This window comes from Coregonus clupeaformis, chromosome 9 (genome assembly GCF_020615455.1).
Source record: "Coregonus clupeaformis isolate EN_2021a chromosome 9, ASM2061545v1, whole genome shotgun sequence".
NCBI classification, from domain to species: Eukaryota; Metazoa; Chordata; class Actinopteri; order Salmoniformes; family Salmonidae; genus Coregonus; species Coregonus clupeaformis.
In genome coordinates, this window is record NC_059200.1 from 43,280,236 (window position 1) to 43,352,324 (window position 72,089).

The 72,089-nt window shown below is 43.0% G+C and overlaps 3 protein-coding genes across 8 annotated transcripts; 2 read left to right on the top strand and 1 right to left on the bottom strand.

The window, feature by feature from the left end:
* The first annotated feature begins 1,983 nt into the window (after positions 1-1,983).
* On the top strand, positions 1,984-3,385 carry LOC121573827 (TP53-regulated inhibitor of apoptosis 1). Its single transcript, XM_041886147.2, has 2 exons — positions 1,984-2,252; positions 2,641-3,385. Exons 1-2 carry the CDS (start codon positions 2,079-2,081, stop codon positions 2,716-2,718), a joined length of 252 nt encoding a protein of 83 aa, XP_041742081.1. The 5' UTR covers positions 1,984-2,078; the 3' UTR covers positions 2,719-3,385.
* Positions 3,386-3,477: 92 nt separating this feature from the next.
* On the bottom strand, positions 3,478-7,181 carry LOC121573826 (serine/arginine-rich splicing factor 9-like). Of its 6 annotated transcripts, none has more exons than XM_041886145.2 (6): positions 7,076-7,181; positions 6,503-6,546; positions 5,807-5,983; positions 5,436-5,620; positions 4,451-4,623; positions 3,478-4,329 (listed from the first exon to the last, which is right to left on the bottom strand). In XM_041886145.2, the coding sequence occupies exons 3-6, from the start codon at positions 5,962-5,964 to the stop codon at positions 4,096-4,098; spliced, it is 750 nt and encodes a 249-aa protein (XP_041742079.2). In that variant the 5' UTR covers positions 5,965-5,983; positions 6,503-6,546; positions 7,076-7,181; the 3' UTR covers positions 3,478-4,095. The 6 variants fall into 6 exon arrangements, with proteins under 6 accessions (XP_041742079.2, XP_041742077.2, XP_041742075.2 ...); XM_041886143.2 differs by having other exon boundaries at positions 5,807-5,986; XM_041886141.2 differs by having other exon boundaries at positions 5,807-6,343.
* A 17,289-nt stretch (positions 7,182-24,470) lies between these two features.
* Positions 24,471-27,450, top strand: LOC121574212 (galactosylceramide sulfotransferase-like). The gene is made up of 2 exons (XM_041886847.2): positions 24,471-24,528; positions 26,298-27,450. Exons 1-2 carry the CDS (start codon positions 24,473-24,475, stop codon positions 27,448-27,450), a joined length of 1,209 nt encoding a protein of 402 aa, XP_041742781.2. The 5' UTR covers positions 24,471-24,472.
* The last annotated feature ends 44,639 nt before the right edge of the window (positions 27,451-72,089 follow it).

A 72,089-nucleotide genomic window follows, 5' to 3' on the forward strand; every position in this document is an offset into this window, starting at 1 on the left:
AGTATCAAAGGCAGCAGACAGGTCTAGAAGGACAAGAGTTACTATGGTAACGCACAATTAATAAAGATGGTACCATATGATAATTTTTGGTACCATTATCATAATTGTGCGTTATATTTTACATTTTAGTCTTTTAGCAGACACTCTTATCCAGAGCGACTTACAGTTAGTGAATTCATACATTTTCATACAGGCCCCCCGTGGGAATCGAACCCACAACCCTGGCGTTGCAAACGCCATGCTCTACCAACTGAGCTACCATGGTAAAATGTATAATGCAGGTTGAAACCATGGTATTTCCATGATCCACATCTAGACCATGGTAAAAATGAGTCAATACCATGGTATTATTTAGGTGCATGGCAGTACAATCATACTTCAAGGTTAAAACCATGGTACATTTCCATGATTCAGACTATACCATGGTATAAGTGAAAGTACCATAGTAGTACCATGGTATGAATGAAAGTACCATAGTAGTACCATTGTACATTTTTGTAAGGGCGCCCTCCTCATCATTTTTGCCTTCTGTGTCTGTGAGTATCCATAGCAACAGCTCAGTTTGGGCTGCTCAATGATGACACAGAGAGCTGTTAGTAGATCTCAGCTAGCCCCTTTTTGTAACTCTAAACTCTGACTAACAGCTGTAACTTTTTATTGGTAGAAGCTATTCCTAATCCGCTCTATCCAATCAGAGGGGTACAGCCCACCCTTCTCTTCAGAGACAGGCAAACTAGCCAGTTAAGTTATTTAGAGCACGGCACATGATCCTGGAAAAGGAGGTTGAAGCTAGTAAGCATTAGACATCTTCTCTTTATCATTCCAGGTCGTCCAGACCAGGAAAGTATTTTAAATCAGTATTTTAAAGTATTTTAAATCATAACGCTAGCTGTTCGGTTTGAAACAGATTGACAAATCATGGGAACTATGAAGACATTCATTCCTGCTAGTCAATTGTTGCTAGGCAACAGTAGCCAAGGCAACACTGCTCCCTTATGGCTAAAGAGAGTGTGAGAAACATGCTAACATACAGTAAATGTGTGCTTTAATATTAACTAAATACTGCACTCTGACCCACAAAACGTATTTGCTAGATTCATGATAGTGTTGTTAGACAAAGCAAGGAAAGTGAACTTCAAAACGTGATGTAGTTTTATTGGAATTTGCAACTGTTGTTGGTAAATAATGAATCTGCTAGCTTCTGACACGATTTACTGAAGCTAGATTGAGAGCAGTTGATGGGATCTAAAAATGCTCTATCTACAGATTGGTAGACACTATTCCTAATCTGTTTTCGGATTTGAAAAGCAGAGAAGTAGGGGAAGATTTAATAACCTCTATGTTTTTGTCTGACTTGTTGGGGGAGCGGTCAAAATGGCAGTTTGCAAAAGCTGTAACTTTTTATCAGAATATTATTTTTTGTTGAAACGCCAGATTTGAGTAGCAGAGAAGTAGACGAAGATCTAAACGCTCTAACTTTTTGTCTAAGTTGTTGCAAAGTGGTCAAAGTAGCTGATCATTTGTGTCAAAAGTTGCATTATTGCATTTACAGTGAATGGAAATTGTAATTGACGATGTCACAACGGGGTATTTTAGAATCTTGATGAAAGCCCATACAAGGGGATGAAGGACAAAAAAGGAGAACAAATGTTAAATATTTTTAAAAGTATAAAATATATTTAAAAAAGCTGTATACAAGCAACTCAAGCTTGACCATTCAGCACGTTTTAAAGTTTGAATGGCGTTTCTAGCTGAAACTGTGTAAGAGGTCTAGCATGCTAAAGAATAATAATAAGAAGAAGTATGTCGAAGATTGAAGCTGGGGCTTTTGCTTCGCAAACGCCACAATAAGAAGTATGTCGAAGATTGAAGCTGGGGCTTTTGCTTCGCAAGCCCTACAATTAGCCGGTTCCGTCTGTTGTGTAGATTTACGATGTGTAGCTTGTTCAACTACGTCATCAATATACGCCATGCTGTCTGGCCAATCAGACCACATGGTTCAAGGAGAGTCAAGAAAACTGTGCGGAAGAGACACTTAAGCTTAAAACATTTATCCCTTCAGTATTTGTTATTCTCATATGTTCTATGGTTATTCTGTCTTGAAGATGAATAGTGTTGGAGAGGGCTGCACTGACCTAAAACAGGAATATGACCAGTGCTTTAACCGTTGGTTTGCTGAGAAATTCTTGAAGGAAGATCGAAGCGGTGATCCCTGTACCGAAATGTTCAAGAAATATCAGCATTGTGTCCAGGTAAATACATGATATCAAACACGGACATATGTTGTTAGCTAGCTATCCGCCTGATGTTTCCTCATAATCACCACTCATTGATGCTGCACCGTTTACTGTTAGGTAACCAAAACAGCCATGATGCAACACCAATGTGTCAGTTGTCATGATATTAGGTCCCAGAATAAGTATATTATTCAAAAGACTGAAGCACAGATAAAAGGGGAAACTTAGCTAGCTTGTTATAAAACATATTTGACTAAAAGACATCAATGTATTGGAAATAAATATATCCTCAATAAATGATATAGGCCTACTGTCTTCTCAGAATTAATTATTATTTAGTGTTTTTAAATGTCAGATGTCTAATCGAATGAGACAGCTACATATGTTGTGCTTGTATTTGCAGAAGGCCATCAAAGAAAAGGACATTCCCATTGATAGCGTAGAATTCATGGGCCCCAATAAAGAGAAACCAGACAGCTGAGATGGAGGATCTCCCCAACAACTTTGCCCTGTGACTCACTGGGATTGCCATGGACCATGTACAGGGTTTCCACCCTTTTATCTTGGATTGGGTTTTGTTTGAGGCCGCTGTCCTTCTAATGTGGAGACTAATGAGCATTCATATGAAGGATCCAAAATGCTAAATGACTTGACAATGGGTATTGTAATTTCTATGTTGGGAATGGATTACAAGTGGAAGCTAAGAATCCAGACATTTGGGTCAGACCAATAAATATCCATGGTCACAAGATGCATGTAAATTGGTGGTCACATCAGATACTCATTCATTATAAAGGACTATGATACTTTGCAAAGGGAGTAAAAAATAAATACAAATTCAGTTCTGGAATTGTCGATGTCTATTATAAGAGTGCCTGGCTTAATGTCCCTCACAAGACAACTGAAGAGGGCATCAATGTGGAAGCATTGGGCTTGAAGAGAAAGCTCATCAACATCATACAAGGACATTCATTTGGTTTACACTGTGCAATATTAGATGTTTTGTCTGTCTCGCTCTTAGCTCCATTGCACTTCAGTTTTTTTTCCCAGTGTATGATTTGATTCTCAGTGCATGATGCGATGCAATGTAATGCTGTGATTGACATGTACATTGACAAAACAATAAATAGAAGAATCATGTTACATTACTACCAAGTAATATTTTCAGCTCTGTGGATGGACATCAAAAGGTGTAGCAGGAAACCTAATCTGCAATGTGACAAACCATTGAGTGCAGGTGTTTGGTTTGTTTCAGTGCTTTTAATTGAAAAACAAAATTATCTTGCATACAGCCACCACAGGTTACAAAAACAGGAGGGAAAACAGGAATGAACTGGCTAAAAAGTTCAATATTTCTTTAAAATAAAACATGATTTTGACAGAGGTTTACCAGGAGATTACAATCAAAATCAATTTCCAAATGTATTAATTCATTCTTAGAGGTTCACACACACTTACAATTCATTTAAAAGGAATAGATGATACAGGCAGATGTTCACATTTAGTTTTTGTTGAGTGTCACTATTCTCAGGGCAGTGTTCATCAAACAGATCATGTTCATATATGTACTTGAGCAGCAAGACCAGTTAATTGGCATGTTAACAAATGGTCTCACCAGACATCAGAACTGAGCTGACTACAGTGACCTTACACAGGGAGCTGAAGCTTAAGTCAATCAACAGGAAGAAATCAACAATGTTAATGCCAACAGGAGGGCAGGGGTGACTGATAAAGGAATGTACATAGCAAGCAAAAGGGGGACAATTATTTGTGTGTGTCTTAGGGAGGAGATATGGGATCAAAATAATAATTAAACTGCCCCTAATCATCAGTGCCCTCTTGTGAATGGCTGGCTGGTCTACCGATAGTGGCGTGGGGGCGGGCTATGGTACGGTACTGAGTGTCGCCTCGCTGGGGGGCTATGGCGGGACACAGAGCGGCGTGGGGGAGACTGGTAGCGCTGTGGAGGGGACCCTCTGCTTTGGTAAGGTGGTGGTGAGTAGCCACGCCCCCGGGGGGATCTGGAGCGGGACCGCGAGCGACCATAACTGGCACCACGTTCTCCGTGGACACGTATGTTCGCCGTCTCCCCCTGAGGGACACAGAGCAAATGACTGAGACGACCCGTTTTCCATCATGAACTTGGATAAGCTTGTTGTGACTCACAAATGCACTCATATTTGACATGTTTTACTGTGGAGATGTGTACCCACCTGATGGGAACGGAACTCAGTCCTGTCCAGTCTGCGCAGGGCATATTCCATGTCCTCCCGACGGACAAACTCCACCACTCCTTCACCATCCCTCTGCACGTCGGCGAAACACACATCCCCTGCCTCACGCATGTGGTCTTTCAGATCCTGCCAGCTCCCAGTTTGGGGCAAACCTGGGAGGGGATACATCACATTGTCATTTTACCAAAAGCTGCCCAGTCTGCATAATGTCTCTGCTTGTTGGAGTGGAAGAGTGATATTTTTGATGCCATCAAATATGGCTTTTCAAGTACAGTTTCTATAGACCCGTTTCAGGTGGCATGTACCCAATTCACATTTGTATTTACATTTCATGCAAAGCTTTGAGGGATACTATAAGTATGCAAATAGTCAGTCACTACTAATATTTTCCCTTGATTTGAAAGAAAAGTATGATCTGACTGCCAGTTGTGTTGAAACCTAAGAAATAAGCTCTTCTAGCTATATTAGAGGATATACAACACAGATACAATTAGGGCCGGGACGATACCAGTATCCCGATAACTCTTTAGTTCTTAAAAAACCTGCTGTATGTAAAATAGTGTGCTATAGCTAGGAAAATAAAATGTGACTCTGGATGACAACACAATGATGTTTGTTTTCAACATTAGGGCTGTTTTCCTAAAGAAAAGATCCGCTTTGTGTTTTATTTCTTTGCCACGACACTAACGAGTATCGCGATACTGGTATTGCCCCGGCCCTAATAGCGAAATACCTCCAAGCAATGGGTAAAACAAAAATTAATGATAAAACATACACCTACCAGTCACTATGGCCGGTGTTTGGGTTTATGCAGTCAACATGATCAGTTTGAGTTTTTATTGTTTTGCTCGTGTTTGTTTTGGGCAGCTGACTTGACCTCCACTTAGTCCCCTTGACCTCCAGTCCGCCAAGAGAGAGAGAGAGACAAAAACAACACTGCCTACGACTCAGAACGTCCACCTACCAGTCACTATCACCCGGAACTCAGATCTCCGAGTTGGAGGCCCAAACCTCCCCCTAGGACCCCCTCCTTCTCCTCCTCCCATAGGGCCACTAAATTTGGCGCCAGAGGAGCGAGGGTATTCTACACGTAGCTTGGAGTCTCCGAATCCATATCCATTCCTTCCATAGACCGCGTCTTCCGCATCCCTAAGAGGAGAGAGCACAGAACTCCTTACTTACTTGCCTAAGGGAAATACACTTGGCAACGCCTTCTCCATCCGTTCCCTGAGGTCAGTCCCTGGTGATGTTACTAAATCAGAGGAGAACAGCTTGCCAAACAGCCAGGTATTGTGATTGGACTTGTACACGCACTAGATCATCCCTGGAACTCACCGTGGATCATCGAAGCGAACAAAAGCAAAAGGGATGGTTCCCCTGTTATTCTTTAGTTCGATATCCCGGATTTTTCCATATTTGAAGAAGAGATCCTCTATGTCCCTCTCCTGGACGTCCATTGGAAGATTTCCCACGTAGATCCTTCCATCAGTCATTGTTGGTATTGGTTAGGCCCTGCTAAAATAAACCGAAGGCACCTGCAGGCTTCAAACTCACTGATCGATTCCAAGAACAATGGTGGAGATTATCGGTATCCTAATCCTAGTCCCAATCCTAGTCCATCCTCTTCTAATGCTTTAAATTACCAAAAAATCTAGAATCCGTGTCCTAATCCAAATCCTAGGCCGTCCTCTTCTAATGCTTTAAATTGCACACACAATTTTTTATAGAATCCGTATCCTAATCCTAGTCCCAATCCGTCCTCTTCTAATGCTTTAATTAGGAAAAATCTAGAATCTTTGTGGAGCAGGAGTAGTAGTAGTACATGTTGAGTTCAATATAATCTGCAGAGCACCTTGGACCAGAGTCTGAAAGCTTTAGAACACAGGGTAATGCTGATGAATGCCTTGGACTCATAAATTATACACCTAGTTAGCAGAAGTCTTTTGAACATGCACTGGTTAGTGGCTAACTAGCTAGTACTACCAGAAATACTTTCTTTAAGGCAATTAATGTATTTTTGGTACTACTGACCTTACTTCAAAGTGACGTTTCATAATAAACCACTTCGATAGGTTCTGTAGCAAAAAGAGGCGGGCTACAGTTAGCTAACTAGACAGTAAAATCTAAAGTCAGTAACAAGTCAGCCCGCTAAATAAAGTCAGCATGCTAAGCTAACAACATGGCTAGTTAGCTATGTGTTAGCTCTCGAGAACCCAATGCCATACAGCCATTAGGATTGGAGTCATGAGAAGGCTAATGTTAGTTAACTAGTTATGTGTTTGCATTCGACATAAACAATGTTTTTGAATATACTTTTCCCCCCTATCGAATACGATTAACTAGATAACGTTAGTATTATCTACAGTTCGCTAGGTCCGCAAATCTGTTATAACACAATACAATGGAGTGATTGATTAACTGGCTAGCTAGCTAACTTTAGTCCTCTTTTGTTGATTCCGTCCATGCTAACGTTAGCTAAAACGTTAGCTACCGTCTACTTCTTTCATTTAAAAGTGTAAATAGCAACAAGTATTTCGATCAGTTATTAATCTTTATGAAGAGCAAATTATTTGCTATAAAAATATATATAAATTTCAGACATACCTGAGTATTTCTTTTGAAAATATGTGGAAGGCTATCTAGCAGTCTCTTCCTAGCCTCAAAGCAGGAAGTCAGCTCGAGGTGTCGCTGGTTCGCCACGTCACAAATACAAATCAAATCAAATTCTATTTGTCACATGCGCCGAATAAAACAGGTGTTGTTGGTCGCGGTAACTGAGGTAATATGTACATGTAGGTAGAGTTAAAGTGACTATGCATAGATAATAAACAGAGAGTAGCAACAGCGTAAAAGAGGTGAGGGGGGTCCTAGGGTGGGTGGAGTCTTTGACAATTTTTAGGGCCTTCCTCTGACACCGCCTGGTATAGAGGTCCTGGATGGCAGGAAGCTTGGCCCCAGTGATGTACTGGGCCGTACACACTACCCTCTGTAGTGCCTTGGGGTCGGAGGCCGAGCAGTTGCCATACCAGGCAGTGATGCAACCAGTCAGGATGCTCTCGATGGTGCAGCTGTATAACTTTTTGAGGATCTGAGGACCCATGCCAAAGCTTTTCAGTCTCCTGAGGGGGAATAGGCTTAGTCGTGCCCTCTTCACGACTGTCTTGGTGTGTTTGGACCATGATAGTTTGTTGGTGATGTGGACACCAAGGAACTTGAAGCTCTCAACCTGCTCCACTACAGCCCTGTCGATGAGAATGGGGGCGTGCTCGGTCCTCCTTTTCCTGTAGTCCACAATCATCTCCTTTGTCTTGATCATGTTGAGGGAGAGGTTGTTATCCTGGCACCACACGGCCAGGTCTCTGACCTCCTCCCTATAAGCTGTTTCATCGTTGTCGGTGATCAGGCCTACCACTGTTGTGTCATCAGCAAACTTAATGATGGTGTTGGAGTCGTGCCTGGCCATGCAGTCATGGGTGAACAGGGAGTACAGGAGGGGACTGAGTGTTGAGGATCAGCGTGGCAGATGTGTTGTTACCTACCCTTACCACCTGGGGGCGGCCCGTCAGGAAGTCTGGGATCCAGTTGCAGAGGGAGGTATTTAGTCCCAGGGTCCTTAGCTTAGTGATGAGCTTTGAGGGCACTATGGTGTTGAACGCTGAGCTGTAGTCAATGAATAGCATTCTCACGTAGGTATTCCTTTTGTCCAGGTGGGAAAGAGCAGTGTGGAGTGCAATAGAGATTGCATCATCTGTAGATCTGTTGGGGCAGTATGCAAATTGGAGTGGGACTAGGGTTTCTGGGATAATGGTGTTGAGGTGAGCCATGACCAGCCTTTCAAATCACTTCATGGCTACAGACATGAGCGCTACGGGTCTGTAGTCATTTAGGCAGGTTACCTTAGTGTTCTTGGGCACAGGGACTATGATGGTCTGCTTGAAACATGTTGGTATTACAAACTCAGTCAGGGACAGGTTGAAAATGTCAGTGAAGACACTTGCCAGTTGGTCAGCGCATGTCCTGGTAATCCGTCTGGCCCTGCGGCCTTGTAAATGTTGACCTGTTTAAAGGTCTTACTCACATCGGCTACGGAGAGCGTGATCACACAGTCGTCCAGAACAGCTGATGCTCTCATGCATGCTTCAGTGTTGCTTGCCTCGAAGCGAGCGTAGAAGTAATTTAGCTCATCTGGTAGGCTCGTGTCACTGTGCAGATCGCTGCTGTGCTTCCCTTTGTAGTCCGTATTAATTTGCAGGCCCTGCCACATCCGACGAGCGTCGGAGCCAGTGTAGTACGATTCAATCTTAGTCATGTATTGACGTTTTGCCTGTTTGATGGTTTGTCAGAGGGCATAGCGGGATTTCTTATAAGCGTCCGGGTTAGAGTCCCTCTCCTTGAAAGTGGCAGCTCTACCCTTTAGCTCAGTGCGGATGTTGCCTGTAATCCATGGCTTCTGGTTGGGGTATGTACGTACGGTCACTTTGGGGATGATGTCATCGATGCACTTATTGATGAAGCCAGTGACTGATGTGGTGTACTCCTCAATGCCATCGAAAGAATCCCGGAACATATTCCAGTCTGTGCTAGCAAAACATTCCTGTAGCTTAGCATCTGCGTCATCTGACCACTTCTTTATTGACCGAGTCACTGGTGCTTCCTGCTTTAGTTTTTGCTTGTAAGCAGGAATCAGGAGGATAGAATTATGGTCCAATTTGCCAAATGGAGGGCGAGGGAGAGCTTTGTACGCGTCTCTGTGTGTGGAGTAAAGGTGTTCTAGAGTTTTTTTTCCTCTAGTTGCACATTTAACATCCTGGTAGAAATGAGGTCAAATGGATTTAAGTTTCCCTGCATGAAAGTCCTCAGCCACTAGGAGCGCCGCCTCTGGATGAGCGTTTTGCTGTTTGCTTATGGCCCTATACAGCTCATTGAGTGCAGTCTTAGTGCCAGCATCGGTTTGTGGTGGTAAATAGACAGCTAAGAAAAATATAGATGAAAACTCTCTTGGTAAATAGTGTGGTCTACATTTTATCATGAGATACTCTACCTCAGGCGAGCAAAACCTTGAGACTTCCTAAATATTAGATTTTGTGTACCAGCTGTTGTTTACAAATATACACAGACCGCCACCCCTTGTCTTACCGGAGGCAGCTGTTCTATCTTGCCGATGCAGCGTAAACCCCGCCAGCTGTATGTTATCCATGTCGTCGTTCAGCCACGACTCTGTGAAACATAAGATATTACAGTTTTTATTCGTGATCGTAGCTCGTCTATTTTGTTATCCAATGATTGTACGTTGGCTAATAGGACTGATGGTAGAGGCAGATTACCCATTGCCGTCTGATCCTTACAAGGAACCCCGACCTACGTCCCTGATATCTCCGTCTCTTTCTCCTGCGAATGATGGGGATTTGGGCATTGTCTGGTGTCTTAAGTAAATCCTTCCCGTCCGACTCATTAAATAAAAAATCTACCTCAAGTACGAGGTGAGTAATCGCTGTCCTGATATCCAGAAGCTCTTTTCAGTCATAAGAGACGGTGGCAGAAACATTATGTACAAAATAAATTACAAATAACGCGAAAAAACACACACAATAGCACAATTGGTTAGGAGCCTGTAAAAAGGCAGCCATCTCCTCCAGCGCCATTATCTTAAACATAATTTGCATAGGGCAGGCTAATCAAACAAAAAATCTTCCCTTTCAAGGCAAGGCACAATCTGTAATTTCAACAAGCTGACCCTGACACTTTGTGTAGTGAACTGAGGGTTGGATGGGGTTGGTGAATAATCACTCTCAAATTAATTTATAGTTAGAAATTATGGATAAAAGGACAGTACATAAGATTGACAAAAAATGTATCTGATGATATTGAACTTCTATAGGCCTATGCTGTGTCTATCATCAGATAACTTACACTAATGTCATGTCAATCTCCTTGACTGGCCTACTCAAGACATTTTATGCTTCTGTCCATATTCTGTCCATGTTTCTGATATGCCTTCCCAGTAAGCAAAATTACGTTGAAAAAAAAGTATTCAGACCCCTTGACTTTTTCCACATTTTGTTACGTTACAGCCTTATTCTAAAATGAATTAAATTGTTTTTATCCTCATCAATCTACACACAATACCCCATAATAACAACGCAAAAACAGGTTTTTAGACATTTTTGAAAATATATTAAAAATAGAAAACGGAAATATCACATTTACATAAGTATTCAGACCCTTAACTCAGTACTTTGTTGAAGCACCTTTGGCAGCGATTACAGCCTCAAGTCTTCTTGGGTATGATGCTACAAGCTTGGCAGACCTGTATTTGGGGAGTTTCTCCCATTCTTCTTTGCAGATCCTCTCAAGCTCTGTCAATTGGATGGGGAGCGTCGCTGCACAGCTATTTTCATCTCCAGAGATGTTCAATCAGGTTCAAGTCCGGGCTCTGGCTGGGCCACTCAAGGACATTCAGAGACTTGTCCCGAAGCCACTCCTGCATTGTGTTGGCTGTGTGCTTAGGGTCGTTGTCCTGTTGGAAGGTGAACCATCGCCCCAGTTTGAGGTCCTGAGCGCTCTGGAGCAGGTTTTCATCAAGGATCTCTCTGCCCTTTGCTCCGTTCTTCTTTCCCTTGATCCTGACTAGTCTCCCAGTCCCTGCCGCTGAAAAACAATGATGCTGCCACCACCATGCTTCACCATAGGGATAGTGCCAGGTTTCATCCAGACGTGAAGCTTGGCATTCAGGCCAAAGAGTTCAATCTTGGTTTCATCAGACTAGAGAATCTTGTTTCTCATGGTCTGAGAGAAAGTTGCCTTTGGGCAAACTCCAAGCGGGCTGTCATGTGCCTTTTACTGAGGAGTGGCTTCCGTCTGGCCATTCTACCATAAAGGCCTGATTGGTGGAGTGCTGCAAAGATGGTTGTCTTTCTGGAATGTTCACCCATCTCCACAGAGGAACTCTGGAGCGCTGTCAGAGTGACCATCAGGTTCTTGGTCACCTACCTGACCAAGGCCGGGCGGCCAGCTCTAGGAAGAGTCTTGGTGGTTCCAAACTTCTTCCATTTAAGAATGATGGAGGCCACTGTGTTCTTGGGGACCTTCAATGCTGTAGAAATGTTTTGGTACCCTTGCCCAGATCTGTGCCTTGACAAAATCCTGTCTCGGAGCTCTACGGACATTTCCTTTGACCTCATGGCTTGGTTTTTGCTCTGACATGCACTGTCAACTGTGGGACCTTATAAAGACAGGTGTGTGCCTTTCCAAATCATGTCCAATCAATTGAATTTACCACAGGTGGACTCCAATCAAGTTGTATATACGTCTCAAGGATGATCAATGGAAACAGGATGCACCTGAGCTCAATTTCGAGTCTCATAGCAAAGGTTCTGAATACTTATGTAAATAAGGTATTTCTGTTTTTTATTTTTAAAACCTGTTTTCACTTTGTCATTATGAGTTATTGTGTGTAGATTGTATAGGGGAAAAAAACAATTACATGTGATGGGTGATTTGAAGGAGTCAGGCTCAGAAGGGTAAATCATAGAATAACAGGATTTATTCTGGATGTTACGAACCCCGTGGCTCTAAACGTCTAGGGTGGATGGACATGAGACCCGTAACATAAATCATGCAAATTATAAGTGTGGCATGGCAGTGAGAAGGAATATGACACAACAACCATGAACTACCGTCAAACACAAATGGTTTATTTCTGAACACACGGTAAGGGTTTGGGAAAAAGGGCTGAGCAGGACCCAAGAAATGAAACAATAGTGTAAAACACCCCTAAACTGATCTTGCCTGCCTCAAGAACCGCTAGGCTACTGCTACCATACAAAAATACAGTGGGTGGTCCGCTCAGGTCTAACTAGTGTTTATAGACAGTTCTTTCTACGGGAAATGTATGCCCATGGGCAGCTAGCTCAAACTCCCCTTTTCCCAGAAACACACAATAGTTACCAAACAGAGTAACCAGCAACTTAGTGAGTACTCTAAACAAAGGACATCACAGTATCCATTACTCACATACAAAACAGTAGTCTAACAGAATTACCAATCATAGTAAACAGCAACTTAGTGAGTAACCAAAAACAGGACACCACCGTGTCCATACTCACATACGGAAATATTCTCTCTCTCTCAACAAACACAAGACTGGTTTTTATATAATGGAATGTGTGATTGAACAAACGAGTAACAGGTGGTGCAATGCACAGGAATGTTCACTGATTGGTCCAATCAGCAGACACCTCAACGACCACCAATCAGGAACATACAGGACACCTGTGATTAGGGCAGAAGGAGTAGAAACACACAAAAACACAGGATACCTGTATCCGTAACACTGGAATACAGAGTTACGCTGTAATGCGTCAAAACAGTCCAGTGCGCAAAACAGGTGCACTGGAACCAACAAGGCACACGGGGAAAATAACCCGGCGATACAAAATACAAGGAGCTCAACCGAGCTTCACTGTCATCACAATAAACAATCACACACAAAGACAAGAGGGCAGAGGGAACACTTATACAGGTACTGATGAGGGGATATGAACCAGGTGTGTGTAATAAACAAGAGAAAACAAATGGAATGATGAGATGAGGAGCGGCAGTGGCTAGGAGGCCGGTGACGACAAACGCCGAAGCCTGCCCGAAGAAGGGAAGGAGGCAGCTTCGGAGGAAGTCGTGACAGTACCCCCCCCCCCTTGACGCACAGCTCCAGCAGTTCTCCGACACCGGCCTCAGGGACGGCCAGGAGGACGCGGAGCAGGGCGAGCCGTATGGCGACGGTGGAAATCCTGCAACAGGGAGGTATCGAGGATATCCCTCACTGGGACCCAGCACCGTTCCTCTGGACCGTACCCCTCCCACTCCACGAGGTACTGAAGGCCCCACACCCGACTCCTCGAATCCAGGATGGAAGGGACGAGGTACGCCGGGGCCCCCTCGATGTACAGAGGGGGCGGAGGGACCTCCCGCACCTCAGACTCCTGGAGCGGACCAGCCACCACCGGCCTGAGGAGAGACACATGGAACGAGGGGTTGATACGATAATCTGGCCGGAGTAATAATCTATAGGTAACCTTGTTTATTCTCCTCAGGACTTTGAATGGCCCCACAAACCGCCACAGCCAACAGCTCCCGATCACCAATGTCGTAGTTCTGCTCTGCCGGGCTGAGCTTCTTGGAGAAGAAGGCACAGGGGTGGAGCTTGGGTGGCGTGCCCGAGCGTTGAGATAGGACAGCACCTATCCCTACCTCTGATGCATCCACCTCCACTACAAACTGTAGTGATGGATCGGGATGTTCCAGTACCGGGGCGCAGGTGAACAGAACCCTCAGGTTACTGAAGGCCCTGTCAGCCTCAGCAGACCAGCGGAGCCGGAACAGCCCACCCTTCAACAGAGATGTGATGGGAGCTGCAACTTTGCCAAAGCCCCGGATAAACCTCCGATAGTAGTTGGCAAAGCCAATAAAGCGCTGCACCTCCTTAACCGTGGTTGGAGTCGGCCAATTACGCACGGCTGAAATGCGATCTCCCTCCATCTCCACACCTGAGGTGGTAATGCGGTATCCGAGGAACGGATTGTTGGAAAAATAGACACTTTTCTGCCTTGACATAAAGGTCATGTTCCAACAGTCGGGACAGCACTTTGCCAGCACTTTGCGAACCAGGGACACATGCACGTGTAGCGGAATACACCAGAATGTCATCGATGTAGACCACTACACCGCGACCAAGCATGTCCCGAAACACCTCGTTCACAAAGGACTGGAAGACTGATGAAGCATTAATCAAACCTTACGTCATTACCAGGTATTCGTAATGCCCCGTGGTTGTGCTGAATGCTGTCTTCCACTCGTCCACCTCTCGGACACGCACTGATGTGGAAAATTAGCACTATACTTCTTAAAAATCAAAGTTCTTCCAGAGTTTTTGTAGAATCAAGAAATACTTTATTACATAGAGCAACGAAAGCTGAGCTGGTCTGCAGAAAAACTATTGTCTACCTCTCCGCTCTCCGTTTATATAGTCATATTCACATACATCTTAGCTTAAAGCCCCTCCCTCTTTGGTTCCCCCACCACCATCCTCAGTTTCCCCCTCTCTACCGCTCCGCCCACTTCCTTAGTTGCTAAACTTGACTTTTATTCAGTTTAGAATCAATAGTAGTATAATCAATCAAGCCCTTGTCATGCAAAAAGAATAATGTTCATGTCTGTTCAACCCCGGCTCACCCTGGCTTGACCTGAAGATTGATTGTTGGACATGACAGGTCCACACTCAATCTCTCAAACATACCCAAACCCAACTCCTCTCTCCCCTCCCGTCATGCTGTAATTACTCATGATTAGTCTCAACTCTGGCTCCGTTCTCAGGACTTTGTTTGAGGAGAGAGGCATTAGAACACAGTCTGGTTTCAGTCTCTGAAAAGGTAGGACAGCCATGGATTAGGTAAGAGCAAGTAATTCGACCCAAGGTCAGATCCCCATTTCACACACACACAAACCCAGTGAAAGGAACCAATTAAGTTATTGCCTAGCAACAGAGAATTCTGACTATATGTTCTGTGATTCACTTTGTTTATCCAATAGTTTACTGAAAAATCTTCATCAGCACTAGGTTGTACGTACTCCGGAGATCTAATTTTGACTCGATCACAGATGGAATGAGGGGTAGAGGATAACTATAACGTATTGTCCCCTTGTTCAGTGCTCGGTAATCAATGCAGGGGCGCAGACCTCCGTCTTTCTTCTTCACAAAAAATTAACTTGAGGAGGCGGGCGAAGTGGAGGAACGTATGAACCCCTGACGCAGGGACTCGGAGACATATATCTCCATCGCCTCCATTTCAGCCTACGACAGGGGATACACATGACTCCTGGGAGGCACAGCCTCTACCCAGAGTTTTATCGCGCAATCCCCCAACTGATGAGTTGGTAATTTGGTCGCCTGCGTTTTGGAAAACGTGTACGCCAAATCGAGGTATTCGGGGGGAATGCGCACGGTGGAGGTAGTGTCTGGACTTTCCACCGTGGTTGCACCAACGGAAACACCTAGTCACCTACCCTGACACTCTCGCGACAACCCGTGAGAACTCTCTGCGGCCATGAAAAGGTGGGGTTGTGTAGTGCTAACCAGGGAAGACCTAACACAACCGGGAAACCAGGAGACTCAATAATAAAAAGGTGACTTGCTCTCTATGGGTCTTGTGCGTAACCATAGTGACTGGTGCTGTAACTTCCCTAACGAACCCGGACCCTTGTGGTCGACTGTCAAGTGCTCTGATGGGGAGTGGAATGGATAGGGGAACCAATGTAATGTCTAGACTATGTGCAAATGACATGTCCATAAAATTCCCAGCTGCGCCTGAATCGACCAGTGCCTTACACTGGGGAACTACTGTGTAATCAGGAAAGTGGATGGGTAGGGTACAGTGCGCAGCAGAGGGCTCTGAACGAGTGTGGGTGTTCGATACCTGGGGTGATGCGAGACTGCCCTGCCTGCCGCCTCTAGACCCAAAAGAACGCCGAAGACAGCGTGCAGGAGAATGTCCTCTCGTGCCACTAGAGTGACACTGGCGCTGTCGTCCTCCGCTCTCCTGGATCACCGCTCCACCCAGCTCCATCAGCTCATGATCCGGGTTGGGGAGGGGTGGAACCAGTGGCGGCTCCTGAAAAAATTCTCAGGAGGGGCAATTTTTCTGATGATTTAGGTGACCTACACACATTTAAAAAAAGATATGTCCAGCAACAACATGAAGACAGGGGCAGCATATAAGTCAATACCAGAAGCATTTATTGACTGATCTCAAAAGTGTTGGCTTACCAGGGTTGGTGGAGCCCTCAGTTTCATCTTTGCCTCGCAAAGCTAACTCAAACACTCCGCAAAACTTCACACACTGGATTAGCCGGCTGAGGATGTGGCGGTTCTTGCTAATGTCGTAGTAAATATATTTGTTATAGTGAATATGGAATATGATATGTTGAGTAAAATGTTGTGCTAAGATCTATTTAGGTCAGGAGCTGGTTATAAGTTCTGTTCCTATCCAATAACAATGGACAAAAGGGTCCTATCTTGTCAGCCTTGTCAGCAGGTGGCCAAGGACAACACCCACGCCATAGGCCTCTCAGTTCTTCCAACTCACGAGTTCTTGCTCTGAGGACACACACACACACAAACACACACACACACACATCATCACTGTTAAACACACACACACACACACACATCATCACTGTTAAACACACACACACACACACACACACAAAATCCCTCTCTTAGGCTGAACATTTGAAGACAGAGAACCCGACTCAGAGCCAATGCAACAGTGACAGTAGCCTGCAGGGGACCTCGCCCAACTCATCAGGACCAATCAGAAGATCAGAACTACTAGATTGAACCTACTTCATTTATTGCATAAAATGTCTGCACACAATGTTTCGGGGCTCTCTTCAGATAATAATAATAATAATAATAATAATAATAATATGCCATTTAGCAGACGCTTTTATCCAAAGCGACTTACAGTCATGCGTGCATACATTTTTGTGTATGGGTGGTCCCGGGATCGAACCCACTACCTTGGCGTTACAAGCACCATGCTCTACCAGCTGAGCTACAGAAAGTGGATACTCATGGATGCGCATTGCAATTGTAAAATGTCAACACAATTGGAGACACCACGTCATTTTTGGAGACATGTTATTGACAGTAAACTATTGTAGATGCGACTGCTAACTAACTAAAACATTTTAGCTGGCTAGCTAATCATCTTAGCTAAATGTGGGGCAAACAATTCAGTTATTTACCGTTAATTTGAGGGATTGGGGTGAAAGAAATCGAGTTACATAGTGATACTTTACGATATACTGTATTGACAATATCGCAATATTTTAGCGCTAGTTGGCTGTACCTGCACCAAAACACCATTATTGTTCCTTCATAGCTTGTTCTCAATCTTTTCACATTGGGAGCCAATTTGTTTTCAGCACTTTTATTTCCATGACTGATCAAAACTCGTTCTCATGGCTTTCTGATCCCTCTGCAACAGACATATGGTGCGCAATAAAATCACAGTATCGAATCGCAATACGTATAGAATCATGAGACTCGCAATGCTGATGCATATATCTTATCGTGAGGTTCCTGGCAATTCCCAGCCCAAGTTCATTTGCCACAACAAATCTCTTCGCTAGCAAACGCGATGTCTTCTCCAAAACGGCAATGTGTCTCCAGCAATGTTTACTTTTTTGACGTTCTATGGCATCTCCACTTTCCAAGCATATATGACCACATGTAATATTTTGGTAAGTGATGCAAATAGTGAACTATGTAGGGCCAGGATGTAAAATATATGTAGCTGCAGCAATTTCTCTTATCTGATATGGTAAGTAATGGGGCTTAATTTATAGCTCCCTAAGAGTTTGACGAACGGGTCCGTGAACGCGATTCCAGATATATTTACCTCTGAATAAACTGCCTTTATTACACCATATCCACATCCAGTAAACTTGTGATTATCAACACTAACCTCATCGTTGTGGCAGCGGACAGCTAGCCTGTATCCCTCGTCATCCAGTTGAGTGAGTGGCAATGTCTTTTTTCGTTCGTACCAATTTTTGGAAAATCCTCGGGTGTAGGACTTTCCGCCTTTAGTAGAAACCTGTTGAATTATTAAATTTGGTCTGGGAGGTCCTAATTGTTTCGTTGCCAATTTATCTTCATTTGTTCGCCGACAAAAAGGAACTTCTTTCAAACAATCCACTCTTTTCTCAGTTACGTTCATGGTTACGTAACGTATGACGAAAGCGCGTAAGTGCAAGCCCACAGACACCCATTGAGATTGTATTGAAGGCTCTGAAATTTGAAAAAAATAGATTTTACATGGGAGTCTATGACAGAAGTTCTGGGCGATTTTCAATCTGACTGAAATCGCCCCAAAAGGGGGTGGAGCCATTTGAAGCACGACTTTAGCCTGATTCGACATTTAGTGGCAGTGTGGCACTGTGGCAGATCAGACGTATAGATTACAACACTGATAACTACTGTTGCCGTGATATAATTGATTAGAAAAAAAATCCCTTCCTTTTCCCGTTTGGCAGTGCGTCGCCCATATCGCCCTATTGAACAGGCCGTCCCTGGGTGGAACGGGCAGGCCACTTCCAGGACGTCCTCTAGCAGCCAGCAGGTTGTCCAACCGGATGGCCATGTCCACCAGTTGATTGAAGGACAACATGGTGTCCCGGCAGGCTAGCTCCCTTCGGACGTCCTCTTGTAGATGGCACCGGAAGTGGTCGATGAGGGCCCGCTCGTTCCACCCGGACCCAGCTGCTAGAGTCCGAAACTCCAGGGCTAAGTCCTGCGCGGTCCTCATCCACTGCCTCTCGCCCATCTCTCTACCTTCGGGCGGGTGATCAAAGACGGCCCGAAAGAGGTGAGCGAACTCCCCGTAGTCCTCCAATGCGGCTCCTCCTTCACTCCAGACCGCATTGGCCCACTCCAGGGCTTTCCCCGAGAGGCAGGAGACGAGGGCGGACACCTTCTTCCGCTCCGATGGAGCCGGGCTGATGTTCTAATAATATAACTCCAGTTGTAGAAGGAATCCCTGGCAGAGAGCAGCTGTCTCGTCAAAATCCCGTGGTCGGGATACATGGATCCCTCTGGGTGCTGGGGTGTGGGTGGCTGGATCCGGTCTCCCAGCTGGACCGAGTTTCACTGTCCTCACAATAAACAATCACACACAAAGAGAAGGGGGCAGAGGGAACACTTATACAGGTACTGATGAGGGGATATGAACCAGGTGTGTGTAATAAACAAGACAAAACAAATGGAATGATGAGATGAGGAGCGGCAGTGGCTAGCAGGCCGGTGATGACGAATGCCGAAGCCTGCCCGAACAAGGAGAGGAGGCAGCTTCGGAGGAAGTCGTGACATTAAAGCATTTTAGAATAAGGCTGTAACCTAACAAAATGTGGAAAAAGTCAAGTGGTCTGAATACTTTCCAAATGCACTGTACATCTTTTAGATGTCTATTCCAGACGTTGACATCGCGTGCATTTCAGGTGCTGAATGTAGGGTTAGAAGACATCTTTTCTGGACATATTTTCCGGACGTTGAAAATACGTATTTTCCGGACGTTGAAATCAGGTGCATTTTACGTGCTGAATGAAAGGTAGAAATACCTATTTTCCGGACATCAGAAATATGTATGTTCCGGACGTTGAAAATATGTCATTTACAGACATTGAAAATACATATTTTTCGTTCATTGATTTTATGGCCAAATTTCCACTGCTATACATTCTCAATTAAGTATGCATTATATCACAATCAGATTTTTTCACACCTCTTTTACATTTACATTTACATTTACGTCATTTAGCAGACGCTCTTATCCAGAGCGACTTACAAATTGGTGCATTCACCTTATAGCTAGTGGGATAACCACTTTACAATGTCTTTTTTTTTTTTGGGGGGTTGGGGTAAGGGGGGGGGTAGAAGGATAGTTTTATCCTATCCCAGGTATTCCTTAAAGAGGTGGGGTTTCAAATGTCTCCAAGGTGGTGAGTGACTCCGCTGTCCTGGCGTCGTGAGGGAGCTTGTTCCACCATTGGGGTGCCAGAGCAGCGAACAGTTTTGACTGGGATGAGCGGGAACTATGCTTCCGCAGAGGTAGGGGAGCCAGCAGGCCAGAGGTGGATGAACGCAATGCCCTTGTTTGGGTGTAGGGACTGATCAGAGCCTGAAGGTACGAAGGTGCCGTTCCCCTCACAGCTCCGTAGGCAAGCACCATGGTCTTGTAGCAGATGCGAGCTTCAACTGGAAGCCAGTGGAGTGTGCGGAGGAGCGGGGTGACGTGAGAGAACTTGGGAAGGTTGAACAATAGGAAAGAGGAGCCAACTGAAGGCTGCAACAAAATATTTTTTATTGCTCCCATCTAGCACATGCACTCATGTTAGCTTTAAAACTGCCAGCAGTGATTTTCAAAATAGTCCAACATACAGAATAAACCAACAGACCATTTCAACTACAATTTGAGTAATGGTTACAGATGTTTTCTTTTTCTTGCTATGACTGTGACATGTTGTTGGTTATCTACCTTAGTTGAATGCACCCATAAAAACCTAGCGGTCAAACAGGGAAATGGTTCTAATAGTTTTTCCACCATTCATTTTCCCATAGGGGATTTTAGAAACACGTAAAATAAGGGCTGTGTTTTGTGTAGGCTTACCCTGGGGTGATGTTTTGCTAACCATGTAAATCTCTCTCGGACAAGGTGACTTTTATCAATATATTCGGCTTTATTTACTCTCAGATTCGAAAATGCAATTTGCATCAAAGTAGAGATCATGCAAAACTACAAATCCCTGCAAGCTCCTGCACGTTATTTCTAGCTGACACCTTTGCTAACAGGTATTGTCTCAATTTAAAACTTGCAGAAGACAGTTCACAGAATTGTCAATTTAAAGAAACGCAGCCAATTTATTAATTACTAAATGTAACTAACATTAGATAGTTAATACAGAGATTCTTACCTTTGCCGCGATTCGGCAGTCTAGTCCAGATCAACATGGTATTTGTAGTTCTTTATGATAGCCACATTAGCAGCTAATTAGCATTTCATTTTTGGGGGGGTAAATACTGTCACGCCCTGGCTCTGGGGACACTGTTATGTTGAGCCAGGGTGTGTAATTCTATGTTTGTATTTCTATGTTGGCCTGAGTGACTCCCAATCAGAGGCAATGAGTGTCAGCTGGTTGTCTCTGATTGGGAGCCATATTTAACTGTCTGTCTTTCACTTTGTGTTTGTGGTTTCTTGTTCCGTGTTGTTCCGTGTTGTAACCAGGGACGTCACGTTTTCGTTTTGTTGGTTTTGTTCGTGTGTTCATTCATTTAATAAAATGTTCGCATTCAACGCTGCGCCTTGGTCCTCCTCTGTAGATGACGATCGTGACAGAAGAAACCACCAAGATGTGACCAAGCAGCGTGTCCAGGAGCCATCGCCAGGGAGATCCCTAACAGAGCTCCTTCGCCTCCTCGACTGGGTCAAGCCGAGTGAGGAAGAGAAGGGCTTGACATTGTGGCAGAAGGGCGAAAGGCTGGCGAGGGACATGGAGACCTGGTCCACGGGTAGGGGAGACGCCCAGAAAATTTTTAGGGGGGGGCTAACGGCGTGGACGACGGGCCAGCAGGAGACCGCGGCAGAGCGGCCCAGCGGATTGGCAGAGGAGGCCGCCAGGTTACGGGGGCCACTGGTCGAAGAGGGGGTGGAAGATGTAGAGGCACGGCGAGAGGTACTGGCGTGTGTTGCCAGTCCGGTCCGGCCTGTTCCTGATCCCCACGTAGGGCCAGTGGTGTGTGTTCCCAGTACGGTCCGGCCTGTTCCTGCCACTCGCACCAAGTCTGTGGTGCGCGTCGCCAGCCCAGTCCGGCCCATTCCTGCTCCCCGCACCAAGTCTGTGGTGCGTATCGTCAGCCCTGTCCGGCCCGCTCCTGCTCCCCACACCAAGCCAGTGGTGTGCGTCGTCAGTCCAGCACGGCCCGTGCCTGTTCCCCACACCAAGCCAGTGGTGTGCGTCGTCGATCGGCACGGCCCGTGCCTGTTCCACTGGTGCCTGGTCCGGCACCGGTCAGATGCGTTACGCCGGAGCTAGAGCAATCCGCTCCATCAGTGTGCAGTCCAGCTCCGGCCAGCGGGGCCAGACCGGACCAGGGGTACTTTGGGGGGTTGGAGAGGGAGTGGGGATCAGGCCCGAGCCGGAACCGCCGCCAAGGCGGAGTGCCCACCCGGTCCCTCCCCTGTGGTATTTAGTTGGCGCGGTCAGAGTCCGCGCCTTTAGGGGGGGTACTGTCACGCCCTGGCTCTGGGGACACTGTTATGTTGAGCCAGGGTGTGTAATTCTATGTTTGTATTTCTATGTTGGCCTGAGTGACTCCCAATCAGAGGCAACGAGTGTCAGCTGGTTGTCTCTGATTGGGAGCCATATTTAACTGTCTGTCTTTCACTTTGTGTTTGTGGTTTCTTGTTCCGTGTTGTTCCGTGTTGTAACCAGGGACGTCACGTTTTCGTTTTGTTGGTTTTGTTTGTGTGTTCATTCATTTAATAAAATGTTCGCATTCAACGCTGCGCCTTGGTCCTCCTCTGTAGATGACGATCGTGACAAATACAGGCAAATATATTGATAAAAGTCACCTTGTCCTAGAGAGATTTACACGATTATCAAAACATCACACCAGGGTAAGCTTACACTAAACACAGCCCTTATTTTACGTGTTTCTAAAATCCCATATGGGAAAAAAGAATGGTGGAAAAACGATTGGAACCATTTCCCTGTTTGACCGCTAGGTTTTATGGGTATTATGACTCATAGGCATTGGAAAACCTTCCAGGTCTTTGTGGTTGAATCTGTGTTTGAAATTCAGTGCTCGACTGAGAGACCTTACAGATAATTGTATGTGTGGGGTACAGAGATAAGGTAGTCATTCAAAAATCATGTTAAACACTATTATTGACTTGTTAAGTAAATATTTACTCCTGAACTTATTTAGGCTTGCCATAACAAAGGGGTTGTATACTAATTTTTAATTAATTTGAAACATTTAGAAAAACATAATTCCACTTTGACATTATGGGGTATTGTGTGTAGGCCAGTGACAAAAAAAGCTAAATGTAATCCATTTGAGATTCATGCTGTAACACAACAAAATGTGGAAAAGGTCAAGGGGTGTGAATACTTTCTGAAGGCATTGTATGTCAAAGGTTGGTAGGATAGGTATTCAATGATTACATCAAGCTTGTGACTCTACAAACTTGTTGAATGCATTTGCTGCTTGTTTTGGTTGTGTTTCAGATTATTTTGTGCCCAATAGAAATGAATGTTAAATAGTATATTGTGTCATTTTGGAGTAGCTTTTATTGTAAATAAGAATATAATATGTTTCTAAACACGTCTACATTAATGTGGATGCTACCATGATTACGGATAATCTTGAATTAATTGTGAATAATGATGAGTGAGAAAGTTACAGACGCACAAATATCAAACCCCCATGACATGCTAACCTCTCACCATTACAATAACAGGGGAGGTTAGCATTTTTGGGAGGTATGATATTTATGAGTCTGTAACTTTCTCACTCACATTATTCACAATTCATTCAGGACTGTCCGTAATCATGGTAGCATCCACATTAATGTAGGATCCAAAACAACAAAACGTTTGTCACCGTCCCAATACTTTTGGAGCTCACTATATATCAAGGGCATTTTTCCAACTCCTCAGATTGTTCCTGCTGTGAAAGGAACATTTCAAAAGCTAAAACATGTTTGATGTGTAAACATGGGGGCAGTGTCTTGGGCAGTGTCTTGTTGTTTGGAAAAAGGATGATGACGCATTCCCTCTCTTGGTCCTTATCAGAATCTGTCCCTTCTTTTGCTAAATGCGATGGTTTTCTATTTCCCTGCATTGTTTTATCACAGGGCCTCTCCAATATACACTGTGCTATTAAAATTATATTTGTCTGCAATGGCCATGAAATACCTGTGAAGAGTACCTGTTCCAATCATTATAGTAAGTATGGACTCTTCTTTATTATCTAGCTATGGCAAAAACATTATTCATGATGACTGTCTTCTGCACAGATTGGGCATTTATTAGTTTTTCCCATGACGTTACTCAGGGTTAATTTATACTTTTAATCCTATTCAGAGAGATTTCTGTGAGGGTGACTGGGGACAGGCTGTGCATTTCCATAAACACTGTGACAGGAGCATGTGTAGGGAAAAGGGCTCATGGGACTAATTTCACACAGTATGCATTCCTAATTAATTAGGCAAATGAGTGAAGCCCTAACCACTTGATGACGAAGAACAGTTCACTTTGACATCTGTGTCAACTCTGCCTTTCAATTGGCTTGATGTTGCAGGAATGCTTGGTTTTGATGTGAGGAAAAGACAGCGCAAGTCAATAGTAAGAAGACTGGCTGTAGGAATTCTGTTGACCAGTTTCATGGTGGTACTGCATTACTTATCTACTCCAGCAGTCCAACAAGTCAATCAACAAAAGTAAGTGTATGCTGGACTTTTGCTGTGAAATACAGTATACAGTGGGGGAAAAAAATATTTAGTCAACCACCAATTGTGCAAGTTCTCCCACTTAAAAAGATGAGAGAGGCCTGTAATTTTCATCATAGGTACACGTCAACTATGACAGACAAATTGAGAAAAAACATTCCAGAAAATCACATTGTAGGATTTTTAATGAATTTATTTGCAAATTATGGTGGAAAATAAGTATTTGGTCACCTACAAACAAGCAAGATTTCTGGCTCTCACAGAACTGTAACTTCTTCTTTAAGAGGCTCCTCTGTCCTCCACTCGTTACCTGTATTAATGGCACCTGTTTGAACTTGTTATCAGTATAAAAGACACCTGTCCACAACCTCAAACAGTCACACTCCAAACTCCACTATGGCCAAGACCAAAGAGCTGTCAAAGGACACCAGAAACAAAATTGTAGACCTGTACCAGGCTGGGAAGACTGAATCTGCAATAGGTAAGCAGCTTGGTTTGAAGAAATCAACTGTGGGAGCAATTATTAGGAAATGGAAGACATACAAGACCACTGATAATCTCCCTCGATCTGGGGCTCCACGCAAGATCTCACACCGTGGGGTCAAAATGATCACAAGAACGTTGAGCAAAAATCCCAGAACCACACGGGGGGACCTAGTGAATGACCTGCAGAGAGCTGGGACCAAAGTGACAAAGCCTACCATCAGTAACACACTACGCCGCCAGGGACTCAAATCCTGCAGTGCCAGACGTGTCCCCCTGCTTAAGCCAGTACATGTCCAGGCCCATCTGAAGTTTGCTAGAGTGCATTTGGATGATCCAGAAGAGGATTGGGAGAATGTCATATGGTCAGATGAAACCAAAATATAACTTTTTGGTAAAAACTCAACTCGTCGTGTTTGGAGGACAAAGAATGCTGAGTTGCATCCAAAGAACACCATACCTACTGTTAAGCATGGGGGTGGAAACATCAGGCTTTGGGGCTGTTTTTCTGCAAAGGGACCAGGACGACTGATCCGTGTAAAGGAAAGAATGAATGGGGCCATGTATCGTGAGAGTTTGAGTGAAAACCTCCTTCCATCAGCAAGGGCATTGAAGATGAAACGTGGCTGGGTCTTTCAGCATGACAATGATCCCAAACACACCCGGGCAACGAAGGAGTGGCTTCGTAAGAAGCATTTCAAGGTCCTGGAGTGGCCTAGCCAGTCTCCAGATCTCAACCCCATAGAAAATCTTTGGAGGGAGTTGAAAGTCCGTGTTGCCCAGCGACAGCCCCAAAACATCACTGCTCTTGAGGAGATCTGCATGGAGGAATGGGCCAAAATACCAGCAACAGTGTGTGAAAACCTTGTGAAGACTTACAGAAAACGTTTGACCTGTGTCATTGCCAACAAAGGGTATATAACAAAGTTTTGAGAAACTTTTGTTATTGATCAAATACTTATTTTCCACCATAATTTGCAAATAAATTCATTAAAAATCCTACAATGTGATTTTCTGGAAAAATAATTCTAATTTTGTTTGTCATAGTTGACGTGTACCTATGATGAAAATTACAGGCCTCTCTCATCTTTTTAAGTAGGATAACTTTTGGTGGCTGACTAATTGGTGGCTGACTAAATACTTTTTTTCCCCACTGTATCCATCTATTATTTGCTATATGATGTGATTTACTTTTAAATCAATTCATTTGCCAGAAATAGGTAACATAAAAATAAATGTCAGTTTACTCATACTCTTTTTTCACTCTTTCTCTACAGGGTTACAGTGGCTCTGTCATGTTCTCACCACTTGTCTCAAACATGGGTCCACAATTTGACCAACTCCTCTCAAAGCAGAACAAGTCTATCAGGGGAGTGTGTGCCCATGGTGGACATCATGTTCATGAAGACCCACAAGACTGCCAGCAGCACATTACTCAACATCATCTTCCGCTTCGGTGAGAAGCACGGTTTAAAGTTTGCCTTTCCTAAAGGTCGCAATGACTTCTTCTACCCATCCCCTTTCCTTTGCTCCCAGGTCAAAGACTACCAGCCTGGGGCATGTTTCAACATCTTATGTAACCACATGCGCTTTGATGGGCATGAGGTGGCAAAGCTCCTCCCAGCAGACGCTGCCTATGTCACCATCCTACGAGACCCGGCGGAGTTGTTTGAGTCATCCTTCCATTATTACAGCCGGGTGGTTCCCCTCACCTGGGGGATCCGCGGAGATGACAAACTGGCTGAGTTTCTGCGCGAACCCAGGAACTACTACACCCCAGGGAGCTACAACTCATTCTACCTCAAGAACCTACTCTTCTTTGACTTTGGATTTGATAACAACTTAGAGCCAGACCACCCTCTGGTGGAGAGGGGTATTCAGACCTTGTCCCAACACTTCCAGCTGGTCCTGATGGCGGAGCATTTTGAGGAGTCTCTCATCCTGCTAAAAGATACACTCTGCTGGACGATGGAAGATATGCTGTTCTTCAAGCTCAATGCCCGCAAGCACTCATCTGTGTCACAACTGACCCCTGAGCTAAGGGCCAAGGCCCTGGAGTGGAACGGGGCCGACTGGCGGCTCTACCAGCACTTTAACGCCACATTCTGGGCCAAGGTGGAGGCATACGGGCGGACACGCCTGGAGCAGGAAGTGAAGGAGCTGAGGAGGAGGAATGCAGAGATGGCTGCCATGTGCATTGAGAGTGGGGGAGCAGTGGAGGCTGGGATGATTCGGGACACGGATCTGCTTCCCTGGCAGCCAGTTGGAGAGAACTCCATCTTGGGTTACAATTTAAGGAAAAACATAGACCCCAAATACAGGGAACTCTGTCGGAAAATGCTCACACCTGAAATACAGTACCTATCAGAGCTAGGGGTCAACTTGTGGCTCACAAGATTATGGGGTTGGTTAAAGGATACTATATTCTAGCTACAAACTAATTTATGGGAATAACTTGGATTATTCCTTAAGAGTATAAGGTGTGGGGGGGTGCTACTAAGGTAATATATTAAATTGTTTTAAGATGGTCATACCAAGGATCATTTAGCTATTTGATTTTGAATTTTAGGACCCCTTTGGCCTTAATGCTATTAGCCCATAGAAACGCATTGAATAACAGATTCGTACATGGAAAAACAGATAGTCAAAAATAAATCAAAAGGAAGTTTGTTTTAAAGTGTCTGTCCTATGTCTGTCCTATATCATCAGTGGAGGCTGCTGAGGGGACGATGGCTCATAATAATGGCTGGAATGGAGTCAATGGAATGGTACCAAACACGTGGTTTCCAAGTGGTTGATACCATTCCATTGACTTCCTTCCAGCCATTATTATGAGCTGTCCTCCCCTCAGCAGCCTCCCATGACGCTTGTGGGGGTCATAGAGCAAATCTCTAGCTTAAACAGAAGTATTTTGATGGTGAGTTTGGTCTTACTGACGTTGAGGGAGAGGTTGTTGTCCTGGCACCACACTGCTAAGTCTCTGACCTCCTCCCTGTAGGCTGTCTCATCGCCGTTGGTGATCAGGCCTACCACTGTTGTGTTGTCAACAAACTTGATGATGGTGTTGGAGTCGTGCGTGGCTTTCTTTTGTAATCTGTTATCGTCTGCAAGCCCTGCCACATACGACAAAGCCGGTGTAATAGGTATGATTCCTTCTTCCTCCTATATTGTCCCTTTGCATGTTTGATGTCTCGTCGGAGGTCGTAGCGGGCTTTCTTGTCCATGTTCGTGTCCTGTTCCTTGTAAGCGGTAACTTATCCTGATAATATCGTATCGTGAGGTCCCTTGCAATTTCCAGTGCTAGTTAATGATGTAGAGAGTCAGTGCTTTTGCAAAACTCTATTTTGTCCCCCCTAATGAGAGAAAGGAGATAAAGCCCACAGAACTGTTTAATGAGTATACTTCTCAATGGCAGACAGGAGCTGTGCACATATTGCAGTCTGCAACACACTGAGCCAGTGTTGAACTAGAGTAATTGAAAGTCACTCTGTCTGATAAATCTCCAATCGCACTGCAGCTGTTGATACAGATAGAGCTTTAGCAGGAAATGAGGTATACAATTAAATTATGGGACAATTTCGTTAGTGGCTTGGTTGTTATCACGGTTACATCAAATGCTGTATGGCAACAGCAGTGTATTTGTTGGCTGCTAGGGGGCAGTATAGCACCTTCATACTGAAGCCCCATAAACACCATACAGAATCTGTTTCAGACAAAAATGTTCCAAATGTTCCAACTGGTTTATAGCATAATAAAACAATATACATAAATTAGTTTAACTAAATTGTAAAACTTAAGTTCATATTGGGGGTGGTAAAAATGTGCAGCCATGACATGTATGGTGAAAGTCCACTAAAAGATGGTCCCTCTCTCTCATCTCACTTAAACCCAGCGGTGCAGTCTGATAATCCTAAGTGGATAGTCTGATAAAGTACTATTAATGGTTGTGAAGGGCAGTAGACCCTGGCCTCTGTAATGAGAAGACTGTATCGGACTCCATCTCCTGGGATCTATATTATTGCAACAAGGAAGTTGGGAGAAGACAAACCCATTTTGTGAGCTGGTTACCATGGAAACTTGTACAGTGGCCACCCAGGTACAGTTGTTTCATGATACAAATATATATTGATGGTAAACTGGGATTCATAGATGCTCAAAACACAGACAAGGTAATAATCATGACTACATGGGTGTGTATATTTTGTTTATTCAGCCTGTTGTACAATGTTGTTGATGAACAGTGAAAGTATTTCTCTCTCTCGCTCTCTCTCTCTCAAACGTCATTGTTGACATGCAAAATATTTTGGGACTGTATCAACAGTGGACTAATGAAACAAATACACTATATATACAAAAGTATGTGGACACCCCTTCAAATTAGTGAATTCGGCTATTTCAGCCACACCCGTTGCTGACAGGTGTATAAAATCGAGCAACCATGCAATCTCCATAGACAAACATTGGCAGTAGAATAGCCTTACTGAAGAGCTCAGTGACTTTCAACGTGGCACCGTCATAGGATGCAAACTTTCCAACAAGTCAGTTCATCAAATTTCTGCTCTGCTAGAGCTTCCCCGGTCAACTCTAAGTGCTGTTATTGTGCTGAAACAGGAAAAGGCTTTCCCCAAACTGTTGCCACAAATTGGAAGCACAGAGTCGTCTAGAATGTCATTGTATGCTGTAGCATTAAGATTTGCCTTCACTGGAACTAAGGGGCCTAGCCCAATTCATGAAAAACAGCCCCAGACCATTATTCCTCCTCCACCAAACCTTACAGTTGGCACTATGCATTGGGGCAGGTAGCGTTCTCCTGGCATCCGCCAAACCCAGATTCGGCCGTCGGACTGCCAGATGGTGAAGCGTGATTCATCACTCCAGAGAACGCGCTTCCACTTCTCCAGAGTCCAATGGCAGCGAGCTTTATACCACTCCAGCCGATGCTTGGCATTGCGCATGGTAATCTTAGGCTTGTGTGCGGCTGCTCGGCCTAGACGTTTCTACTTCACAACAATAACCCTGTGCACAAAGCGAGGTCCATACAGAAATAGTTTGTCATACAGAAATAGTTTGTCGAGATCGGTGTGGAAGAACTTGACTGGCCTGCACAGAGCCCTGACCACAACCCCATCGAACAACTTTGGAATGAATTGGAATGCCGACTGCGAGCCAGGCATAATTGCCCAACATCAGTGCCCGACCTCACTAATGCTCTTGTGGCTGAATGAAAGCAAGTCCACGCAGCAATGTTCCAACATCTAGTGGAAAGCCTTCCCAGAAGAGTGGAGGCTGTTATAGCAGCAAAGGGGGGACCAACTCCATATTAATGCCCATGATTTTGGAAATTCGATGTTTGACGAGCAGGTGTCCACATACCTTTGGCCATATAGTGTTTTTCATTTGTGGCCATAACATCTTTATAGTTAATACACGTTAAAATGTGGAATAAGCATGAACTTGAACATATCTGTCACTGTCAGGCATTGTGTGTGAGGCATGATGATGAAGTGATTTCTATACTATTCTATAAATTTTTAAATTTTTGTAATTTTTGTTAGGGGTTTGATCAGCGTTAATATTGCAGATAGATTGTGGCTTCCATCAGTGTAATTGTCTGCATCATTTCCAATCCCCCATATATATATATATATATATATATATATATTGTAAATATACAGTGGGGGAAAAAAGTATTTAGTCAGCCACCAATTGTGCAAGTTCTCGCACTTAAAAAGATGAGAGAGGCCTGTAATTTTCATCATAGGTACACGTCAACTATGACAGACAAAATTAGAATTTTTTTTCCAGAAAATCACATTGTAGGATTTTTAATGAATTTATTTGCAAATTATGGTGGAAAATAAGTATTTGGTCAATAACAAAAGTTTTTCAATACTTTGTTACATACCCTTTGTTGGCAATGACACAGGTCAAACGTTTTCTGTAAGTCTTCACAAGGTTTTCACACACTGTTGCTGGTATTTTGGCCCATTCCTCCATGCAGATCTCCTCTAGAGCAGTGATGTTTTGGGGCTGTCGCTGGGCAACACAGACTTTCAACTCCCTCCAAAGATTTTCTATGGGGTTGAGATCTGGAGACTGGCTAGGCCACTCCAGGACCTTGAAATGCTTCTTACGAAGCCACTGCTTCGTTGCCCGGGCGGTGTGTTTGGGATCATTGTCATGCTGAAAGACCCAGCCACGTTTAATCTTCAATGCCCTTGCTGATGGAAGGAGGTTTTCACTCAAAATCTCACGATATATGGCCCCATTCATTCTTTCCTTTACACGGATCAGTCGTCCTGGTTCCTTTGCAGAAAAACAGCCCCAAAGCATGATGTTTCCACCCCCATGGGGCAGTAGGTATGGTGTTCTTTGGATGCAACTCAGCATTCTTTGTCCTCCAAATACGACGAGTTGAGTTTTTACCAAAAAGTTCTATTTTGGTTTCATCTGACCATATGACATTCTCCCAATCCTCTTCAGGATCATCCAAATGCACTCTAGCAAACTTCAGATGGGCCTGGACATGTACTGGCTTAAGCAGGGGGACACGTCTGGCACTGCAGGATTTGAGTCCCTGGCAGCGTAGTGTGTTACTGATGGTAGGCTTTGTTACTTTGGTCCCAGCTCTCTGCAGGTCATTCACTAGGTCCCCCCGTGTGGTTCTGGGATTTTTGCTCACCGTTCTTGTGATCATTTTGACCCCACGGGGTGAGATCTTGCGTGGAGCCCCAGATCGAGGGAGATTATCAGTGGTCTTGTATGTCTTCCATTTCCTAATAATTGCTCCCACAGTTGATTTCTTCAAACCAAGCTGCTTACCTATTGCAGATTCAGTCTTCCCAGCCTGGTGCAGGTCTACAATTTCGTTTCTGGTGTCCTTTGACAGCTCTTTGGTCTTGGCCATAGTGGAGTTTGGAGTGTGACTGTTTGAGGTTGTGGACAGGTGTCTTTTATACTGATAACAAGTTCAAACAGGTGCCATTAATACAGGTAACGAGTGAAGGACAGAGGAGCCTCTTAAAGAAGAAGTTACAGGTCTGTGAGAGCCAGACATCTTGCTTGTTTGTAGGTGACCAAATACTTATTTTCCACCATAATTTGCAAATAAATTCATAAAAAATCCTACAATGTGATATTCTGGAGAAAAAAAATCTCAATTTGTCTGTCATAGTTGACGTGTACCTATGATGAAAATTACAGGCCTCTCTAATCTTTTTAAGTGGGAGAACTTGCACAATTGTTGGCTGACTAAATACTTTTTCCCCCCACTGTATATATATATATATATATATATATATATATATATATATATATATATAAAATATGTTTTCCTTTATTATTTTCCCTAACCCTACCACCCCTCCCCTATTCTATTTGGCATATATTTTTCAACAGTGCTGTGATGTTTCACAAAAGTTCTGAACCTTTCTATTCTCATAGTTTCTGTAGCTCGTAAACAAAATATATATATTTTTTATAAGAGTATTATTATATTATTGATCGATTGACTATGACTTTTTAAATCACCAAGCAGTGCTATTTGCATAGTTCGCTTCAGGTAATTCTTCAGCCATTCCTGAACCTGCGACCAAAAACTGTACCAAGACAAATTATCTAATGATTCTGTTGATGATCTGCAGAGCTGGGATGGTTGTATCCCCCATATATTTCAAATTTTATTGGTTGCAAGAATTGTGTATAATAATTTAAATGGAAAAACGTTTTGTGTATCAGTTCATAAACCATGTGCCATGGATTCGGTACATACAGTATACAGTACATTCGGAAAGTATTCTGACCCCTTGACTTTTTCCACATTTTGTTACGTTAAAGCCTTATTTTTAAATGGATTAAATTGTTTTTTGTCCCTAAACAATCTACACACAATACCCCATAATTATGGATAAAAGGACAGTACATAAGATTGACAAAAAATGTATCTGATGATATTGAACTTCTATAGGCCTATGCTGTGTCTATCATCAGATAACTTACACTAATGTCATGTCAATCTCCTTGACTGGCCTACTCAAGACATTTTATGCTTCTGTCCATATTCTGTCCATGTTTCTGATATGCCTTCCCAGTAAGCAAAATTACGTTGAAAAAAAAGTATTCAGACCCCTTGACTTTTTCCACATTTTGTTACGTTACAGCCTTATTCTAAAATGAATTAAATTGTTTTTATCCTCATCAATCTACACACAATACCCCATAATAACAAAGCAAAAACAGGTGTTTATAAATTTTTGCAAATGTATTAAAAACAAAAAACTGAAATATCACATTTACATAAGTATTCAGACCCTTTACTCAGTACTTTGTTGAAGCACCTTTGGCAGCGATTACAGCCTTGAGTCTTCTTGGGTATGACGCTACAAGCTTGGCACACCTGTATTTGGGGAGTTTCTAGCATTCTTCTCTGCACAGCTATTTTCAGGTCTCTCCAGAGATATTAGATTGGGTTTAAGTCCGGGCTCTGGCTGGGCCACTCAAGGACATTCAGAGACCTGTCCTGAAGCCGCTCCTGCGTTGTCTTGGCTGTGTGCTTAGGGTCATTGTCCTGTTGGAAGATTAACCTTCACCCCAGTCTGAGGTCCTGAGCACTCTGGAGCAGGTTTTTATTAAGGATCTCCCTCTACTTTGCTCAGTTCATCTTTCCCTTGATCCTGACTAGTGTCCCAGTCCCTGCCGCTGAAAAACATCCTCACAGCATGGTGCTGCCACCACCACCATGCTTCACCGTAGGGATGGTGCCAGCTTTCCTCCAGACTTGACGCTTGGCATTCAGGCCGAAGAGTTCAATCTTGGTTTCATCAGACCAGAGAATCTTGTTTCTCATGGTCTGAGTCCTTTAGGTGTCTTTTGGCAAACTCCAAGCGGGCTGTCATGTGCCTTTTACTGAGGAGTGGCTTCCGTCTGGCCACTCTACCATAAAGGCCTGATTGGTGGAGTGCTGCAGAGATGATTGTCCTTTTGGATGGTTCTCCCATCTCCACAGAGGAACTCTGGAGCTCTGTCAGTGTGACCATCAGGTTCTTGGTCACCTCCCTGACCAAGGCCCTTCTCCCCCGATTGCTCAGTTTGGCCGGGCGGCCAGCTCTAGTTCCAAACTTCTTCCATTTAAGAATGATGGAGGCCACTGTGTTCTTGGGGACCTTCAATGCTGCAGAACATTTTCGTTAACCTTCCCCAGATCTGTGCCTCAACACAATCCTGTCTCTGACATTTCCTTCGACCTCATGGCTTGGTTTTTGCTCTGACATGCACTGTCAACTGTGGGACCTTATATAGACAGGTGTGTGCCTTTCCAAATCATATCCAATCAATTGAATTTACCACAGGTGGACTCCAATCAAGTTTTAGAAACATCTCAAGGATTATCAATGGAAACAGGATGCACCCAAGCTCAATTTCGAGTCTCATAGCATAGGGTCTGAATACTTATGTAAATAAGGTATTTCTGTTTTTTTGCTTTGTCATTATGGGGTATTGTGTGTAGATTTATGAGGAAAAAAATAATTGATTCCATTTTAGAATAAGGCTCTAATGTAACAAAATGTGGAAAAAGTCAAGGGGTCTGAATACTTTCCAAATGCACTGTACTCCACTCTTAACATGTTACCTGAGCAAAGGCTGACCTTCCGCCATCTTCCTTTGTTGTTGTTTTATACTGTATCAGGCAGAAAACCAATGGAGGACATGGATCAACAGACAGCCCTAGAAAGACCTGCCTAATTGCCAACATCGATCAGTTAGACACAGCACACAATTTGCAGCAGAGTATCAAATTTGAAGGGGGACAACCAAATAATTGCACAAATTTTACATTTATTAAGAGTTATTTGTTTCAAATGAGTCTCTATAGGTTCATTTTACAGTTCCTTGCAAAAGTATTCATCCCCCTTGGCGTTTTCCCTATTTTGTTGCATTACAACCTGTAATTTAAATGGATTTATATTTGGATATCATGTAACGGACATACACAAAATAGTCCAAATTGGTGAAGTGGAATGAAAAAAATAACTTGTTTCAAGAAATTCTAAAAAAATAAATAACGGAAAAATGGTGCGTGCATATGTATTCACCCCCTTTGCTATGAAGCCCCTAAATAACATCTGGTGCAAACAATTACCTTCAGAAGTCACATAATTAGTTAAATAAAGTCCACCTGTGTGCAATCTAAGTGTCACATGATCTGTCACATCTCAGTATATATTCACCTGTTCTGAAAGGCCCCAGAGTCTGCAACACCACTAAGCAAGGGGCACCACCAAGCAAGCGGCACCATGAAGACCAAGGAGCTCTCCAAACAGGTCAGGGACAAAGTTGTGGAGAAGTACAGATCAGGGTTGGGTTATAAAAGAATATCAGAAACTTTGAACATCCCACGGAGCACCATTAAATCCATTATTAAAAAATGGAAAGAATATGGCACCACAACAAACCTGCCAAGAGAGGGCTGCCCACCAAAACACACGGACCAGGCAAGGAGGGCATTAATCAGAGAGGCAACAAAGAGACCAAAGATAACCCTGAAGGAGCTGCAAAGCTCCACAGTGGAGATTGGAGTATCTGTCCATAGGACCACTTTAAGCTGTACACTCCACAGAGCTGGGCTTTACGGAAGAGTGGCCAGAAAAAAACCATTGCTTAAAGAAAAAAATAAGCAAACACATTTGGTGTTCGCTAAAAGGCATGTGGGAGATTCCCCAAACATATGGAAGAAGGGACTAAAATTGAGCTTTTTGGCCATCAAGGAAAATGCTATGTCTGGCGCAAACCCAACACCTCTCATCACCCCGAGAACACCATCCCCAGAGTGAAGCATGGTGGTGGCAGCATCATGCTGTGGGGATGTTTTTCATCGGCAGGGACTGAAGGAATGATGGATGGCGCTAAATACAGGGAAATTCTTGAGGGAAACCTGTTTCAGTCTTCCAGAGATTTGAGACTGGGACGGAGGTTCACCTTCCAGCAGGACAATGACCCTAAGCATACTGCTAAAGCAACACTCGAGTGGTTTAAGGTCAAACATTTAAATGTCTTGGAATGGCCTAGTCAAAGCCCAGACCTCAATCCAATTGAGAATCTGTGGTATGACTTAAAGATTGCTGTACACCAGCGGAACCCTTCCAACTTGAAGGAGCTGGAGCAGTTTTGCCTTGAAGAATGGTCAAAAATCCCAGTGGCTAGATGTGCCAAGCTTATAGAGAAATACCCCAAGAAACTTGCAGCTGTAATTGCTGCAAAAGGTGGCTCTACAAAGTATTGACTTTGGGTGGGTGAATAGTTATGCACGCTCAAGTTTTATGTTTTTTTGTCTTATTTCTTGTTTGTTTCACAAGAAAATATATTTTGCATCTTCAAAGTGGTAGGCATGTTGTGTAAATCAACTGATACAAACCCCCCAAAAATCAATTTTATTTCCAGGTTGTAAAGCAACAAAATAGGAAAAATGCCAAGGTGGGTGGATAATTTCGCAAGCCACTGTATGCCTGCATTCGTTATGCATCAGGGTCTTTTTACTGGAGGAAGTTATCTTAATTCTCGGCTTTTCAACAAATTATTATTCCCATGTTTTCCCTGGATGACATGACTCGCGGATTCCTTTTATTTTGGTTAATAGATGCTCCTTAAAGAGCTGTGAAGCTGAACTTAGTGGATCAAGCTGGAGAGGTGGATAAATAACAATTTGATTAAATTAGTGAGATAATCACGGTGAGGCTGTTGAGTGGGTGAGAGAGCCCACAATGTTTACTCTCTCTGTGGATGTTGTTTTTAATATTCATCACTGCATTATAGTGTCAGATATCACTCCTGCATCTCTGGGTTCAGATCTATTCCAGAACACTGATGCTCATACAGATGTAGGATCTTAATTTGATCACTCTTTTGTTGCTGAGAATTTTCGTGCACAGCAGGAAATGCAAACTTGTTGTATATTCAAGTTTTAAAAAAGGCTTCTAAAGTTTGTAATTTCCACTTTAAAATGTCAGACTTGATTTGCCCTGACAAAATTTGTATCAAGCCCTACAAGAAATGGCAATTAATTATAATCCACATAATAAGTCACATTTCCTGTTGCTGCAGGATAATTTTCCTGCTGTAGCAAACTGGCTCAAATTAAGATCCTACATCTGTATCAATTCAGTTTGCACTCGTATCTCACCTCATTCCAGCATTCACACCTATTCCCTCTATTCTCTAGTGGTCATATCTATTCAGTTCACATTTATATCTAATTCTAGAATCTCTATGTCAATATCTATCTCTGTATTATTTTGTGTATACTCCTTCACGTCCATGGACCTTGATATTCATATACTGTAACTCTTTCTGTTTGGTAAGATTGGAAGTTCTCCTGCCTCCAACAGATGTCAAACGCCATACAAGTCCCATTTTGTTATCGCAGTTAGGTAAATATTAATCGTATCAGTTGAAACATGCAGGTAAAACAGAGCTGTTGAAGGGTGGCTGTGATCCTTTGCTCAGAGAAGACAGACAGGGAACGTGCACAGGGTGAGTGACACAGACAAGAAGATTCCTTGACAGAGTCACTGAGTTCATTTCAATTCCGACACTTGCAGACATTGTTGCTTGCCTTTTAAGTGTGAGTAAATAACACCTGAAGTAAACTGAATCTGCCAAGCCATAGAGAAATGTATATTGATGCTGGATGTTCACTGGTGAGACTCACATTGACCACAGATCAACAGCACTATGTCGATGATGGAGTGTTCACAGAATTAAATAGAACACTATTAGTATTGTATCTCTATGGGTGTATTTTATTGGTGGTAATAAAGAGATCATGCTAGGGACTAGGGATGTGCATCTTTCCCTTTCAAGACGATTCAATACGTGGAATATGATACATGGGTATAACATACTGTACATGGAACGCTAATTTTTACGATAAGTTTTAGTTTGAAACCATTCAGTGTGATTCGGTTTGATTAGAGAATGAGTCGATATGATTAGGTTCGATGCGATATGATTCAATGTAGCCTATGTTTTTTTGTCCCTCCAATTTCGTTCAGAAATCAACATCACCCACTAATTAACTTGTCATTTTTGCAGATTAAGTGATTGAGCTAGTAATATATCAATATTTTTTGTTTACAAATTAGCTATGACATAGCCAATGAATATATAACAATACTTTGGATTTCACCCCCATCTCAAAATCGAATGGTTTTTACTGCTTGGATGTTTTTACGAAAATATCTTATTTTCTCCTCTCGCTTCGGCCATGCAGTGCGTCTCACAAAAGGGATTTCTGTCCTCGTTATGAAATTATCAACTTTACCCTGTATATGTAAAAATGACCATATACACTGATCGTTTAAAGCAAAACTACCAAAACTATTGCTCATGGTGAACCTGAACAATCAAAATAAAATATATTGTAAGCCCCGTTCAGGAGGTATAGCCAGATGAGAGTTGTGTCTCTGGTAGCTTACTTTTATTCTGTTAAAACCCAATTTTCAACAGCGCAAAGATAACAATAACCTAGCATATTACATAGGTTCCCAGTTAGTACCCAGTTAGTACATTTGGTTCCTTGGAAGTTGTGGGAACGTAAGTTTTGGTTTCCCATTGGTTATGGGAACGAAGCCATACATTTCCTGACCGGTAAAACTGAACGTTTTTTAAGCGTTCTGAGAACGGAAGTGAACATTTCACCTGTTTTGGGAACATTCATTTTTAGGTTGCAGGGAGGTTCTGAGAATGTTTTACCATGGTTCCCTGAAAGTTTTCCCGAGAGGTTTTGTTAATGTTCTGAGAACGGAAATTTTAGGTAATTTTGAGTTTTTTGAATAACTTCCTTTCACTGAATGTTTCAATAAGACGTAATAACACTGCTAGCTTAGGTTAACTTAGGTTAATTTCTGTTTTTTATTTTTAATACATTTGCAAACAGTTCTAAAAACCTGTTTTCGCTTTATTGTTTTGGGGTATTGTGTGTAGATTGATGAGGATTTTTATTTATTTAATAAATTTTAGAATAAGGCTATAACGTAACAAAATGCGGAAAAAGGAAAGGGGTCTGAATACTTTCTGAATGCACTGTAGGTTTGGTTAGGTGATTGATTGACGTACTATGTACGTAGGTAGGGGATGAAAAGCAGGAAGTCTGGGTAGCCATTTAATGAACTGTTCAGTAGTCTTATGTCAGTCTTATGGCTTTGTTCAGGGGGCTTTTGGTCCCAGATTTGGCGCTCCCGTACCGCTTGCCGTGCAGTAGCAGAGAAAACAGACTATGACTTCGGTGGCTGGAGTCTTTGACCATTTTTAGGACCTTCCTCTGACACCGCCTGGTATAGAGGTCTTGGATGGCAGGGAGCCCGGCCCCAGTGATGTACTGGGCCATACGCACTACCTTCTGTAGCACCTTGCGGTCGGATGCCGAGCAGTTGCCATATCAAGCAGTGATGCAGCCAGTCAAAATGCTCTCAATGGTGCAGCCCATGCCAAATATTTTCAGCCTCCTGAGGGGGAAGAGTTGTCGAGACCTCTTCATGACTGTGTTGGTGTGTTTTGGACCGTGATAGGTCCTTAGTGTTGTGGACACAGAGGAACTTGAAGCTCTTAACCCTCTGTACCACAGCCCTGTCGATGTGAATGGAAGCGTGCTTGGCCCTCCGTTTCCTGTATTCCATGATCAGCTCCTTTGTGTTGCTGACGTTGAAGGAGAGGTTGTTGAGGGAGAGGTTGTCCTTCCTGTAGGTGGTCTCATTGTCATGAAACATGTAGGTATAACAGACTCGGTCAGGGGAGGTTGAACATTTCAGTGAAGACACTTGTCAGTTGATTCGCCCATGCTCTGAGTACACGTGCTGGTAATCCGTCTGGCCCCGCAGCCTTGTGAATGTTGACCTGTTTAAAGATCTTGCTCACATTGGCTACGGAGAGCGTGATTACACAGTCGTCCGGAACAGCTGGTGCTCTCATGCATGCTTCAGTGTTGCTTGCGTCAAAGTGAGCGTAGAAGGCATTTACTTCGACTGGTAGGCTAGTTTCACTGGGCAGCTCGAGGCTGGGATTCCCTTTGTAATCCGTGATAGTTTGCTAGCCCTGCCACATCCGACGATTGTCCGAGCCAGTGTAGTAGGAATCAATCTTAGTCCTTTATTGATGCTTTGCCTGTTTGATGGTTCGTTGGAGGGCTTAGCAGGATTTTTTATAAGCGTCCAGATTAGTGTCCCGCTCCTTGAAAGTGGCAGCTCTAGCCTTTAGCTCAGTGCAGACGTTGCTTGTAATCCATGGCTTCTGGTTAGGATATGTACGTACGGTCACTGTGGGGACTACGTCGTTGATGCACTTATTAATGAAGCTGGTGACTGATGTGCTAAATCTCCTCAATGCCATCAGACGAGTCCAGGGACATATTACAATCTGTGCTTGCGAAACACTCCTGTAGCTTACCATAACTTCATTGGATCACTTCCGTATTGAGCGCATCACTGGTACTTCCTGTTTTAGTTTTTGCTTGTAAGCAGGAATTAAGAGGATGGAGTTAAGGTCAGATTTGCCAAATGGAGGGCGAGAGAGAGCATCTCTGTGTGTAAAGTAGAAGTGATCTAGAGTTATTTTGACTCTAGTTGCACAGGAGACATGCTGGTAGAAATGAGGTATAACAGATTTCAGTTTCCCCGGTCACCTAGGAGTGCCGCATCTGGTGAGCATTTTCTTGTTTGCTTATGGCCTTATACAGCTCGTTGAGTGTGGTCTTAGTGCCAGCATCGGTTTGTGGTGGTAAATAGACAGCTACGAAAAATATAGATGAAAACTCTCTTGGTAAATAGTGTGGTCTACACTTTATCATGAGGTATTCTAACTCAGGTGAGCAGAACCTCGAGACTTCCTTAATATTAGAGATTGCACACCAACACAATTACATGCAGTTCGACACTGAAAGAGAGGATACATCAGTAATTTTCGGATGGTAGAAAGAATGTTATATTACAAAAACTTTTGAGTGAACAAACGATTAATAACATTTGAATCGATTTTCCGACCGATACATTCTACATTTGGATCAGTTTGTGGTCCACGGATGCTGGAGTAGGTAGCTGACTTGCTGATTTCTTCAGCATCCTGAGGTTGAAGAGTTGCTGTCGTGCCTTATTCACCACGGTGTCCGTGTGGATAGACCATTTCAGGTTCTCTCAGAGACGTGGACCACGCACAACAGAAGGGTAGCATTTCCGAATTCATGGTTTAATCTTCTCTTGTTGATAACAATTGTAGGCACACTCTAGCTCAGACAGAATGGGAATATCTCGACCATCCTGAGAAGCCAACTTCTGTGTCCACCAGAAAAAACTATAACAACCGGATATTACACAATACATCCAAACATAATCTGGCTAACAGGAAACAGTAGTAACAGTTATTATCACAGTAACCCAAACTGTAGTAACACCCTTGTTACAATATACAGTAGAACTTTCAAAATACAGAAAATGTCACAGTATTCAAAACGCATCATACTGTGACACTTTCTGTATTTGGAAAGTTCTATATCTTGAAAACTTCATTGCTGACATGCAAAACATTTTGGGACTGTATCAACATTGGACTAATGAAACAAATACCAAAATATATATTTTTTGTGGTATTTTCCTTTAACTTTCTCATGTTTGCCAACACAGCCATTTGGTTCTCCATGGAGAAGATGAAATCTTTTGCCAGTTTGAATCCCAGGTGGACAAAATACTGTTTGTTGATGCCTTGTAAAATGTAACATCTCCTTATGCCAGATTTGTCTCACCCAACTCTGTGAAGAATACTGTATGTTGTCACTCAGTCAATGAACAAAAAAGTACATGAATAGAAAATCTTGGACCGATCCCCATTGAGATAGAAATGAAGGAAGTATTAACTTGTAAGAAAGAAATAGCTGGATTATGGAAAACTTTGCCTATGCCTTTTTATCTCTGTGGGAGTAACATTCCCATCAGTCTTCTAACACCACATGCTGTCTAGTTAAACTCCATCAAATGGCAAGACCTCATTCTATAGGCCACCAGGAGGCATTGCTATAAAAGCTACAGTGGACCAGGTTTCTGAGAACTTCCAGGGCTGCCATCAGCCTCTAATCAAATGTCAATAGAGGGAAATCTGTGCTGACGTGGTTTGGGGGTAATTCAGTGTTGTTACCATGGAAGAGCTGCTCTCGCTCATTGCTCTTGCATTTCCCACACATTACCTAACCAGAGGCTCCTCTTCACACCTCTGAAGGAGATTGGCAATCATTCGTGTGCAGACAATAATTGAGACAAACATATTCAGCATTAGTTTATTTTTCCCCATGAATATTTCATTTTGACATCTAAATTGTTCTCAATTTTTCTGTTGTCTAGCAATATTTTAGGCACATAACTGACAACTTGGGAGGGAGGTCAGGATGAAAGGTGGTGGGACTGTTCTGGCCGCGGTTTCCTGATAGCAATTGAATTTAGGCTTACGAGTGTTTTAACAATGTATCTTTCGGCTGAAGATGTAACATCCAACTGGGCACACCACGTTATTTCAACTTGGAAAATTGGGTAATATTTGGTAGATACGTTGATCAATGAGATTCCAAGCTATTTTTACCCACTCAAAAAGAAAGCCAAAAGTTTGTTGAATTCCCAATGTGTTATCACTATGGTTTCAACCATCTAAAAGCACAACGAAATCCCAAAGGAAAATAAATGTCAGATTTTTGGTTTAGTTGTCATTTAAATGTGTTATCACTGCGCTTTCAACCATTTAAAAGCACAACAAAGTTCAAATGGAAATACAATGTGAGATATTTTGTTTATTTATACAACAACTTAATGTCTTATCACTGTGCTTCATCTAATACCACAACCAAATGACCTGGATTGCAGTTGTGAAAACAATAAAGTACATGGTGCAAGTGATCAATGCCATTTGAGATTCTGTGCAGATTATTATAGCAATTGTGAAGATTTCCACAGACCTGCGACCCTGAACGTGCACACTTTCTATGATTACATAAGTAGACATGTATTCTTACAGTAACCTTGAAATGTGGCCATGGGTGTCTTACTCATTTTAAGGTTGAATAAATACTGTTATATTCATTTGTAAGATAGCCTTAACATTAGGTTATTTACTGTCTTACAAAAGTAATATTGCCTTGTGTTTGGTTGACAATGGAACCAAATATAACATTTTTAAGGAGATGTACGTATCTACTGCTAGGATAGTTAGATCTGAGCCACTGGCTTAATCCTATTCTTTTTTTCTTTCACTTTTATTTTTAGTTGAGATGGAGACGTGAATCCAATACATAATTTGTTAACTTGTCAACAAGTTAATAGGCTATTTACCGTATTGCAAAATTGATGTTGAATTGTGTTTGGTTGTCATTGTAATCAAATATCAACATTTGAAGGAGATGTTTCTTCAGCTTGGATAGTTCCCTCTGTGCCATTGAGTCTGGCTTTAATATCAGACTGTCTACAAATTAATAATTGATATGTTGGATACACATCTCCATTTCAACCAAAAATCTAAGTAAAAAAATAGGAATAAATCAAATTAAACTTTAAATGCACTTTAAATACAGTTAGATTTGATTTAATCCTATTTTTTTACTTAGATTTTTGGTTGAGATGAAGATGTCAGTCCAACATATTTATTATTAACTTGTACTGTAGATTCCATTTGAAATCAACCAAAGCTAGCACATAACGTTCTGAGAACCATATGTTTCTTAGCGCTTGGTGAGAGCGTGGTTGTCCTATGGTTATATTGCATACATCCTTCCCAAAATGTTCTGGGAATGGTGCAGGATAGTTGATTGGCTTTGTAACATTCTCAGCACATTTAAGGAACATGACAAAATAACATTATTTTCATTCTTCATTACTTTAACAGAACGTTTCCTAAAAGTTCAAACATGGTTACATTTAATTTCAATTTTGGCAAATGTTCTAGGAACGTTCTCCAACTGGTTTGACATTGGGAATGTTCTCAAATAGTTCAGAGAACGTTAAGAAACAACGTTCTTCTGTGGGAATTTCAATAATTCAGCATAACGATTCCTACAGGTTTCCTCATGGTTCTATTTAAAGTCATGTTCTCAGAGCATTAAGAAATGTTATTGAAAAACATACATTCTGTTCTCAGTGTCAACAAAACTCTATCCTCTATCTTGTTAAGTGTGCTCAGATGTGTTGGCCACGTCCACTAATTGGCCACAGCGGATCTTAATGAGAGCTTGTTTCCTTTGAAATGGGGTCTGTTTGAATAGACTAAAAGGATCAGCTTTGTATGAGTAAAAAAACATGGTATGCTAGCTCCATCCTGGTGGCAGAGTGGACTAAATCAATGGATAGAGAACAGAAAATCATAGGTTAGAATCTCACTGATGCCGTGCCCCAGAAAAAAAGTTATGTGTTTGCATGTGTAACGGTGTTGCTTCCATCCCTCTCCTCGCCCCTACCTGGGATGGAACCAGGGACCCTCTGTACACATAGACAACAGTCACCTTCGAAGCACTGTTACCCGTTGCTCCACAAAAGCTGCGGAAGGGAAAAAACTACTTCAAGGTCTCAGAGCGAGTGATGTCACCGCCAACTAGCTAGCCATTTCACACCGGTTACACATGATTAATGCCTAAGCAAATTGATTTCCATGTGTCCTATCTGTGCTTGGAGTTCAAAACAGTTAAACTAAGTTAGCAGTGTTATTAAAAGTCTTATTGAAACAAACATTTAGTGAAATTATTAAGGAAGTTATTAAAAAAACTCAAAATAACCTATAATTTCCATTCTGAAATTGTTAATAAAATTCCCAGTAAAACTTTCAGTGAACCATATTAAAACTTCCTCAGAATCTCCCTGCAACCTAAAAATGTATGTTCCCAGAACAGGTGAAATATTCACTTCTGTTCCCAGAACATTTAAAAAATGATCCTTTTTACCAGTCAGGAAAGGTATGGTTTCGTTGGCAGAACCAATGGGAAACAAAAACGGATGTTCCCACAACTTCCAAGGAACCAAATGTGCTAGCTGGGATATGTATTATTAATGTTTTGTTGAATCCCGGGCTGAATTTAAGCCATAGCTGTTGATGACTTCCCAAATGCTATATAGGCCTAAATAGCATCATTGATAATATATGATTGATAAAGTATGGTTACATTTAATTTGCTCTTTTGAACCTACCTTGTGGAATGGCTTCGATAGCAACTGTGAATCTATTAAGTGGAGATTTCTCAACAGTCATTCTCACGATATCACATGGTTATAGTCTAATATCAAAGCTAACCAGGGCTGGGTTTGGTTAAAGCCCTGGATGGAAGACTGAAGGGATAGCTGTAGATAGGTCAACTCTCCAGTAGGAGGTGCTGCTCAGCCTAATGTTTTTTCTTGTAGTGGATATTACGTTGAAGATCTGATGTTGTTTCAAAGGTACGAATTCAACATATTTTATACAAGGTTTGTCCATGTTGAAAATTGGTTACCATCATGATATTATCCTGTGGTTGAAATTTGACCCTCAAAACAACAGTTTTGATGACTTTCTTTCAAATCCCTTTTTTTCTCATGTAGATTCCATGTCACAATACGTTAACAAATTAAGTTGAAACAACGTTGATTTTACCAGTTTGTGCCCAGTGGGATAGCTCATGTTCCTGCAGCCCCCCTCATGATACAGTGTTCTTGCGACGCCATGAGTCTGTGCGGCTGGGACAGATGTGCTGCAGTGCTCTGAATGCAGAACAACATGGATCAAATAGAGCCTAGCACATCTGATAACATGAAAAACAACACCCACACCATCAATACCCAGAACCTGCTTCATGTCACGAATAAGCAATGACATCAACATACTGTGCACACCTCATGTTATGAGGATTATTGAATGAATGATTTCTATACTTGACTTATTAAAATCAAATCAAATTTTATTTGCCACATGTGCCGAATACAACAGGTGTAGACATTACCGTGAAATGCTTAAAGCTGGATTTCTTTGATCTGTTTCTTTCTAATCGTGAGGAGGGGTAATTAAATATTTGTATCACTTACCCCAGCTCTGCCCTCTACCCCACTCCACCCCCCCCTTGGCATCAGTGATTAGGAAACACCACCTCACGCTGCTTGCTATTCCACTCACGAACACTTATATTCTGACTTTCGCTCTGGATAAACAACCCCCCAGCGCCCATCTCATTTCATAATTCACGGCTTGCGATAATGATGCTCTTCAGTTAACTGCTGCCTCTCCCTCCTCTTTCTCTCTCCTTTACTCTCCTCTCGTTCTTAATCTTCTCCCCCCTCTATCTCTCTCTCCCTTCCTCTCTCTCTTCCCCCATTCTATATCTGTCCCTATCTCTCTCCCTTCCTCTCTCTCTCCCCCATTCTATATCTGTCCCTATCTCTCTCCCTTCCTCTCTCTCTCCCCCCATTCTATATCTGTCCCTATCTCTCTCTCCCTTCCTCTCTCTCTCCCCCCATTCTATATCTGTCCCTATCTCTCTCCCTTCCTCTCTCTCTCCCCCATTCTATATCTGTCCCTATCTCTCTCCCTCCCTCTCTCTCCCCCCATTCTATATCTGTCCCTATCTCTCTCCCTTCCTCTCTCTCTCCCCCATTCTATTTCTGTCCCTATCTCTCTCCCTTCCTCTCTCCCTCCCCCCATTCTATATCTGTCCCTATCTCTCTCCCTTCCCTCTTTCCTTTCTTTCCTTCCTATCTTGTGACAGTTCTAGCCAACAGCAACCTTTCCAGTGAATCCTCTCCTCTTTAATGCTGCAAGCCCAGGCTGGACTTTTACAGCTTGATAAACATGAGTGTGATTCAAGGGGTTTCATATTTGTCACCTCACTCTTCTACTGAGCCATGGTTTTCCCCAGTCCCCCAGGGCTAGTTAAGATGAAATAATAGAGGAACGGCTTCAGTTGTTTCTAGGCAGCAGAGCCGCAGGTTCTGTGATGCTGGCCTTGCCATGAAATCTATCTGAAAGAAGATCCATAGGATGTCTGGGGGGAAGTGGACAGTGATTAAGACCTAACACTGTCTTTTATCTAGATTTCCTTAATGAGCATTTTACTAGTTTAACTGATGTACGTGGGTGGCAATGTCAGCTTTTTGTCTGAAGGGCATCATTGCTTATGCAACTTGCTACACTCTTATTGTTTGGTCATAAATGATTTATAGAATAGAGATAGTGAAAGAGTGTTCTCACCTTCAATCTTATGGAAGATATCCATACCACACAGCCCTCTAAATAGCACCCCCTCAGAGTGTGGGTGGGAATTTATTAACTTCAACACCTGACACCTCAATGGATACCAGATCTGGCGAAGGGACATACAGATGTAGGATCTTAATTTGACCAGTATTGTCATAGAAAAATAATCCTGCAGCAACAGTATTTGAACGATTAGTCTATAATATTGCTTGATCAGTGGTTAGGCTATTAGGTGGGCTACATGAAAGTAGGCTACATAAAAAGTGCAATACTGTTAATATAACTGTGTGTTAGTACAGGTTTTCAGTGAATTTATTTAAATCACAAAGCACATCTGCATTTCCTGCGGCGCAAAAAAAGAGTTATAAAATTAAGATCCTACATCTACACTTAATGCAGAAAAAAATTGTTTATATGTCAATCTTATTTCAAACGCAAAATGAAATCCTTTCTAAACTTGACAAGAACGCCTTGGCCCAGTGTGAACTTGTGACATCACAAGTGGTCCATCATGAGAAAACATCTCATTTCTAGGAAGGGCAGAAGCTCTTAACGAACAGCCTCTCTGAATTCAGCATAACCTGGAGAAGTGTGGCTTCCTAGAAAGCTCTCTCAACTAAATGACACTTTCTGCACCCTCTGTAACATCTTTAGGCATTTCAGAGAAAACATTTAGTGAGGCTTGGGCTGTCAAAGGCTACATCAGAAACACCAAGTAGGTGAGATGCACTAGCAGTTAAGCAGATGTTACCAATACATCTTCTCAGCTTTCTAGGTGTTTGGCTATAACAGCCTCCACTCTTCTGGGAAGGCTTTCCACTAGATGTTGGAACATTGCTGCGGGGACTTGCTTCCATTCAGCCAAAAGAGCATTAGTGATGTCGGGCACTGATGTTGGGTGATTAGGCCTGGCTCGCAGTCGGCGTTCCAATTCATCCCAAAGGTGTTCGATGGGGTTGAGGTCAGGGCTCTGTGCAGGCCAGTCAAGTTCTTATCTCGACAAACCATTTCTGTATGGACCTCGCTTTGTGCACGGGGGAATTGTCATGCTGAAACAGGAAAGGGCCATCCCCAAACTGTTGCCACAAAGTTGGAAGCACAGAATCGTCTAGAATGTTAACGTATGCTGAAGCGTTGAGATTTCCCTTCACTGGAACTAAGGGGCCTAGCCCGAACCATGAAAAACAGCCCCAGACCATTATTCCTCCTCTACCAAACTTTACAGTTGGCACTCTGCATTGGGTCAGGTAGCGTTCTCCTGGCATCCGTTGGACTGCCAGATGGTGAAGCTTGATTCAACACTCCAGAGAATATGTTTCCACTGCTCCAGAGTCCAATGGCAGCGAGCTTTACACCACTCCAGCCGATGCTTGGCATTGCGCATGGTGATCTTAGGCTTGTGTGCATCTGCTCGGATATGGAAACCCATTTCACTACCGACTAACAGTTATTGTGCTGATGTTGCTTCCAGAGGCAGTTTGGAACTCGGTAGTGAATGTTGCAACCGCTTCAGCACTCGGCGGTCCCGTTCCGTGAGCTTGTATGGCCTACCAGAAATTTGACGAACTGACTTGTTGGAAAAGTGGCATCCCATGACGGTGCCATGTTGAAAGTCACTGAGCTCTTCAGTAAGGCCATTCTACTGCCAATGTTTGTCTATGGAGATTGAATGGCTCTGTACTCGAAGGTGAGACTCTCACGAACACGATGGTCTTCTCCTGACAAGTGTCAGGAGACTCATCTGAAGTCGGTACCGTCGATGTGTCAACTTCTGTTTGGTAGCGTCCGAACCATTTGGGCTACTAACTAATGACAAAGGGGAGATTCTCACGAACACACTGGTGTTCTCCATTTTGCTCTACGACCCCCTCAATTGTCACGGGACACATCTGAAGGTAACCAGTACCGATTTTAAAAAGCTAATGGAAGTATGAAGGTAGTTTTGTGCCTACCCAAAAAAGGGGTTAAATATGTGTAAAAAAACAAAACAAAATATATACATATATACAATACCAGTCAAAAGTTTGGACACACCTACTCATTCAAGGGTTTTTCTTAATTTTTACTATTTTCTACATTGCAGAATAATAGTGAAGACATCAAAACTATGAAATAACACATATGGAATCATGTAGTAACCACAAAAGTGTTAAACAAATCAAAATATATTTCATATTTGAGATTCTTCAAAGTAGTTACCCTTTGCCTTGATGACAGCTTTGCACACTCGTGGCATTCTCTCAATCAGCTTCATGAGGTAGTCACCTGGAATGCATTTCAATTAACAGGTGTGCTTTCTTAAAAGTTAATTTGTGGCATTTCTTTCCTTCTTAATGCGTTTGAGCCAATCAGTTGTGTTGTGACCAGGTAGGGGTGGTATAGAGAAGATAACCCTATTTGGTAAAAGACCAAGTCCATATTATGGCAAGAACAGCTCAAATAAGCAAAGAGAAATGACAGTCCATCATTACTTTAAGACATGAACGTCAGTCAATCCGGAAAATTTCAAGAACTTTGAAAGTTTCTTCAAGTGCAGTCGCAAAAACTGTCAAGCGCTATGATGAAACTGGCTCTCATGAGGACCGCCACAGGAAAGGAAGACCCAAAGTTACGTCTGCTGCAGAGGATAAGTTCATTAGAGTTACCAGCCTCAGAAATTGCAGCCCAAATAAATGCTTCACAAAGTTCAAGTAAAAGACACATCTCAAAGTCAGCTGTCAGAGGAGACTCCATGAATCAGGCCTTCATGGTCGAATTGCTGCAAAGAAACCACTACTAAAGGACACCAATAATAAGAAGAGACTTGCTTGGGCCAAGAAACACGAGAAATGGACATTAGACCGGTGGAAATTTGTCCTTTGGTCTGGAGTCCAAATTGGAGATTTTTGGTTTCAACCACCGTGTCTTTGCGAGATGCTGTGTGGGTGAACGGATGGTCTCCGCATGTGTATTTCCCTACGTAAAGCATGGAGGTGGAGGTGTTATGGTGTGGGGGTGCTTTGCTTTTGACACTGTCTGTGATTTATTTAGAATTCAAGGCACACTTAACCAGCATGGCTACCACAGCATTCTGCAGCGATATGCCATCCCATCTAGTTTGGGCTTAGTGGGACTATCATTAGTTTTTCAACAGGACAATGACCCAACACACCTCCAGGCTGTGTAAGGGCTATTTTACCAAGAAGGAGAGTGATGGAGTGCTGCATCAAATGACCTGGCCTCCACAATCCCCCGACCTCAACCCAATTGAGATGGTTTGGGATGAGTTGGACCGCAGAGTGAAGGAAAAGCAACCAACAAGTGCTCAGCATATCTGGGAACTCCTTCAAGACTGTTGGAAAAGCACTCCAGGTGAAGCTGGTTGAGAGAATGCCAAGAGTGGTCAAAGCTGTCATCGAGGCAAAGGGTGGCTATTTGAAGAATCTCAAATATAAAATATATTTAGATTTGTTTAACACTTTTTTGGTTACTACAGAGGGGAAAAAAAGTATTTAGTCAACCACCAATTGTGCAAATTTTCCCACTTAAAAAGATGAGAGAGGCCTGTAATTTTCATCATAGGTACACGTCAACTATGATAGACAAATTGAGATTTTTTTTCTCCAGAAAATCACATTGTAGGATTTTTAATGAATTTATTGCAAATTATGGTGGAAAATACGTATATGGTCAATAACAAAAGTTTCTCAATACTTTGTTATATACCCTTTGTTGGCAATGACACAGGTCAAACGTTTTCTGTAAGTCTTCATAAGGTTTTCACACACTGTTGCTGGTATTTTGGCCCATTCCTCCATGCAGATCTCCTCTAGAGCAGTGTTGGGGCTGTCGCTGGGCAACACAGACTTTCAACTCCCTCCAAAGATTTTCTATGGGGTTGAGATCTGGAGACTGGCTAGGCCACTCCAGGACCTTGAAATGCTTCTTACGAAGCCACTCCTTCGTTGCCCGGGCGGTGTGTTTGGGATCATTGTCATGCTGAAAGAGCCAGCCACGTTTCATCTTCAATGCCCTTGCTGATGGAAGGAGGTTTTCACTCAAAATCTCACGATACATGGCCCCATTCATTCTTTCCTTTACACGGATCAGTCGTCCTGGTCCCTTTGCAGAAAAACAGCCCCAAAGCATGATGTTTCCACCCCCATGCTTCACAGTAGGTATGGTGTTCTTTGGATGCAACTCAGCATTCTTTGTCCTCCAAACACGACGAGTTGAGTTTTTACCAAAAAGTTATATTTTGGTTTCATCTGACCATATGACATTCTCCCAATCCTCTTCTGGATCATCCAAATGCACTCTAGCAAACTTCAGACGGGCCTGGACATGTACTTTGGCTTAAGCAGGGGGACACGTCTGGTACTGCAGGATTTGAGTCCCTGGCGGCGTAGTGTGTTACTGATGGTAGGCTTTGTTACTTTGGTCCCAGCTCTCTGCAGGTCATTCACTAGGTCCCCCCGTGTGGTCCTGGGATTTTTGCTCACCGTTCTTGTGATCATTTTGACCCCACGGGGTGAGATCTTGCGTGGAGCCCCAGATCGAGGGAGATTATCAGTGGTCTTGTATGTCTTCCATTTCCTAATAATTGCTCCCACAGTTGATTTCTTCAAACCAAGCTGCTTACCTATTGCAGATTCAGTCTTCCCAGCCTGGTGCAGGTCTACAATTTTGTTTCTGGTGTCCTTTGACAGCTCTTTGGTCTTGGCCATAGTGGAGTTTGGAGTGTGACTGTTTGAGGTTGTGGACAGGTGTCTTTTATACTGATAACAAGTTCAAACAGGTGCCGTTAATACAGGTAACGAGTGGAGGACAGAGGAGCCTCTTAAAGAAGAAGTTACAGGTCTGTGAGAGCCAGAAATCTTGCTTGTTTGTATGTGACCAAATACTTATTTTCCACCATAATTTGCAAATAAATGAATAAAAAATCCTACAATGTGATTTTCAGGAAATTTTTTTCTCAATTTGTCTGTCATAGTTGACGTGTACCTATGATGATAATTACAGGCCTCTCTCATCTTTTTAAGTGGGAGAACTTGCACAATTGGTGGCTGACTAAATACTTTTTTTCCCCACTGTACATGATTCCCTATGTGTTATTTCATAGTTTTGATGTCTTCACTATTATTATACAATGTAGAAAATAGTAAGAATAAAGAAAACCCTTGAATGAGTAGGTGTTCTAAAACTTTTGACCGGTAGTACAAACAATGTAAAAAAAGTTAATAAAGCCGCATACAAACTTGGTCTCTTTTTTGATTTCTTGAGTAAGGCAGCTCCAAAATGCAGGTGTTTCAGCCTAGCTCAGTGCTTTCTGTGGTGGGGCAGCAAGCGGAAAACACAGAGCGTAGGGGTTGGTAATGTTCTCTAGTTCCGCTGTGATTGACTCAGTGTTCTGTCACTCATGGGGATACTACGTCACCGCCAAATCTAAGGGTAGAGCTCGAAAATTCAAAATGCTGCCATAGAGTTACATTAGAAGTGCCCATCCAAGAAGGCTCAAGGTCATTGGCCACAGATAAAATGATGTCAAATCACGTTATATCTACAGCAGCTTTGATTGGGCTGATCATGTCAACATCATACTTTCAAAATCTTAGCTAGCAAGCTAGCTGTCATCATCATGAATCACATCGACAATCTACTGGCAAATCCTTTTTAATCCTTGTCATATGAAGATAAATAATGAAGAGAAATTATAGATAAAACGTCTCGGTGCTCATCGGCCATTGGACATAAACATTACACAACAAGTTGGAAATCGCAAATTCAACAATGAGTGGTTTGGAAGGAATCAGTGCAAAGCAATCACTAGCCTGCTATTTAGTGGAGTGGGTGTGTGGTTCCAAGTCTGGGTTTAAGGGTCTCTTTTCCAAGCTTAAAATTATAAACATTCAACATTGGCCATGGTGTCAATCCAGCATGACTTCTGCCGCAATCAAAACAACTGGAAACTCAGAACTGGGAAATCTGTTCAGTTCAAGACAACTGGGAACTCTGAAAAAACTAGCTCAGACTGGGAAAGTACGCTTTGAAGAGTCCAACTCGGAATTGCAAGTCGGGAACTCAGGCCTCTTTCTAGAGCCCCGACCTGAAGATCACTGACATCATTATGATTCAACCTTGTTTTTTTTCAGAGTTCCCAGTTGTCTTGAAAGCACCATCAATCCAGGGAATGCCAGACTTTGATGACAAAGTTTGATGACAAAATTTGCCCAAGAAGGACCGCCGCACCACCTTCCTGTTCAAGTGAGCACAGCACAACAAGGTGAGTCCAAAAATGTCTTGTATGCTGCTGCATAAATTATGTAATATGCCAGGGAGATATGTATACTGTAGCTAAGAAAGTAATACTAAGTGTATGTTGTACTGAATACTCCTGATTGGCGCAGTGGTCTAAGGCACTGCATCGCAGTGCTAACTGTGCCACTAGAGATCCAGGTTCGAATCCAGGCTCTGTCGCAGCCGGCCGCGACCGGGAGACTCATGGGTGGCGCACAATTGGCCCAGGGTAGGGGAGGGAATGGCCGGCAGGGATGTAGCTCAGTTGATAGAGCATGGTGTTTGCAACGCCAGGGTTGTGGGTTCGATTCCCATGGGGGGCCAGTATAAAAAAATATGTATTCACTAACTGTAAGTCGCTCTGGATAAGAGCGTCTGCTAAATGACTCAAATGTAAAATAGTAAGCTGTTAGTAGCCTATGTGCCTCACCCTAATAATTTGGTCCTATTTCGCCTACTGTTCTGACTTGGTGGTGCACATGTAGCCTATAGCTTGTTTTAGAGATATGTAATAATCGAATATTATAAAAGCTTTCTTTGTCTGCTTATATGCCCCCTTTATTTATCCTAAGTGTTATGATGAGTTTCTGGTATTGAGAAGTTCTAGATGCAAGAATTGACTTAGACATTCTGTGGAGATTTTACCAAGTATTTATTTGATCACGAGCCCGTGGGTTCATCTAACAAACGGACATAGCCTTGCCCCATTGTCAGTTGAACTGCTCCCACACACAAATCTCACATCTTTTATACTCTTGGTTACACATTTCTTCAACCACATCTGGCCATCGTCAATGAGCACTCACATTCTTTGATGTTATTACTCTTTACCCCAAGTCAGTATATCCTGTCCATCAATCATGCTATCCTAAACATCAGTAATCTCCTTTGACATAACGGAATGTAGACTCCGTGGCACCAAGCCAATTATCTACTAACTCTAACCTGGTCCCCACGATACTATGACATGACATCAGAACACTATAAAAACCTCATATCACTAAGGTTCTGACTTGGTGTACAGGGAGAATACTGTAAGCCCATGTTCTAAATTCTATCGCTGTACATTTCAAAAGTGCTGAACAAATAGTTATATTAACTACGTCCGTCCTAGCTCGCTCATTAATGTCTTAATCGAAATTACGGATTGCCTCTTATCCTCTCATCGTTCCCTTATGCCATAGTTTGTACATCTCAATTGTCAGTAGAAACCACATTTGTTTAAGCAAGTCAGACATATCAGCTATGTTTTTTTAAAAGGCAGTAAATGAGGCTGAATGAACTGTTTTGCTGCCAGACAAGGCTCCACTGATAGCCAGGTGTAGCAGTGGTAAATCATAAATAAACAGTATTCAGGCTTACCTTTCTTGTGTGTGGACATACAGTATCTGATACAAACAGCGGCAAGTTCCCTTTTGAATTCATACTTGTACTCGTCTGCCATAATAGCATAGTAGGTGCTTGGCGATTCACGAAGCTGTGCTTTGATTTTGCCCAATAGCAGGGAGGCTAACTAACTCAAGCAGTTAGTTTTGAATGTCTGGACTCATTAGTCTAGTGTTTTTGGGCAGCTGCTCTAGACGATTTTGAATATTTGGATAAGAATAAACAAATTCCAAAAAGTTGCCCTTATTAATGGCCTCTTCACCCTCCCTATTTCCTGTTATAGCATAACAATGTCCAGAACCACACTGATCACGATTCCTCTCTACAAATAAATAGTCCATGTCCTTGCGGTTAAGTTGATTTCAAACATTACCCCAGATTTGTTTGCAATGGCTTGCACTGTAGCCTTAAAATCTATCCAGTGCAAAATAGTGGAGTTTGCTAGCCTGGTCAGGTGCTTGAAACATGCATCGCAAAGGTGCTTCCAATCCTCATATCCCTCTCTAACAAATTAGCCTTCCATAGCGGCCTCGGGGAAATGTCTACACTCTTTTCAGAAAACTTTTTTTCCAGCCAAGAAAACTGTCCATACCACTTCCATGAGAAACACTGCGATTTCCCATTGACCACTTGCATGTTTGGTTGTGTGGGGGTGGTTCGTCAACTACAGACAAATGCGCAGGTGGACGTGATGACATACTCACCGTGATGAGGAGGGGCCGGGCGATGGTGAGCTAGCTGGGCTGTGGAAGTCGAAGCAGTAGCCATGCTAACCTCCTCATGGGCTGACATGCTAGTCTCCTAATGGGCTGACGAAGACTCTGACCAGATTGGGCTAGGCCGATGGAGGTAGTGGAGCAGGTGTTGTGTCTTTATCCTCCATCCGTGGCTTTTAGAAAAAGCGCGTGAGTGAACTTTGTTTTGCTATAACTTGTGACTAGCTAGCTACCATATGATTGTGATATAACCAATTAGATCCCAGGAACCTCCTACCACATTTTTCAACACTTCTGATTAGTGAAATGACAATACAAAACAACAAATCATTTTTATATTTTAAGCCAGCCTGATTGGTGGGCCAGTATTCAATCTTGCAGGGCCCAGGCCCTGCCATGGCTTCACCTCTGGGTTTCAGTGAGGGAATAATGTTGGTGTGTAACCTTCTGTTGTGTTGTCTTATGACCTCAGTGGTCTAGTCAGGGTGCCAGTTTAGAACCAAGGTTTGGTGCTTTCCGTCGATATACAGCAAGCCTACTTCTAGCAGTAATGTTACTGTTTATATTCATTTCAGTGTTACTCAAGTTTGGTCTTAAGACAATATCAGCAAGTTTCTATATTTCCATGGCATTATGATCAGTTGATCCGCTTTCTAGTCCATTCATCTGGGTAGCCATTTCCTGCAGTCAAATTACCTAGTGGCCTGATGGGTGGAATGTTATTACTATCTTTCATAATTTCATAATTAATAAACATTATTTCAAAAAAGCAGCCGAAAATCCAGTGTTTCTATATCAAATGGTTTTGTTATATTTCAGTCTTCTGTGATGCATATAAAGTGTAATATTGGGATGCAAACTCAAAATTGAACACATTTCATCTATACATCTGACATGGTACAGGTGTCTTCTTTTTTTTAAGCCCATAACCATGTGTGTGAGGTGTATACTCTTGTTTCAAAGTAGATTTGTTTAAGATTACCAAGAAACACTCTCTGTGACCCTGATCTAGCCCACTGCAGTAAAAGGTTAAATGAAGATGCTTAATACAGTCAAGTCAAAATACCCTGATCTAACTACTAGAATAAAGAGCAAACATTGAGAATTTCACTCAGTTGTCATGTTTTAGTTGCTGTAGAGAAGGTTAATCTAAGTACATTATACATTTACATTTTAGTCATTTAGCAGACGCTCTTATCCAGAGCTACCTAAAGTAGTGAATGCATACATTATCATACTTTTCCTCGTACAGTACAGTAATTGAATAATGTATGCCATGATACTATGCTTAATGATGATGAATAAACTACATTCCGGGAGTAGAATTGAGGATGACAGTGGCATAAATACGCATCCATTTGGAATGGCTCACATCATGAAAGTCCCCCCTGTATTTTGTGTTCACCCTCACCATCAATAATGCCCCCTGAATCAGCAGACAACAGTACTACCCATTCAGAAATATAATAAGTATAATAACAGCGACCAGAATAACACTGGCAGCATAAAAATCAACATGGATAATTCAGGGACTGTGAAAGATTCAGGAGGTCGAACAGAGAGAGGGTTAATGGAAGCTGAAAAGCAATTGGTTCTTTCATCGGTTTAGATGGAGGAGGACAGCCAGGTAGAGGTTGTGGAGGTTGTAGAGGTGCAACCAGGAAAGCGGGAGCTGCACACACACACAGTTTTGCAGTAAGTTTGTGAGAGATGTTGGTAGCCTACCAGTGGCGGTCGGTGCCGTTTAAGATGAGGGAGAATGATATTTATTTATATTACAGCATATTGGATGACTGTCATTCATATTCCATTCACCCAGCTCAATGTAACATTGATAGGTTTAGGCTACTACATGATACTCTAATTTTCCCTGTACCCATCATGCTACAGGCAAGAGAATTTAGAGTAATCAAGGTGACAGAGAGTGACACATTCAAAACCGCCTTGCACACTCTTGCCTGCATCTAGCTGATCTAGGGTGTAATCATTAGTCCAACAGTTGCAAATAAGAGTTTCTATTGGACAAATTCAGGTATGTTTATCCCCGTTCCGTTCCGTTTGCTTCCGTTTAAGAAACGTTTTTCAACAGAATCGGCGGAATGAATACACCCCTGATCACACGCAAACAGTTCACTTTCATTGCAGCAACTGTAGTAACTAAATAATGATGCTAATTATGCTGTGAGAACAAGGAGTCCGCTGACACTGTACTTTGATTATAAAGGTTTATTATATCAAAAGATTTCAGCGTCAATTTACAGACTTCTGCAGGCATCTGGAGAACAACCGACCCGATCTAATATGTTGTTACTACCCGTCCTTTGTTTTAATCATGGTATTTATAATCTGCGACATGATATGGGTGGTTTCCCCTATAGACCAATCCCAGGACTCCACACAACATACTTCCTCTGTTTTAGGGTGCCCCTATAGAACTGCTCTCCAGATGCTCCCCTAAGCCGAATCAACATCCTCTAAGACCATTTGCAGCCGTCAGCAAAGTCATAAATTGTTCAGACACTACACAACATAAAAACAGCATGATCACTTTTCTCATTGTATATATAATTCCTTCTCGCAACTATCTACGTGCTCTACTCCTCTCACCTTTTCCCTTTGCTTATGGACTTCAGTGTACAACACATAAGCTGTCTGTGACCAGGCAAAAAAAATATTCCAAGCCAAACCTTCGTATTATGACCGCTAACTGCTACACACAGCCTACATCGTTGTCACGTCATAGTCAACTACATCTACTAGAACTAATGCATTAGTAAACCCGCTACAATCATGCAGCAGTTTAGCAGTTACACCGGCGGGCCCCGGTGGCAATAAATTAATAAAACCAAAAGCTTACCTTGACTTGTAAGAGTTCCAGTGTTGGATAGCCATAGACAGCTAGCTAACATAGCATCCCTCTCTGTTTGAGCCAGGTGTTTGAGTAGGCTAAACTAGCTAGCTGCATTTGCTAGCTAAGTGAAAGTTTAAAACAAATACAACCAAATCTCTCTCTCTCTCTCTCTCTCTCTCCTCTCTCTCTCTCTCTCTCTCTCTCTCTCTCTCTCTCTCTCTCTCTCTCTCTCTCTCTCTCTCTCTCTCTCTCTCTCTCTCTCTCTCTCTCTCTCTCTCTCTCTCTCTCTCTCTCAGAAATTACATTTGTTCAAAACTGTTCAACTATTGTATTTTTCTCTCTTTGAGTCAACTACTCACCACGTTTGATGCACTGCAGTGCTAGCTAGCTGTAGCTTATGCTTTCAGTACTAGATTCATTCTCTGATCCATTGATTGGGTGCACAACATGTCAGTTCATGCTGCAAGAGCTCTGATAGGTTGGAGGAGGTCCTCCAGATTATATTTAGTATAGTTGTATCTAAAAAGGATAACTTATTATTTTTATGAAATTCATTGAGTAGGATGGTCCCCCCTTCCTCTGAGGAGCCTCCACTGTAGCCTAAAGAATATAACTGGACCATTTCCTGGTTGCGCCCATTACATGGAAACGCTCTCTCTCTCCACCAGTTTGTTAGAGGCCAATTTTAAAGGGTGCTTGACCTCACATAGTCCTAGACAAATCCTGATTGTTAACACACACTACATGTATTTCACATGTCTGGTCCAAGGCAGCGTGAAGCATGTGATGCAATGCCTCACTGACCTCTAGGTGCTGCTAGAGATTTAGTGGAAATGTGTAGATATAATGCCTTCAATTATTTACTGCCTTTATTTCAAAGGTGGTGTTTTGCTGTTGTTTTTTCCAAGGTGGCAAAGGGCATGTCGTAATGGTGGGTTAGGTAACAATAAAATGTCAGACTGTGTGGGTGTTCCACTGTAATTATATTTTAGATACTGACTACAACAAGAAATAATGCTGAACCAAGAATACAATTAATTTTCTAGCCAGCCAGAAAGTTTAGTGGCTATTTACTTCATCTGAGCAGACAGAGTGAATATAGTCTGTACAGTCTGTACAGCATTTTGCCTGTGAAACTACTTGTTTGTCTGTAGAGTAGGAAACCTTGTGTTCTAAATTAAGTCTTACCTACTGAATCACGCAAGTGAGAAACACTAGCTGAATACAAATAATATCGTATGCATTCAGAACTCCATATGCTGAAAACAATCTCATGAAGATGAACCTACAGTATACTGCATGTGGAAGCATGTCTTGTGACAATCACATATTAAGATCTGCATATCCATTCAATCTATCTATTATCTTTCATAATCACTGTCCAATCAATGTCGGTCTAATCTGATTCCCCGGACACCTTACTGCATGTTCTAGATGGCCATCCAGCATCTTCACAACTGTGGGCAGAGTAGGCACAGTCTATTCTTGGCCATGTTTTAAAGCACTTCAGATGCAGCAGCCTTCCGGTTATATTATCTGCGGTGTGCTTCATAGGGTTTCCAGTATCCCCATTAGATTTTTTTTTTTAAGGAATGGAGACTTGTGTCCTGTATACTCAGAGTCTTAAGCAGCTTGGGATTGTGTTGAAGACTTGTGCTATGGACTGGATAATAATTTGGGCAGGTATTTATAACAACCTGCAGACACCCTTGTAGGTATTGTAGGCAGCTAAGAAAGGTGTAGCGGTCTCCATTGCAATCACTGCAGTATCTCTTCTTCCAAGGTTCTGCTCAGAGGAAGGAGTCCCAGTTGTCCTCGGTGTGAACTGCAACATGTGCACATGCCTTGTTTGAGGAATGGAGAATACATATCAGTCACGGGGGACACCAAAGGGGCTAGAAGCATGTTTAAAGCATCAAAGCAGGATAGTTGACACACATGACACATTAGTAACTAATGTTTTCTCACATAGGAACTTCAGTCCATGATGTCTCACAAATCAACACATTCGGCAAACGTTCTCCTAATTGAGAACATACTGTATAAGCTGAATATTTGCTATTACATTATTAACATGTTATGAAAAACTGAGACTAAATTAGGCTTTTCAAATTGGTTGATATTCACAATGCAGTTTGGAATGCTTTGACTGCTAATCTACACTAAAGAAAAATCTAATAGTATTTACTGAGAAAATATATTGTTTGTTCCCTTGCGAGTTTGTTTGTTGCAACATTTAATATAAGTCTTTGACAAGCTGGCCTTGCCTTTCCATCTAATTAGTTTGAAATGGCATTCTACTCAGTTGTTAGGCAGAGCATTTGTTACTGACAAGAAATCCTTTATATTTTGACAGAATCCTAGTCCACATCCCAGGACTGAGTGAGCTGAGGAATGTGGAGTAACCTTTGGAAATATTTACTCTCTGTTCAATCACCGGATGTCCTCTGAGAGGCAAAACAGTAGGCTACTGGTAAAGTATTGGGCACAAATTAAGGTAAGTATCTGAGGGAGACAAATTTTCCCATGTAAATTGTGTTGCAATGCATCAGGATTTACTGTGCTATTTGAGGATAGATACAACTAATTGAGTTATTTGAACATAGGATAATTAAGCGATAAAAGCCAGCACAAAGACTCTTGAAATTATGCCTAATTGGTGTATGTTACAAAGGGACTAAGGGACTAAAGGGACTGTTAAATAGACATCATACTGAAAATGAAAACAAGGACATCTGTTTGATCAGGCCATTATTCTTAAGTGTTTTTAAAGCGATATATTGTTTCCATCATCACAGACCAATAATGAGCTTATGATGATGCATGCTTATCAGCCAGACATACAAAACAGAGTCCACAGAAGTGCACAAGATTTCCTTAATCAGGAAATAAAAATTACAATAAAGTCATAAATTGATTTTGGCCCTTTTAGTTACCTTTCCTCAAGTCATTGAACTATGCAATTTAATCATGAAAAACTGATATGAATTCAATAGAGCAAGTCAAACAACAGCCTACAACACCCAGCCAGCATATGGCATGCTGTTAACTCATTACATACAGATGTAGGAATTAATTTGAGGCAGTTTGCTACAGCAGGAGAATAATCCTGCAGCAACAGGAAATGTGAATTATTATGTGGATTATAATTACTGGAAATGTTTTGTAGTGGTTGATACATTTTTTGTTTGGGCAAGTCAAGTCTGACATTTGAAAGTTGAAATTATAAACATTATAAGCCTTTTTAAACCTTGAATACACTACAAGTTTGCATTTCCTGATCTTCAGGAACATTCTCAGGAACAAATTAAGATCCTACATCTGTACAGACACAGACAAATGTGAGCAAAGCATCACAAAACCAATTGAGCTAGAAATTAAATTACGCTCTGTTTTTCCCCCACTAACTGGAAGGGAAGCAGAAAAAGGGGGATCCAGGCTCAGTCAGGGACTCCAGCTGGTTGTGAGAGACAAAACAGAGAGAAGGGCGGACAGAATCCCATATTCCTGATGGTGCGTCCTGCTGCAGCCCATGGGAGGGAGGTCAGGATGAAAGGTGGTGGGACTGTTCTGGCCCCAGTTTTCCCAATAGCGATTGAATTTAGGCTTACCAATGTTTTAATGCTGCATCTTTCCTACAACGGCTGAAGATGTAACATCCCACTGTGCACACCATGTCATTTCAATGTGGAGGATTCTGTAAAATTTGGTAGCTACTGTACTTTGATCAATGAGATTCCAACCTATCTTCATCAACTCAAAAAGACAGACAGTTTGTTGAATTCCCAATGTGCTATCACTGCGCTTTCAACCATTTAAAAGCACAATGGGAATACTATTTTGTTTATTTATACAACTACTTAATGTGTTATCACTCTGCTTCATCTAATAGCACAACGAAATGACCTGGATTGCAGTTGAGATTACATTGAAGCACCTGGTGCAAGTGATCAATGCCGTTTAAGATTCTGTGTAGATTATTATAGGATCGAAAGAAAGGCAGTGCTGCTCTCGGATCAGCGTTCTCCCTTTCAAATCTTACTTTAAGATTAGAATTATTACACAATATTGACAACGGATCAGCTCTTAGAGAGATATTGTCACCTACAGTTGAAGTCGGAAGTTTACATACACCTTAGCCAAATACATTTAAACTATGTTTTTCACAATTCCTGACATTTAATCCTAGTACAAATTCCCTGTCTTAGGTCAGTTAGGATCACCACTTTATTTTAAGAATGTGAAATGTCAGAATAATAGTAGAGAGAATTATTTATTTCAGCTTTTATTTATTTAATCACATTCCCAGTGGGTCAGAAGTTTACATACACTCAATTAGTATTTGGTAGCATTGCCTTTAAATAGTTTAACTTGGGTCAAACGTTTCGGGTAGCCTTCCACAAGCTTCCCACAATAAGTTGGGTGATTTTTGGCCCATTCCTCCTGACAGAGCTGGTTTCAGGTTTGTAGGCTTCCTTGCTCGCACACGCTTTTTCAGTTCTGCCCACAAATTTTCTATAGGATTGAGGTCAGGGCTTTGTGATGGCCACTCCAATACCTTGACTTTGTTGTCCTTAAGCCATTTTGCCACAACTTTGGAAGTATGCTTGGGGTCGTTGTCCATTTGGAAGACCCATTTGCGACCAAGCTTTAACTTCCTGACTGATGTCTTGAGATGTTGCTTCAATATATCCACATAATTTTCCTTCCTCATGATGCCATCTATTTTGTGAAGTGCACCAGTCCCTCCTGCAGCAAAGCATCCCCACAGCATGATGCTGCCACCCCCATGCTTCACGGTTGGGATGGTGTTCTTCGGCTTGCAAGTAACCCCCTTTTTCCTCCAAACATAACGATGGTCATTATGGTCAAACAGTTCTATTTTTGTTTCATCAGACCAGAGGACATTTCTCCAAAAAGTAAGATCTTTGTCCCCACGTGCAGTTGCAAAACATAGTCTGGCTTTTTTATGGTGGTTTTGGAGCAGTGGCTTCTTCCTTGCTGAGCGGCCTTTCAGGTTATGTCGATATATGACTTGTTTTACTGTGCATCTTCACAAGGTTCTTTGCTGTTGTTCTGGGATTGCTTTGCACTTTTCGCACCAAGGTACGTTCATCTCTAGGAGACAGAATGCGTCTCCTTCCTGAGCGGTATGACGGCTGCGTGGTCCCATGTTGTTTATACTTGCGTACTAGTGTTTGTACAGATGAACGTGGTACCTTCAGGCGTTTGGAAATTGCTCCCAAGGATGAACCAGACTAGTGGAGGTCTACATTATTTATTTCTGAGGTCTTGGCTGATTTCTTTTGATTTTCCCATGATGTCAAGCAAAGATGCACCCACTGGAATTGTGATACAATTAATTATAAGTGAAATAATCTGTCTGTAAACAATTGTTGGAAAAATTACTTGTGTCATGCACAAAGTAGATGTCCTAACCGACTTGCCAAAACTATAGTTTGTTAACAAGAAATGTGTGGAGTGGTTGAAAAACGAGTTTTAATGACTCCAACCTAAGTGTATGTAAACTTCTGACTTCAACTGTATATGGCTACAAATATTGAGGAGACCTATTCTAATGCTTAACCTATAATAATGCACTAATCAAGATTTGGCACATCAGTGCACACATGTTAGGCTCCACGTCATGAAATATATTGAGGGAAAAATTACAGACATTAGGGCACAAATAGCAAAATAAAACTCAATTGAATGAACATGAAATGCATTTTAAAGGTAGACTCAGCTAAATGAAGTTGCCATGAACAGCACCACAGATATTGAGATGGGTGAGATGCAAGACTTTGCTCTCACACAGTCACACACAGTATCTGCGCATGTGCACGGGTTCGCTTGTGGTAGCCAGTCCTGTTACAGCGGAGAGGTTGAGCCTTGCCCGTCAATGTTCTTAGTTGTTGCAGATTTGACCCACTATGCTGTTTACTTTCTGCATCTACGTCATATCGCTGAGTCTACCTTTAATATCATTGAAATATATAGGTCTAAGTAGCCTATACTTACTGGAAAATATAAAACCCACAAAGAGGGTTGGAGAGGGGAAGCAAAGGGGATGGGAGGGAAGGTGGGTTCCTGCTTGGAGAATGGAGAGAATGGGGAGGAGGAGGAGAAGGCCAGGGCCCTCTTTCCCAAAAGCACCTTATGGCTAAGTTCATCGTTAGAACCTTCGTAGGAGCATCGTTAAATATCCGAGCTGTTTGCTCTTGAAAACGCTTGTTATTTAAAGACTGCCTAGAACAGCTAAGTGCGTCATTAAATGCTTTTTAGCCCTTCCGCTACACTTTATACACAGAAGATCTCCGCCAAACATAAAATCAAGATATTTAGGCTTATTTACACCCCTACCTTTTTTTAAGGTATCTGTGACCAACAGATGCATATCTGTATTCCCAGTCTTAACATAAAATCAAGATATTTAGGCTATCTGTCTTTCTATGACTGCTGATAACTTCAGAACGAATATGACTACAAATACAAAGTTTCCAAATTCTTGTTAGTAACAATTGCAAAGAATTTGGAAACGTTGTATTTGTAGTCACATTCGTTCTGAAGTCATCAGCAGTCACAGAAAGACAGATAGCCTAAATATCTTGATTTTAAGTTAATACTGGGAATAGAGATATGCATCTGTTGGTCACAGATACCTTAAAAAAAAGGTAGGGGTGTGGATCAGAAAACCAGTCAGTATCTGGTGTGACCACCATTTGCCTCATGCATCGCGACACATCTCCTTCGCATGGAGTTGATCAGGCTGTTGATTGTGGCCTTTTGAATGTTGTCCCACTCCTCTTCAATGGCTGTGCGAAGTTGCTTGATATTGGCGGGAACTGGAACACGATGTCGTACGCGTCGATCCAGAGCATCCCAAACATGCTCAATGGGTGACATATCTGGTGAGTATGCAGACCATGGAAGGACTGGGACATTTCCAGCTTCCAGGAATTGTGTACAGATCCTTGCGACATGGGGCCGCGCGTTATCAAACTGAAACATGAGGTGTTGGTGGTGGATGAATGGCACAACAATGGGCCTCAGGATCTCTTCACGGTATCTCTGTGCATTCAAATTGCCATTGATAAAATGCAATTGTGTTTGTTGTCTGTAGCTTATGCCTGCCCGTACAATAACCCCACCACCACCATGTTCACAACGTTGACATTAGCAAACCGCTCGCCCACACGAGTCCATACACGCTTTCTGCCATCTGCCCAGTACAGTTGAAACCGGGATTCATCCATGAAGAGCACACTTCTCCAGCATGCCAGTGACCAAATTCTCTAAAATGATGTTGGAGGCGGATTATGGTAGGGAAATGGACATTGAAAATCTCTGGCAACAGCTCTGGTGGACATTCCTGCAGTCAACATGGCAATTGCGTGCAATCTGTGGCATTGTGTTGTGTGACAAAACTGCACATTTTAGAGTGGCCTTTTATGTTCCCCCCTGTGTAATGATCATGCTGTTTAATCAGCTTCTTGATATGCCACACCTGTCAAGTGGATGGATTATCTTGGCAAAAGATAAATGTTCACTGACAGGGATGTAAACAAATTTGTGCACAAAATTTGAGAGAAATAAGCATTTGTGCGTATAAAGAATTTCTGGGATCTTTTATTCCAGGTCATGAAACTGTCACACCCTCATCTGATCCACCTATCTTTGTGATTGGCCCCACCCCCCTCCAGGTGTCTCCCATTTTCCCCATTATCCCCAGTGTATTTATACCTGTGTTCTCTGTTTGTCTGTTGCCAGTTAGTTTTGTTTCGGCAAGCCTACCAGCGGTTTCCCCCTTGCTCATGTCTTTCTTAAGTTCCTGTTTTCTAGTTTTCCCGGTTTTGACCATTCTGCCTGTCCTGAGCCTACCTGCCATTGTGTACCTTGTCATACCACCCTGGATTATTGACCTCTGCCTGCCCTGACCCTGAGACTGCCTGCCGTTCTGTACCTTTTGGACTCTGAGCTGGATTCCTGACCTCTGCCTGCCCTTGCCTGCCCAACCGAACAGCGCCGGAGAAGATGGCTGCCGTTTTACAGCGCTCTAACCATTTGTACTATTATGTGTGTTTTTCCGCATTATTTGTAATTTATTTTGTACATAATGTTTCTGCCATCGTCTCTTATAACCAAAAAGAGCTTCTGGATATCAGGACAGCGATTACTCACCTCGTATTGGACGAAGATTTTTTCTTCAACGAGGCGGCCGCGAAGGATATCATACAGACACCCGACAAGGCCCAAATCCCCGTCATTCGCGTGAGGAAGAGACAGAGATATCGTGGACGTAGATCGGGGTGCCTTGTAAGGATCCGACGGCGAGCGAGTAAACTGCCTCTTCCATCAATCCTATTAGCCAATCTTCAATCATTGGATAACAAATTGGATGACCTAAGATTACGGTTATCCTACCAACGGGACATTAAAAAGTGTAATATCCTATGTTTCACAGAGTCGTGGCTGAACGACGACAATGATAACATACAGCTAGCGGGCTATACGCTACATCGGCAGGATAGAACGGCTGACTCCAGTAAGACAAGGGGTGGCGGTCTGTGTATATTTGTAAACAACAGCTGGTGCACAAAATCAAATACTAAGGAAGTCTCGAGGTTTTGCTCGCCTGAAGTAGAGTATCTTATGATAAGCTGTAGACCACACTATTTACCAAGAGAGTTTTCATCTATATTTTTCATAGCTGTCTATTTACCACCACAAACCAATGCTGGCATTAAGATTGCACTGAATGAGTTGTACAAGGCCATAAATCAACAGGAAAACGCTCATCCAGATGCAGCGCTCCTAGTGGCCGGGGACTTTAATGCAGGGAAACTTAAATCCGTTCTACTTAATTTCTACCAGCATGTTAAATGTGCAACCAGAGGAAAAAAAACTCTAGACCACCTTTACTCCACACACAGAGACGCATACAAAGCTCTCCCTCGCCCTCCATTTGGCAAATCTGACCATAACTCTATCCTCCTGATCCCTGCTTATAAGCAAAAACTAAAGCAGGAAGCACCAGTGACTCGGTTAATAAAAACGTGGTCAGATGACGCAGATGCTAAGCTACAGGACTGTTTTGCTAGCACAGACTGGAACATGTTCCGGGATTCTTCAGACAGCATTGAGGAGTACACCACATCAGTCACTGGCTTCATCAATAAGTGCATCGATGATTTCGTCCCCACAGTGACCGTACGTACATACCCCAACCAGAAGCCATGGATTACAGGAAACATCCGCACTGAGCTAAAGGGTAGAGCTGCCGCTTTCAAGGAACGGGACTCTAACCCGGACGCTTATAAGAAATCCCGCTATGCCCTCCGATGAACCATCAAACAGGCAAAGAGTCAATACAGGGCTAAGATTGAATCGTACTACACTGGCTCTGACGCTCGTCGGATGTGGCAGGGCTTGAAAAATATTATAGACTACAAAGGGAAGCACAGCCGCGAGCTGCCCAGTGACACAAGCCTACCAGACGAGCTAAACTACTTCTATGCTCGCTTCGAGGCAAGCAACACTGAAGCATGCATGAGAGCACCAGCTGTTCCGGATGACTATGTGATCACGCTCTCCGTAGCCGATGTGAGTAAGACTTTTAAGCAGGTCAACATTCACAAGGCCGCAGGGCCAGACGGATTACCAGGACGTGTACTCCGAGCATGTGCTGACCAACTGGCAAGTGTCTTCACTGACATTTTCAACATGTCCCTGACTGAGTCTGTAATACCAACATGTTTCAAGCAGACCACCATAGTCCCCGTGCCCAAGGACTCTAAGATAACCTGCCTAAATGACTACCGACCCGTAGCACTGACGTCTGTAGCCATGAAGTGCTTTGAAAGGCTGGTCATGGCTCACATCAACAGCATTATCCCAGAAACCCTAGACCCACTCCAATTTGCATACCGCCCCAACAGATCCACAGATGATGCAATCTCTATTGCACTCCACACTGCCCTTTCCCACCTGGACAAGAGGAACACCTACTTGAGAATGCTATTCATTGACTACAGCTCAGCATTCAACACCATAGTGCCCTCTAAGCTCATCACTAAGCTAAGGATCCTGGGACTAAACACCTCCCTCTGCAACTGGATCCTGGACTTCCTGACGGGCCGCCCCCAGGTGGTAAGGGTAGGTAACAACACATCTGCCACACTGATCCTCAACACGGGAGCCCCTCAGGGGTGCGTGCTCATCCCCTCCTGTGCTCTCTGTTCACCCATGACTGCATGGCCAGGCACGACTCCAACACCATCATTAAGTTTGCCGACGACACAACAGTGGTAGGCCTGATCACCGACAACGATGAGACAGCCTTTAGGGAGGAGGTCAGAGACCTGGCCGTGTGGTGCCAGGACAACAACCTCTCCCTCAACGTGACCAAGACAAAGGAGATGATTGTGGACTACAGGAAAAAATAGAGGACTGAGCACTCCCCCATTCTCATCGACGGGGCTGTAGTGGAACAGGTTGAGAGCTTCAAGTTCCTTGGTGTCCACATCACCAACGAACTATCATGGTCCAAACACACCAAGACAGTCGTGAAGAGGGCACGACAAAGCCTATTCCCCCTCAGGAGACTGAAAAGATTTGGCATGGGTCCTCAGATCCTCAAAAAATTATACAGCTGCACCATTGAGAGCATCCTGATTGGTTGCATCACCGCCTGGTATGGCAACTGCTTGGCCTCCGACCGCAAGGCACTACAGAGGGTAGTGCGTACGGCCCAGTACATCACTGGGGCCAAGCTTCCTGCCATCCAGGACCTCTATACCAGGCGGTGTCAGAGGAAGGCCCTCAAAATTGTCAAAGACTCCAGCCACCCTAGTCATAGACTGTTCTCCCTGCTACCGCTCGGCAAGCGGTACCGGAGTGCCAAGTCTAGGTCCAAAAGACTTCTCAACAGCTTCTACCCCCAAGCCATAAGACTCCTGAACAGCTAATCATGGCTACACAGACTATTTGCACTGCCCCCCCACCCCATCCTTTTTACGCTGCTGCTACTCTGTTAATTATTTATGCATAGTCACTTTAACTCTACCCACATGTACATATTACTTCAACTATCTCAACTAGCCGGTGCCACCGCACATTGACTCTGCACCGGTACCCCCCTGTATATATAGCCTCCCTACTGTTATTTTATTTTACTTCTGCTCTTTTTTTCTCAACACTTTTTTTGTTGTTGTTTTATTTTTACTTTTTTTGTTAAAAATAAATGCACTGTTGGTTAAGGGCTGTAAGTAAGCATTTCACTGTAATGTCTGCACCTGTTGTATTCGGCGCATGTGACCAATAAACATTTATTTGATTTGATTTGACCTGTCATTTGCCTGCCCCCCTGTTTTTGTAATAAATGTGTGCTACTTCAACACTGTCTGCATCTGGGTCTTCTCCTGAAACGTGATAGAAACATGGGACCAACACTTTACTTTGCGTTTATATTTTTTGTTCAGTGTAATATAATTAAATCACCAGCAATCTTTAGCAAAATAGAGTAGTGTGCTTTTCTCTCTGGCATTTATCAGCATGGCTGAAGGGTGCAGATGAGGAAAGGTATGTGTCTGCTGAATAGAAACACGCCAACACAAACAGACACACAACAATAACATCTGCACATTTACACATGCAAGCATACGTTCTATTGCACTTTATTGCTCACATAGTCCAAGTGTTGTATACGTTTTATACAGTGAACAAAAATATTTCAGTGAATGGATTGTCTAAATATTTTGTTGCTGACCCTGGCGAACTGTAGTTTGATTAGACTGAAAATGTCCCTGTCACCTTGTTTCATGGACATAACCCAGGAATGAGCACAAACACATTCTAAGAATACCCCTTGAGGAGAGGAAATATGACAACAATCAAATCAAATGTTATTGGTCACGTACACATATTTATCAAATGTTATCGCAGGTGTAGTGAAATGCTTATGTTCCTAGCTCCAACAGTGCAACGGTTTTTTGAGAAGGGGTGCAACTCTCGCTCTCTTGAAGACGGAAAGGACATAGCCAGCGGTCAAGGATGAGTTGATGAGCGAGGTGAGGTAAGGGAGAAGGTCACCGGAGATGGTCTGGAGAAGAGAGGAGGGGATAGGGTCAAGCGGGCAGGTTGTTGGGCGGCCGGCCGTCACAAGTCGCAAGATTTCATCTGGAGAGAGAGGGGAGAAAGAAGTCAAAGCATAGGGTAGGGCAGTGTGAGCAGGACCAGCAGTGTCATTTGACTTAACAAACGAGGATCCCTTCTTTTCAAAATTGTTGACAAAGTCATCCACAGAGCGGGAGGGGGGAGAGAGGATTCAGCAGGGAGGAGAAGGTGGCAAAGAGCTTCCTAGGGTTAGAGGCAGATGCTTGGAATTTAGAGTGGTAGAAAGTAGCTTTAGCAGCAGGAACAGATGAAGAAAATGTAGAGAGGAGGGAGTGAAAAGATGCCAGGTCCGCAGGGAGTCTAGTTTTCCTCCATTTCCGCTCGGCTGCCCGGAGCCCTGTTCTGTGAGCTCGCAATGAGTCGTCAAGCCACGGAGCAGGAGGGGAGGACCGAGCCGGCCAGGAGGATAGGGGACTTAGAGAGTCAAAGGATGCAGAAAGGGAGGAGAGGATGGTTGAGGAGGCAGAATCAGGAGATTGGAGGGAGAAGGATTGAGCAGAGGGAAGAGATGATAGGATGGAAGAGGAGAGAGTAGCGGGAGAGAGGGAGTGAAGGTTGCGACGCCGCATTACCATCTGAGTAGGGGCAGAGTGATTAGTGTTGGAGGAGAGCGAGAGAGAAAAGGATACAAAGTAGTGGTCTTGAGACATGGAGGGGAGTTGCAGTGAGATTAGTAGAAGAACAGCATCTAGTAAAGATGAGGTCAAGCGTATTGCCTGCCTTGTGAGTAGGGAGGGACGGTGAGAGGGTGAGGTTAAAAGAGGACAGGAGTGGAAAGAAGGAGGCAGAGAGAAATGAGTCAAAGGTAGACGTAGGGAGGTTGAAGTCACCCAGAACTGTGAGGGGTGAGCCATCCTCAGGAAAGGAACTTATCAAGGCGTCAAGCTCATTGATGAACTCTCCAAGGGAACCTGGAGGGCGATAAATGACAAGGATGTTAAGCTTGAATGGGCTAGTGACTGTGACAGCATGGAATTCAAATGAGCAGATAGACAGATGGGTCAGGGGAAAAATAGAGAATGTCCACTTGGGAGAGATGAGGATTCCTGTGCCACCTCCGCTGACCAGATGCTCTCGGGGTATGCGAGAACACATGGTCAGACGAGGAGAGAGCAGTAGGAGTAGCAGTGTTTTCAGTGGTAATCCATGTTTCCGTCAGTGCCAAGAAGTCGAGGGACTGGAGGGTAGCATAGGCTGAGATGAACTCTGCCTTGTTGGCCGCAGAACGGCAGTTCCAGAGGCTGCCGGAGACCTGGAACTCCACGTGGGTCGTGCGTGCAGGGACCACCAGGTTAGAGAGGCAGCAGCCACGCGGTGTGAGGCGTTTGTATAGCCTGTCCGGAGAGGAGAGAACAGGGATAGACAGAGGCATAGTTGACAGGCTACAGAAAATGGCTACAATAATGCAAAGGAGATCGGAATGAAATGAACTAAACATC

What these genes read in the sequence shown, in the direction of transcription:
- LOC121573827 (XM_041886147.2), top strand. Translation starts at nt 2,079, where the DNA reads ATGTTCTATGGTTATTCTGTCTTGAAGATGAATAGTGTTGGAGAGGGC. An exon ending in AATATCAGCATTGTGTCCAG is followed by an intron (nt 2,253 to 2,640) that starts GTAAATACATGA and finishes TTGTATTTGCAG; the next exon opens with AAGGCCATCAAAGAAAAGGA.
- LOC121573826 (XM_041886142.2), bottom strand. Translation starts at nt 5,964, where the DNA reads ATGACTGATGGAAGGATCTACGTGGGAAATCTTCCAATGGACGTCCAG. An exon ending in GTTCGCTTCGATGATCCACG is followed by an intron (nt 5,621 to 5,806) that starts GTGAGTTCCAGG and finishes CTCTCCTCTTAG; the next exon opens with GGATGCGGAAGACGCGGTCT. An exon ending in GTTCCGGGTGATAGTGACTG is followed by an intron (nt 4,624 to 5,435) that starts GTAGGTGGACGT and finishes ATCCCCTCCCAG; the next exon opens with GTTTGCCCCAAACTGGGAGC.
- LOC121574212 (XM_041886847.2), top strand. Translation starts at nt 24,473, where the DNA reads ATGGTGGTACTGCATTACTTATCTACTCCAGCAGTCCAACAAGTCAAT. An exon ending in CAACAAGTCAATCAACAAAA is followed by an intron (nt 24,529 to 26,297) that starts GTAAGTGTATGC and finishes CTTTCTCTACAG; the next exon opens with GGTTACAGTGGCTCTGTCAT.